This window comes from Clarias gariepinus, chromosome 22 (assembly GCF_024256425.1).
Source record: "Clarias gariepinus isolate MV-2021 ecotype Netherlands chromosome 22, CGAR_prim_01v2, whole genome shotgun sequence".
Classification (NCBI taxonomy): domain Eukaryota; kingdom Metazoa; phylum Chordata; class Actinopteri; order Siluriformes; family Clariidae; genus Clarias; species Clarias gariepinus.
In genome coordinates this window covers 2,091,452-2,163,540 of record NC_071121.1, presented here as the reverse complement: position 1 = coordinate 2,163,540, position 72,089 = coordinate 2,091,452, and the positions used below count along the sequence as shown (strand labels likewise).

The 72,089-nt window shown below is 38.4% G+C and overlaps 3 protein-coding genes across 4 annotated transcripts in view; 1 reads left to right on the top strand and 2 right to left on the bottom strand.

Moving 5' to 3' along the window:
• LOC128510512 (zinc finger protein 135-like) overlaps window positions 1–1,683 on the bottom strand; it is a 16,705-nt gene extending 15,022 nt beyond the window's left edge. Inside the window, exons 1-2 of one of the 2 annotated variants that reach the window (XM_053482862.1) lie at window positions 1,351–1,683; window positions 1–87 (exon numbers count right to left, since the gene is read on the bottom strand). The exon at window positions 1–87 is cut by the window's left edge and continues 202 nt beyond it. In XM_053482862.1, coding sequence (XP_053338837.1) covers window positions 1–65 — 65 coding nt within the window. In that variant the 5' untranslated portion in view covers window positions 66–87; window positions 1,351–1,683. The remainder of the gene's footprint in view (window positions 88–1,350) is intronic. The other variant, XM_053482861.1, reaches the window with a different exon arrangement.
• A 30,772-nt stretch (window positions 1,684–32,455) lies between these two features.
• On the top strand, window positions 32,456–49,569 carry LOC128510317 (bone sialoprotein 2-like). The gene is made up of 6 exons (XM_053482523.1): window positions 32,456–32,578; window positions 32,837–32,953; window positions 35,920–36,024; window positions 41,438–41,530; window positions 43,476–43,535; window positions 48,013–49,569. The coding sequence occupies exons 1-6, from the start codon at window positions 32,456–32,458 to the stop codon at window positions 48,091–48,093; spliced, it is 579 nt and encodes a 192-aa protein (XP_053338498.1). The 3' UTR covers window positions 48,094–49,569.
• Window positions 49,570–50,107: 538 nt separating this feature from the next.
• Window positions 50,108–58,109, bottom strand: smim29 (small integral membrane protein 29). The gene is made up of 5 exons (XM_053482348.1): window positions 57,922–58,109; window positions 54,467–54,698; window positions 53,913–53,938; window positions 52,660–52,762; window positions 50,108–52,404 (listed from the first exon to the last, which is right to left on the bottom strand). Exons 2-5 carry the CDS (start codon window positions 54,572–54,574, stop codon window positions 52,345–52,347), a joined length of 297 nt encoding a protein of 98 aa, XP_053338323.1. The 5' UTR covers window positions 54,575–54,698; window positions 57,922–58,109; the 3' UTR covers window positions 50,108–52,344.
• Window positions 58,110–72,089: the final 13,980 nt, after the last annotated feature.

Here is a 72,089-nt window from a genome sequence, read left to right as displayed (position 1 = left end):
GGATCTGACGGGAAGGTGAACAGCGTGCGGGGAGAAGAGCAGCCGAAAACACAGCGCCGGACCATGTCTGATAAAAAACAGACAGTTCTGCAAAACAGACACACGAAAGTTAACAGTTAATGAGGTGGAATATGTGTACGATGTTACAAAGCTCGTATTCACTGCTCGCAATAAAGTGACAAAAAGCTAACTTATTGCCACCAATAAATTTTTTTAAAGGAATAAAATAGCTACTACTAATAATAAGTGTTTAATAATAATTTAAATATTATTATGATTATTGTTATGAACACTAATAATAATCATAATATTATTACTATGATGGTTATTATTAGTATTAATAACAATAGTCATAATTATTATTATATTATATAAAATACAAAAAATAAAATTATAATTCTATAAAAATATATAAAACATCCTAATGAGTCTATAATAATAATGATAATAACAATAATAATAACAATAAATTTTTATTATTATTACCATTATTACTATTATTAACATTTATTATTATCATTATAAACTATTATACACTCATTAGGCTGTTTTTTTCTGAGAACATGGCATCGTAGTTTCCTAATATTATTATTATTATTATTGTTATTATTAAAGCTCATCATTATTATAAATATTATTATTAGCACTATTATTAATAGTAATCATCATCTTCTTTCAGCTGCTCCCGTTATTTGTCACCACAGCATACAATTTGTCTCCTTTCAAATCCGTCTTCCACAACTTCCTTTGTCACTCCAACCTCCTGCATGTCCTCCCTCACCACATCCATAAGCCTCCTCTTGGTTCTTTCTCTTCTCCTCCTGCCTGGCAACTCCATCTCTAACATTGCCCTCCATCTCTAGTATACCCCTTATCCCCTCTCTGCACATGTCTAAACTGTCTCAATCTGGCCTCTCTAACTTTGTCCTCTTCCTAAACTGTCCCTTTCTGATCCTGTCAATTCTTGTCTCTCCCAAAGCAAATCACAGCATCTTCAGCTCTGCCACCTCCGGCTCTGTTTCACGCCTTTTTATCAGTGGTGACGTCTCCAAACCATACGACATCACTACCATCTTGGAAACTTTTACTTTTATTCTTAGCTTATTTTTAGTCTATTATTATTATTATTATTATTATGATATACAAATTATTAAAAAACAAAGTTCATTAAGAAAATAAAAAGTTATAAAAAATTATATAAAAATAATATAGTTTTTGGTCTTGTTTACCAAACAAACTAAATTAAAGTAATTATTTTATTCAAATATTTCAAGTTTTCATTTACAGTTATTTTAGGACATTATTATAATAATTATTATAATTTTTTATTATTATAAAATAACTGGTTACCTGTGGATTATTTACTGCTCACGTTAAAGTTCCGATTAAATGTATTTCCGTTGTAAACCGGAAGTCGGAAGGGCGCGAGTCACAAATCATTTAGGTTACACTTCAGTGTTGTAAAGTGCAAACGTATGAAATCACGTTTATCACTACAGGGAAGTGAACTAACACCGCATGGTGCCTCACACCATCAGCAGTGTGCACAGCTTCATCTACAAGCGACAAAACTGAAAGCGAGCAACAATAAAAACCCAAAACATCAGAGTTTACGTTCAGCAGCTGGGATAGAGCGACGGTCACGCGCGCACCAACACAACTACAGAGGACCCGCCCCCTTTCTTACGTCATCAGACTGCGACCAACAAAAGTATATAAGCTTTAATATTTTATTATAATTTTAATCTTTATAGTTGCTAAGTTTTTTATTTAAATGTAAATTTTATTAGAATGCATTCCTCTTTCTTGTATTCAAAAATGAAATTATGGGATACTTAGAAAGTATTAAGTTTTTTACTTTTATTTGAGTCTTTAAATTTTGTATATATATATATATATATATATATATATATATATTTTTTTTTTTTTTTTTTTTAGTTAACTTAGATTACGGCAAAAAAGCATTATATGCATATTACTGTAAGGTGCTAAATAGAAAAAAAAACATTTTGAGAATCTAGGAAAAAACTATAACTATTCTTCATGGAAGAATAAAGTTTTTTATACATTTAAGTATTTATTTATTTTTGTATTTTTCTTCTTGTTGTTTAGTTTTGTATTATTGTATTTAAATTTCATTTGTAGTGTTTCCTTGGCATTAATTTGTTGATGTTGTTTGCCCTAAAAAGCTTTTAATATGCCATTGTGGAGGGAAAAAAAATAATGTCTTGTAGCAACAAAATAATAGGAGTAAAATAATTCAATATAAATATGACAGTAACACTACCTTGCCGTAATTCCTAAGCGGATAGTAAAGTAACCGTCTGCTGTGTTATACAATTTAAAAGTAAATCATAATCAGCCAATTTAAAATGTTAAAAATTAAAATCAATTATAATTATTATTATAATAATAATACTGATAATGCAGTGCAGTGTATAGGAGGAAAATGCATTATCTGATAAGTAGAGTAAAATGTAAGACTTCCAGCTCCAGTATACAGACACCTGGCCATCAGCTGGTTTATCTAGAAATTGTAATTTATGTATTAAACTGTGAAAAAACAGTGTTGTGTAAATGTTATATCCAAACAATAATTTTTCAGCAACAACAACAAAAATGTCAGATGAAACGTCTCAATGTCAGTATAGAAAGCAACATATTACACAAAAGCGGTTTATACAAAGATCTGCTGGGTTTTTCTTGTTCTGGTAGTTTAGTAGCAATAGTTTAAGTCGCAGTATGTTTTAAAATAATATGTGAATGTGAATTTTGCATACAGCCGACTTCTAAAGGGGTAAGATTGAAGCCCCTGCTTCATACATCATGCAGTGTTCCATTTAAAAACAAGACAATAACTAAGGAATCTGAATATACAGTACCTAGACATTTCTGCATCATACTGTAGGTGTAGTAGAGTAGTAGTATGATGATAGTTGACGATTATATGAAGGTAAGTCAAATTATTAATACATTTTTTAATAACGGAATACAAACACTTGTTGATGGTCAGACAAAATGTATTGAAAAGCAAGGAGATTATGTACAAAAAAATGGCATATTTGTCTTTTCTAAGAGTTAATTAAGACAATTTCTACAGCCACAGTGCGGTTCATATTTGACTCACCGTTGTAAGGTAACTCTTAAATGTTAAATCTGAATAGTTGCTGTTTCTTTATCAGGGCCTGCGCACAAATACTCCAACTGTTAATCTCCCATGCACCGTGGGATCTGCTTCTCTAAAAAAATTATTGTAAATTTAGCTGTTTAACACTAATTCATTAATTCTTCCCATGCTTTAATGTTAAGTAAGTGCTTGAGGACTTTGTGCTTTAATGTTAAGATTAAAACTGTCATTTTGTATGAGGATGGTTATAAATTTTTAAATACTCCAAGTTTTAATAATAATAATAATAATTATTATTATTATTTCATTCTCTGTGTATTAATAATTTAAGTCGTCCTGCTGTGACATCTCTGCGCTGTGCTCTCTAGTTATTGTGCTTTGATTTCGCGCCATTTTTCTTCGCACATGTTGGGTGTTCGAATATATGTCTCGCGTTTCTGTATTGTACCTCCTGGGCTTACGTAGTAAACAGGAGAGGGCGGGGCTGTGCAAAGGGGGCGGGGATTCCGCAGCTCTACTTAAACCTCCTCTAGTTAAAGGCGCGCGCGGAGGTATTTAACGTTTCTGCTCTTTAACTCTGTGACATTATCGCGGTTTTAATTTTGCACGTTTTTGCCCCGGGGGGTAAAAACTCCACCGCCGGTAAATGATTTCAGGGGCTGAATCACACGCTCTGAGGGTTTTCTGTGTTCACAGCATCACAGGAATTCTGTGTTGTATTGTAAACAAACACACAGCAGGTTATTAGGTAGCGGCCGGCTAATGCTAGCTCACCTTCCTGTGTTTGTCTCGTGCACTCACTGCTGAGCCTCTGTATCATCACACACACACACACACACACACACACACACCATGAGTGTGTCAGTCAGGCAGAAGACTGTAAAATGTATCTCATGTATAATGTATGGAGGCCAAACCGTTGTAATGAACTAACATTAGGTTTTTAATCTATTAAACATTTTTTTTTTGTTAAACATTTCAGACACTGTTTAGAAATACATCCAGCTTCTTTAGATGTTTTTGTTGTTAAACTTGCAAGGTAACTTTTGATTTTGTCTGAAAATAAGGTTATTATACCAGTAATTATCTGTTATAAAGTCCAAAATTAAAGTGCAAAACATTTCAGGTCTGGAAATGTGAAAAATTAAGATTATTTGCAATGTATAAATTATATACAGTTTAAGACCTAATGCAAAGTTTAAAAGCTTAATATTTTAACATTTTATTTAAAAAATAATAATTCTTGTGAAAACAATATATGCCAGTGTGGAGGTTTAAAAATGTACAATTCTGTTTTTTAAATATTATGGAGATTTGAATTTAGCATTATGGTAAAAAAAAAATAGAGAGAGATTATCAGATATTTTCGTAATGTATTATGGTAAAAAAAAAAAAATATTCTGGAGAATTCAATTAAAAATATGGTAATTTTTTTTGGAGATTTCAATAAAAATATTTACAGTTTTGGTTAAACATTATAATAGGCTGGAGATTTTAATTTAATAAGTGTAGAATTTGTATTTAGAAATATAATAATAGTCTGGCGAGTAATAGATATTTGTAGTATCTGTAATTTAATTTACACAAATGCTGTCCTGTCATTTGTGGATGATTTTCATTTTTGTGGTTTCCATGTTTCCTAAATCCCGCTCTCTCTCTCTCTCTCTCTCTCTCTCTGTTTTTTTTTTTTGTTTGTTTCAGCTTAATTACACTCAACAAAAATATAAACGCAACACCTTTGTTTCTGCTCCGATTTTTCATGAGATGGACTTAAAGATGTAAAATTCTTTCCAGATACACAATATTACCATTTCTCTCAAACATTGTTCACAAATCAGTCTAAATGTGTAATAGTGAGCACTTCTGCTTTGCTGAGATAATCCATCCCACCTCACAGGTGTGCCACATCAAGTAGCTGCACAGGTGTACCTTATACTGCCCACAATAAAAGGCCACCCTGGAATGTGCAGTTTTGTCTCACAGCAAAATGCCACAGATGCCACAAGCATTGCGGGAGCGTGCAATTGGCATGCTGACAGCAGGAATGTCAACCAGATCTGTTGCTCGTGCATTGAATGTTCATTTCTCCACCATAAGCCGTCTCCAAAGGCGTTTCAGAGAATATGGCAGTACATCCAACCGGCCTCACAACCGCAGACCACGTGCAACCACACCAGCCCAGGACCTTCACATCCAGCAGGTTCACCTCCAAGATCGTCTGAGACCAGCCACTCAGACAGCTGCTGAAACAATTGGTTTGCATAACCAAACAATTTCTGCACAAACTGTCAGAAACCGTCTCAGGGAAGCTCAACTGCATGCTCGTCGTCCTCATCAGGGTCTTGACCGGACTCCAGCTCGTCGCCGTAACAGACTTGAGTGGGCAAATGCTCACATTCGATGGCGTCTGGCACGTTGGAGAGGTGTTCTCTTCACGGCTGAATCTCGGTTTACATTGTTCAGGGCAGATGGCAGACAGCATGTGTGGCGTCGTGTGGGTGAGCGCTTTGCTGATGTCAATGGTGTGGATCGAGTGGCCCATGGTGGTGGAGTTATGGTATGGGCAGGCATCTGTTATGGACGAAGAACACAGGTACATTTTATTGATGGCATTTTGAATGCACAGAGATACCGTGATGAGATCCTGAGGCCCATTGTTGTGCCATACATCCATGAACATCACCTCATGTTTCAGCAAGATAATGCACGGCCCCATGTTGCAAGAATCTGTACACAGTTCTTGGAAGCTGAAAATGTCCCGGTTCTTGCATGGCCAGCATACTCACCGGACATGTCACCCGTTGAGCATGTTTGGGATGTGCTTGACCGGCGTATACGACAGCGTGTACCAGTTCCCACTAATATCCAACAACTTTGCACAGCCATTGAAGAGGAGTGGACCAATATTCCACAGGCCACAATTGACAATCTGATAAACTCTATGCGAAGAAGATGTGTTGCACTGCATAAGGCAAATGGTGGTCACACCAGATACTGACCGGTTCTGTTTAGAAATACATCCAGCTTCTTTAGATGTTTTTGTTGTTAAACTTGCAAGGTAACTTTTAATTTTGTCTGAAAATAAGGTTATTATACCTGTAATTATGTGTTAAAGTCCAAAATTAAAGTGCAAAACATTTCAGGTCTGGAAGTGTGAAAAATTAAGATTATTTGCAATGTATAAATCATATACAGATTAAGACCTATTGCAAAGTTTAAAAGCTTAATATAAAAATTTCATAAAAAAAAAATTCTGGTGAAAACAATATATACCAGCGTGGAGGTTTAAAAATGTACAATTCTGTTTTTTAAATATTATGGAGATTTGAATTTAGCATTATGGTAAAAAAAAAAAAAAAAAAAAAGAGATGATCAGATATTTTCTGGTATACCATTTATTATGGTAAAAAAAATATTCTGGAGGATTCAATTAAAAAATTTAAAATATGGTAAAAAATATTTTGGAGATTTTAATAAAAATATTTACAGTTCTGGTTAAACATTATAATAGGCTGTATATTTTAATTTAAAAAGTGTAGAATTTGTATTTAGAAATATAATAATGGTCTGGAGAGTAATAGATATTTGCAGTATCTGTAATTTAATTTACACAAATGCTGTCCTGTCATTTGTGGATGATTTTTATTTTTGTGGTTTCCATGTTTCCTAAATCCCGCTCTCTCTTTCTCTCTCTCTGTTTTGTTTTTTGTTTGTTTCAGCTTAATTACACTCAACAAAAATATAAACGCAACACCTTTGTTTCTGCTCCGATTTTCATGAGATGGACTTAAAGATGTAAAATTCTTTCCAGATACACAATATTACCATTTCTCTCAAACATTGTTCACAAATCAGTCTAAATGTGTGATAGTGAGCACTTCTGCTTTGCTGAGATAATCCATCCCACCTCACAGGTGTGCCACATCAAGTAGCTGCACAGGTGTACCTTATACTGCCCACAATAAAAGGCCACCCTGGAATGTGCAGTTTTGTCTCACAGCAAAATGCCACAGATGCCACAAGCATTGAGGGAGCGTGCAATTGGCATGCTGACAGCAGGAATGTCAACCAGATCTGTTGCTCGTGCATTGAATGTTCATTTCTCCACCATAAGCCGTCTCCAAAGGCGTTTCAGAGAATATGGCAGTACATCCAACCAGCCTCACAACCGCAGACCACGTGTAACCACACCAGCCCAGGACCTCCACATCCAGCAGGTTCACCTCCAAGATCGTCTGAGACCAGCCACTCAGACAGCTGCTGAAACAATTGGTTTGCATAACCAAACAATTTCTGCACAAACTGTCAGAAACCGTCTCAGGGAAGCTTAACTGCATGCTCATCATCCTCATCGGGGTCTTGACCTGACTCCAGCTCGTCGCCGTAACAGACTTGAATGGGCAAATGCTCACATTCAATGGCGTCTGGCACGTTGGAGAGGTGTTCTCTTCACGGCTGAATCTCGGTTTACATTGTTCAGGGCAGATGGCAGACAGCGTGTGTGGCGTCGTGTGGGTGAGCGCTTTGCTGATGTCAATGTTGTGGATCGAGTGGCCCATGGTGGTGGTGGAGTTATGGTATGGGCAGGCATCTGTTATGGACGAAGAACACAGGTACATTTTATTGATGGCATTTTGAATGCACAGAGATACCGTGATGAGATCCTGAGGCCCATTGTTGTGCCATACATCCATGAACATCATCTCATGTTTCAGCAAGATAATGCACGGCCCCATGTTGCAAGGATCTGTACACAGTTCTTGGAAGCTGAAAATGTCCCAGTTCTTGCATGGCCAGCATACTCACCGGACATGTCACCTGTTGAGCATGTTTGGGATGTGCTTGACCGGCGTACTGTGCTTGAGGAACTACCAGACCCCCGTCATCAACAGGAGCCCAGTGGAGAGAGTGGACAGCTTCAGATACCTCGGTGTTCACATCACGCAGGACCTGGCATGGTCCTGTCACATCAACACCGTGGTAAAAAAGGCCCGGCAGCGTCTCTACCACCTCAGACGCTTGAGAGACTTTAGACTGCCCTCCAAGGTGCTCAGGAATTTCTACTCCTGCACCATCGAGAGCATCCTGACGGGAAATATCACGACCTGGTTCGGGAACAGCACCATGCAGGACAGACGAGCTCTACAGAGGGTGGTGCGATCAGCTGAGCGCATCATCCGCATCGAGCTCCCTGACCTGCACTCGATCTACAACAAGCGGTGCTTGACCAAGGCCAGGAAGATCGTGAAGGACCTCAGCCACCCCAATAACGGACTGTTTACTCGGTTACGGTCTGGGAAGCGATTCCGCTCCTTGAAGGCCAACACAGAGAGACTGAGGAGGAGCTTCTTCCCGCAGGCGATAAGGTCTCTCAACCACAACCACACCACTATGCAGAACTACACAATATTTTCATAATTGGTCAAATCCATCAATCTTCTTACATCCATGAACACTATGGACAATTACACGCTCACCTTCCTTCATATATACACTACATGTCGTACGTTACATCCTGGACCATTGCACAAAGACACTTTAATAACTTTGCACACCTACCTTCACAACTACACTACATTTTACAGTTTTACGTTTACATCCTGGACCAGTGCACAAAGTCACTTTAATAACCTCTGCACTAAGACACTTTGTTCCATGCATATTTGCACACACCGTAAAGTATATTTCAATTTGCACAGTATATTTCTATTTTGTACATCCTATTTCTATTTTTATTTTTAGTTCTATTTTTTCATAGCACATTTCTATTTTTATTTTTTAGTTCTATTTTTCCTAGTTTAATTTAATTTTGTAATTTAATTTCTATCGTATTTCTTTTATTCATATTTATTTCTTATTTGTAAAATTTAACTCTCTTCTAGGGTCAATGGCAGTCGTATAATACATTTCACTACATTTCGTACTGTGTATGTTTGTGTATGTGACAAATAAAATTTGAATTTGAAATGAATTTTTGAATTTGTATACGACAGTGTGTACCAGTTCCCACTAATATCCAACAACTTCGCACAGCCATTGAAGAGGAGTGGACCAACATTCCACAGGCCACAATTGACAATCTGATAAACTCTATGCGAAGAAGATGAGTCCCCAGACCCCCAATTAAGCAAAACACTGCACATTCCAGGGTGGCCTTTTATTGTGGGCAGTATAAGGTACACCTGTGCACTACTCATGATGTCAGATCAGCATCTTGATGTGACACACCTGTAAGGTGGGATGGATTATCTAAGCAAAGCAGAAGTGCTCACTATCACACATTTAGACTGATTTGTGAACAATGTTTGAGAGAAATGGTAATATTGTGTATCTGGAATCAATTTTAGATCTTTAAGTCCATCTCATTAAAAATCGGAGTAGAAACAAAGGTGTTGCATTTATATTTTTGTATATATATATATGTCACTCCTCAAAAAATTAGCATATTGTGATAAAGTTCATTATTTTCTGTAATGTACTGATTAACATTAGACTTTCATATATTTTAGATTCATTACACACAACTGAAGTAGTTCAAGCCTTTTATTGTTTTAATATTAATGAATTTGGCATACAGCTCATGAAAACCCCAAATTCCTATCTCAAAAAATTAGCGTATCATGAAAAGGTTCTCTAAACGAGCTATTAACCTAATCATCTAAATCAACTAATTAACTTTAAACACCTGCAAAAGATTCCTGAGGATTTTAAAAACTCCCAGCCTGGTTCATTACTCAAAACCGCAATCATGGGTAAGACTGCCGACCTGACTGCTGTCCAGAAGGCCATCATTGACACCCTCAAGCAAGAGGGTAAGACACAGAAAGAAATTTCTGAACGAATAGGTTGTTCCCAGAGTGCTGTATCAAGGCACCTCAGTGGTAAGTCTGTGGGAAGGAAAAAGTGTGGCAGAAAACGCTGCACAACGAGAAGAGGTGACCGGACCCTGAGGAAGATTGTGGAGAAGGACCGATTCCAGACTTTGGGTCAAGGTCAAGCCACTTTTGAACCAGAAACAGCGGCAGAAGCGCCTGACCTGGGCTACAGAGAAGCAGCACTGGATTGTTGCTCAGTGGTCCAAAGTACTTTTTTCGGATGAAAGAAAATTTTGCATGTCATTCAGAAATCAAGGTGCCAGAGTCTGGAGGAAGACTGGGGAGAGGGAAATGCCAAAATGCCTGAAGTCCAGTATCAAGTACCCACAGTCAGTGATGGTCTGGGGTGCCATGTCAGCTGCTGGTGTTGGTCCACTGTGTTTTATCAAGGGCAGGGTCAATGCAGCTATCATTGAGATTAGCTATCAGGAGATTTTGGAGCACTTCATTCTTCCATCTGCTGAAAAGCTTTATGGAGATAAAGATTTCATTTTTCAGCACGACCTGGCACCTGCTCACAGTGCCAAAACCACTGGTAAATGGTTTACTGACCATGGTATTACTGTGCTCAATTGGCCTGCCAACTTTTCTGACCTGAACCCCATAGAGAATCTGTGGGATATTGTGAAGAGAAAGTTGAGTGACGCAAGACCCAACACTCTGGATGAGCTTAAGGCCGCTATCGAAGCATCCTGGGCCTCCATAACACCTCAGCAGTGCCACAGGCTGATTGACTCCATGCCACGCCGCATTGAAGCAGTCATTTCTGCAAAAGGATTCCCGACCAAGTATTGAGTGCATAACTGAACATAATTATTTGAAGGTTGACTTTTTTGTATTAAAAACACTTTTCTTTTATTGGTCGGATGAAATATGCTAATTTTTTGAGATTTTTGGGGGTTTTCATGAGCTGTATGCCAAAATCATCAATATTAAAACAATTAAAAGGCTTAAACTACTTCAGTTGTGTGTAATGAATCTAAAATATATGAAAGTTTAATGTTTTTCAGTACAGAAAAAATAAATAAATAAATAAATATATATATATATATATATATATATATATATATATATATATATATATTTTTTTTTTTTTTTTTTTTTTTTTTGGTAACTTAGATTACGGCAAAAAGCATTATATGCATATTACTGTAAGGTGCTAAATAGAAAAAAAAACATTTTGAAAATCTAGGGAAAAATATACCTATTCTTCATGGAAGAATAAAGTTTTATACATTTATGTATTTATTTATTTTTGTATTTTTCTTCTTGTTGTTTAGTTTTGTATTATTGTATTTAAATTTCATTTGTAGTGTTCCCTTGGCATTAAGTTGTTGAAGTTGTTTGCCCTAACTTTTGTGAAAAAACAGTTTTGTGTAAATGTTATGTCCAAACACTAATTTTTCAGCAACAACAACAAAAATGTCAGATGAAATGTCTCAATGTCAGTATAGAAAGCAACATATTACACAAAAGCGGTTTATACAAAGATCTGCTGGGTTTTTCCTTGTTCTGGTAGTTTAGTAGCAATAGTTTAAGTCGCAGTATGTTTTAAAATAATATGTGAATGTGAATTTTGCATACAGCCGACTTCTAAAGGGGTAAGATTAAAGCCCCTGCTTCATACATCATGCAGTGTTCCATTTAAAAACCAGACAATAACTAAGGAATCTGAATATACAGTACCTAGACATTTCTGCGTCATACTGTAGGTGTAGTAGAGTAGTAGTATGATGATAGTTGACGATTATATGAAGGTAAGTCAAATTATTAATACATGTTTTAATAACGGAATACAAACACTTGTTGATGGTCAGACAAAATGTATTGAAAAGCAAGGAGATTATGTAAAAAAATGGCATATTTGTCTTTTCTAAGAGTTAATTAAGACAATTTCTACAGCCACAGTGCGGTTCATATTTGACTCACCGTTGTAAGGTAACTCTTAAATGTTAAATCTGAATAGTTGCTGTTTCTTTATCAGGGCCTGCGCACAAATACTCCAACTGTTAATCTCCCATGCACCGTGGGATCTGCTTCTCTAAAAAATTAATTGTAAATTTAGCTGTTTAACACTAATTCATTAATTCTTCCCATGCTTTAATGTTAAGTAAGTGCTTGAGGACTTTGTGTTTTAATGTTAAGATTAAAACTGTCATTTTGTATGAGGATGGTTATAAATTTTTAAATACTTCAAGTTTTAATAATAATAATTATTATTATTATTTCATTCTCTGTGTATTAATGATTTAAGTCGTCCTGCTTTGACATCTCTGCGCTGTGCTCTCTAGTTATTGTGCTTTGATTTCGCGCCATTTTTCTTCGCACATGTTGGGTGTTCGAATTTATGTCTCGCGTTTCTGTATTGTACCTCCTGGGCTTACGTAGTAAACAGGAGAGGGCGGGGCTTTGCAAGGGGGCGGGGATTCCGCAGCTCTACTTAAACCTCCTCTAGTTAAAGGCGCGCGCGGAGGTATTTAACGTTTCTGCTCTTTAACTCTGTGACATTATCGCGGTTTTAATTTTGCACGTTTTTGCCCCGGGGGGTAAAAACTCCACCGCCGGTAAATGATTTCAGGGGCTGAATCACATTCAATGAGGGTTTTATACTCGGCGCTATTCTGTTTTGTATTGTAAACAAACACACAGCAGGTTATTAGCTAGCAGCCGGCTAATGCTAGCTCACCTTCCTGTGTTTGTCTCGTGCACTCACTGCTGAGCCTCTGTATCATCACACACACACACACACCATGAGTGTGTCAGTCAGGCAGAAGACTGTAAAATATATCTCATGTATAATGTATGGAGGCCAAACCGTTGTAATGAACTAACATTAGGTTTTTATCTATTAAACATTTTTTATTGAGGTTAAACATTTGAGACACTGTTTAGAAATACATCCAGCTTCTTTAGATGTTTTTGTTGTTAAACTTGCAAGGTAACTTTTGATTTTGTCTGAAAATAAGGTTATTATACCAGTAATTATCTGTTATAAAGTCCAAAATTAAAGTGCAAAACATTTCAGGTTTGGAAATGTGAAAAATTAAGATTATTTGCAATGTATAAATTATATACAGTTTAAGACCCAATGCAAAGTTTAAAAGCTTAATATAAACATTTTATTTAAAAAATAATAATTCTTGTGAAAACAATATATACCAGTGTGGAGGTTTAAAAATGTACAATTCTGTTTTTTTAATATTATGGAGATTTGAATTTAGCATTATGGTAAAACAAATAGAGATTATCAGATATTTTTGTAATCTATTATGGTAAAAAAAAAATATTCTGGAGAATTTAATAAAAATATTTACAGTTCTGGTTAAACATAATAGGCTGGAGATTTTAATTTAAAAAGTGTAGAATTTGTATTTAGAAATATAATAATCTGATGAGTAATAGCTATTTGCAGTATCTGTGTTAATTTACACAAATGTTGTCTTGTCATTTGTGGATGATTTTTATTTTTGTGGTTTCCATGTTTCCTAAATCCCGCTCTCGCTCTCTCTCTCTCTTTGTTTTGTTTTTTGTTTGTTTCAGCTTAACAATGTCACCCTTCACTTCCATCAGCACCTCTATGAACAGCATATTGAGCGTTTTCATGAGCAGCTACTGAACACGAATGTAATCCTTTAAGTTAATCAAGTTGGTGTTACTTGTTAAACCACTTAAATTAATTCTAAAAGTCTAAATCACATTTTCATTTCAAATCCACTGTAGCTGTCCAAATATTTATGGACCTCACTCTACTACACCTTTGCTTCAGATCCACAAACGGACGGTGTGACCAGAGCCACGCCTGCCTCCACTTCACCAGTCCGTCCTGGTCTCTTCAGTTAACTAGCAGGAGCTATACGGTTGTTGAGAGTGATGGGTAAGACTGGAGCATGTACGCTGTATTTGAGCGGAATGATGACAGTTGATGATTACAATATTTCTGATTGTAGAGGTGATTAAAACCAGTTGATTTGATGTTATTGTGTTAGAAGCAGAAGAAATGGACAAACCTAAGGATCTGAGCGAATTCGACAAGGGACAGATCGCAATGGCGATACGCCTCGGTCAGAGCGCCTCCGAAATTGCAGATCTCGTAGGATGTTCCGAGTCTACAGTGGTCAGTGTACACTGTACTACTAAATACTCTCAGTCTCCAGTTTGATCCACTTCAGTTTCGATGCACTTCGATCCCCACTGTATTTTTTTCTATTACACCAGCAAGAGATCATGGACCAGACTGCCAGTGACAAGGGAAACGTTTCTACTAAAGAGAAGGCCGGAGCGGAAAAGAGAAGCAGAAAGAAAATGAAGAAGAACACATAGGTATGGATAGGTAAGGACATTGAGCGGTCTCTGTTTATGCCGAGAATAAATAAGGATGACTCGAATGTTCTGATTTAGGTGTGTTAAGCCCCGTTTACACTGCAGGTTTCGATGCCCAAAAGTTTTTTTACCGTCTGTTTACACGTTTTTTCAACTGTGACCCTTAACCGATTCAAGTGTTAACACTTGCCGAATTGTCACCATGTTTTTGAAACGGACAAGGAGGGAAAAAACGCCAAAATTGCAGCCAGTGCATATGCTTCATTCACCAAATACTGATTTCTTAATATTATTTAGCATAAATGAACATTAACACAAGGCAAGGGCTTTTTCTTCTTCCATGTCACCTGCGATGTTATCATTCCACACGCACTTCCTCTGGAGAATAACATTACGTCATTAAACCGCAAAGAAGTCGCGGTTTTAATGACGTACAGAACACAGTGCCTCAGAAAATCCGATCTGTCTGTTTACACAACAATCACATTAGAACATATCTGATTTATTTCCACATATAAAGGAGGCCTGAAACCGATCTCGAAAAATCGAAATGCATGCGTTTTTTTCCTGTTTAAATGGACAGGAAATAGAACATATGTATATAGAACATATGTGTCACGTATGGGCAAAACATCGGAATTGGGTCACATTTAACTGACAGTGCTTTAGTGTTGAAAAGGTTCCCTTGATAACTTAAATTTAAAATTATCACAGGGTTAATCCATCAGCAAGCCACAAAAGAGTTTTTTAAAGCTCTGTTACCCCACTAGGGGGTCGAAATTGGGCAATAAGGGTTTATTTAAAGAGATACTGATTAAATTGGCTAATGAGATGCGGTTTCAAAGAAGTAGAACCAGTGATGTATTTTTTTTAAGCTCTCTTCCTCCACTAGGAGGCAAACTAGAGCAACAAGCGTGCATACACTATAGGATACTGACAAAATGATGATATAATGGGCTCCAAAGCAAAATTGGTCAAAGGAAGGAGAACCAGTGAAGCAGCAACAGGGTAATGGGCATCCAAGGCTCACTGATGCATGTAAGAAGTGAAGGGTGGCCTGTGTAGTCTGACCCAATAGAAGAGCCACTGTAGGTCAGATTGCTGAAAAAGTGAATCCTGGTTCTAAAAGAAAGGAGTCAGATTATGAGATCGAGAGAATCAGAAACAGGCCACAGAGCAGTGCAAGAAGGGAAGAGTGAATGACCGTGTGTGTGTGTGTGGCTTATCTTGGAAAGATGGTACCCAGGCGCACTATGAGAAGAAGGCAAGCCGGCAGAGGCAGTGATGCTCTGGGTGATCTTCTGCGGGAAACTTTGGCTTCTGCCATTCATGTTTTTTTTTTGTGTGTTTTTTTCACAAGTCCCACCTACCTCAACATTGCTGCAGACCAAGTACAGCCCTTCAAGGAGACAGTGTTCCCTGATGTCACTGGCCTCTTTCAGCAGGATGCTGAAATGCGCCCTGACACACTGCACACACATTATTCAAGAACGATTTAAGGAACATATTGAATCAGCCTCCAAATCCTCCAGATCTCCATCCAGACGAGGATCTGTGAGATGTGCTGGAAAAACAAGTCTGGTCCATCGAGGCTAATCCCACATCACAACTGATGCAGCTACTGACGGCTTGGTGCCAGATACCACACGCACACACACACATACACTGTACATTCTGACCTGCTCAGTATTAAGCTGGTGGTCAAAATGGTGTGGCTGATCTGTGTACTTTTCTCTTTTTCTTCTCTTTATAAAAACAAATCAATGGCAAAAAAAATTAGTAGGGTCATCAATCGTATTTTATTACATGGAAATGTAAAAGCTTGTGTAACTCGTGTTTGTTTTTACTTTTTCTGCAGAAATGAGAGCTTTCGGTCTACAGAGGTTCACATTGGCATCCAAAAACAGCATCAAATGTCTTTCTAGGAGAATTAAAGACCCAAAAATAAACACTTTCTAGTTTAGATTTTCTGTTTTAAGAGTTTCATTGTTTGTTTACTCTAAGACAGTGGAGTGCTCACTGAAGATCAATGATGGAGAGTACTGTACAAAAGTCTTTGGTTTTAAATGTTTATGCTTTCTGCAGTTTTGACTCTATAAGTAATTAAGATTCCAAATATAATTTTTCTGATGACACAATGGCTAATTGGTGAGCACAGTCACCTTGCACTGCCAGGACTGTGGGTTCAATTCCCATCTGTGTGTGTATGTGTGGAGTTTGCTTGTTCTGCCCGTGCTTGGTGGGTTTTATCCGGGTCCTCCAGGTTTCCTCCCACAGTCCAAAGACATGCAGATTAGGCTAATTGGTGTTTCTGAATTGTCCTTGTTGTGTAAATGAGTGTGTGAGTGCGCTGTAGAGAATGAATAAAAAAAGGAATTTGACTTTTCCAACAATAAATATTACAGGAAAGTGTTTGTGTGGCAAATGTCAGTAAAGGAAGCAAAATATTACTTTATGAGTGTCAGAGCGTACACTAGAACAGTGACAGAATAAAAAAAAGCACTGAGGTGTTTTACTCACCATGTTTTGTTTAATACTGTTTATTGCTTTCATTAGAATTTTTACTTATGTACACATTTTGATTTTACCTTTTAGAAGCATCTTTACTTCATGGCATTTCTTTTATTCATTTTTTTTTTATTGAAATCTTCTTCTTCTTTGTCTTTCGGCTGTTCCCTTTCAGGGGTGGCCACATCGAATCATCTGCCTCCATCTAACCCTATCCTCTGCATCCTCTTCTCTCACACCAACTAACTTCATGTCCTCTTTCACTGCATCCATAAATCTCCTCTTTGGTCTTCCTCTAGACCTCCTGCCTGGCAGTTCCAACCTCAGCATCCTTCTACCGATATATTCACAATCTCTCCTCTGAACATGTCCAAACCACCTCAATCTGGCCTCTCTAACTTTATCTCCAAAACATCTAACGTGGGTTGTCCCTCTGATAAACTTATTCTTAATCCTATCCATCCTTGTCACTCCCAAAGAGAACCTCAACATCTTTAGCTCTGCTACCTCCAACTCTGCCTCCTGTCTTTTCTTCAGCGCCACTGTCTCTAAGCCGTAGAGCATCGCTGGTCTCACCACTGTCCTGTACACCTTTCCTTTCATTCTTGCTGATACTCTTTTATCGCACAACACACCTGACACTTTTCTCCACCCATTCCAACCTGCCTGTACCCGCCTCTTCACCTCCTTTCCACACTCCCCGTTGCTCTGGACCGTTGACCCCAAGTACTTAAAATCCTGCACCTTCTTTACCTCTGCTCCCTGTAGCCTCACCGATCCTCCTGGGTCCCTCTCATTTACACACATGTATTCCGTCTTGCTGCGGCTAACCTTCATTCCTCTGCTTTCCAGAGCATACCTCCACCTCTCCAAATTTTCCTCCACCTGTTCCCTGCTCTCGCTACAGAGCACAATGTCATCTGCAAACATCATAGTCCATGGGGACTCCTGTCTTACCTCATCTGTCATCCTGTCCATCACCAGAGCAAACAAAAAGGGGCTTAGAGCCGATCCTTGATGCAGACCCACCTCCACCTTAAACTCTTCTGTCACACCTACAGCACATTTTACCACTGTCTTACAGCTCTCATACATGTCCTGCACCACTCTAACATACTTCTCTGCCACTCCAGACTTCCTCATACAATACCACAGCTCCTCTCTTGGCACCCTGTCATACGCTTTCTCTAAATCTAAAAAGACACAATGCAACTCCCTGTTACCTTCTCTGTACTTCTCCGCCAGCATCCTCAAAGCAAATACTGCATCTGATGTACTCTTTCTAGGCATAAAACCATATTGCTGCTCACAAATGCTCACCTCTGCCCTTAACCTAGCTTCCACTACTCTTTCCCACAGCTTCATTGTCTGGCTCATTAGCTTTATACCTCTATAATTGCCACAGCTTTGCACATCTCCCTTGTTCTTAAAAATTGGCACCAATACACTTCTTCTCCATTCCTCTGGAATCCTCTCACTCTCCAAGATCTTGTTAAACAAACTTGTCAAAAACTCTACTGCCACCTCTCCTAAGCACTTCCATTCCTCCACAGGTATGTCATCTGGACCTTTCCACTCTTCATCCTTTTTAACGTCCTTCTCACCTCACTTCTACCAATATTTGCTACTTCCTGTTCCACAACAGTCACCTCTTCTACTCTTTGTTCTCTTTCGTTTTCCTCATTCATCAACTCCTTAAAGTACTCCTTCCATCTTCCCATCACCCTCCTGGCATCTGTCAGTACATTTCCATCTTTATCTTTAATCACTCTAACCTGCTGCACATCCTTCCCATCTCTATCTCTCTGCCTTGCCAACCTGTACAAATCCCCCTCTCCCTCCTTACTGTCTAGCCTAGCATACAAGTCCTCATATGCTCTTTGTTTGGCCTTTGCCACCTCTACCTTCACCTTACTCTGCATCTCCCTGTACTCCTGTCTACTCTCTTCAGTCCTCTCAGTGTCCCACTTCTTCTTAGCTAGCCTCTTTCCCTGTATACACTCCTGGACTTCCTCATTCCACCACCAAGTCTCCTTGTCCACTTTCCCCTTACCTGATGATACACCAAGTACCCTCCTACCTGTCTCCCTGATCACATTGGCTGTAGTTGTCCAGTCAACTGAAAGCACCTCCTGCCCACCCATAGCCTGTCTCAACTCCTCCCTAAAGACTTCACAACATTCTTCCTTTCTCAGCTTCCACCACTTTGTCCTCTGCTCTGGCTTTGTCCACTTCGCCTTCCTCACCACCAGGGTTATTTTGCACACCACCATTTTGTGTTGTCTGGCTACACTCTCCCCTACCAACACTTTGCAGTCACTGATCTCTTTCAGGTTACAACGTCGACACAAGATGTAGTCGACCTGAGTGCTTCTGCCTCCACTCTTATATGTCACCCTATGTTCCTGCCTCTTCTGGAAGAAAGTATTTACCACTGCCATTTCCATCCTCTTTGCAAAGTCCACCACCATCTGTCCTTCTACATTCCTGTCCTGAAGACCAAACCTGCCCATCACATTTTCATCACCTCTGTTCCCTTCCCCAACATGTCCATTGAAGTCTGCACCAATCACCACTCTTTCACCTCTGGGGATGCTCTGCATCACTTCATCTAACTCACTCCAGAATTTCTCCTTCTCTTTTAACTCACATCCTACCTGTGGGGCATAACCACTAACAACATTGAACATTATCCCTTCAATTTCCAGCTTCAGACTCATCACCCTATCTGATACTCTCTTCACCTCTAGAACATTCCTTACAAACTCCTCTTTTAGTATAACTCCTACTCCATTTCTTTTCCTATCCACACCATGGTAAAACAATTTGAACCCTGATCCTAAGCTTCTAGCCTTGCTACCTTTCCACCTGGTCTCCTGGACACACAGTATATCCACCTTCCTTCTCTGCATCATATCAACTAACTCTCTTCCCTTCCCTGTCATGGTCCCAACATTCAAAGTCCCCACTATCACTCCTAAACTCTTGCCTTTCCTCTTCTCTCTCTGCTTACGAACACGCCTTCCTCCTCTTCTTCTTCGACCAACAGTAGCCCAATTTCCACCAGCACCCTGTAGGTCAACAGCACCAGTGGCGGTCGTTGTTAACCCGGGCCACGACCGATCCGGTATGGGAATTATATTCTTGATTCGCATCATTGATTTGGCAAATGTTTTACGTCGGATGCCCTTCCTGACACAACCCTCTGCATTTATCCAGACTTGGGACTGGCACAAGAAGACACTGGATTGCGCCCCCCTGTGGTTGCATTTTTTTTATTTTTATTGAAATAGAACATAAAAATAGAAAAATTACACAAAAAAATAAAATGACACAAAGTTTGTCCCTTAAAGACAGAATTAGCAATAAAATAAATTAAATACACTGGAAATTAAGTCCACAAAATAAAATAGAGTTAAAGTAGAAATTGGAATTACTCAGTAACTACATTTACAAATCGAAAGTGTAAAGTGTGAGAAGTATACAAAAGAAAGTAAAGATATAGAAATAAGGAACAGGAATCAAAAGAGACGGCCCGTTAGATATATTTACAAAATATCACCTATAGTTACTGATACAACCCTCCAAGTATCATGATTTTAAAAAAATCCTGATTTTAGAGTTTGTTACAATTCTAAACTTTTTACAAACTTTGTTATAAACGGAGATTAAAATGATTTTAAAAAACGAGCATCAGCAGCGGTGAGACTTTTGCACAGTACTTTAGGTCTGTCTTATTTTACATCCTTATGTTATTGAGTTTTTACATTTTTTAAATGTATACATTTTTATCCACTTGAACCGTTGTTGTTTCTATAGTAACAGTAAACATGGAGTTGACATACAGTACTGACATGGAGTTTTGTATAGTTAGCACTTTACATAATAAAGATTCATAAAAGTATATACATTTTCTTTGATAAATAGTAGTCTTTGATATGGTGAATTTTCCCATAAGGAGAAATGTGTGTTTAAGGTGTATGGAAGGAGTCTTCAGTGTCAGTTTTACGATTTTATGCTTCTCTATAACGTAAGCTATTTTTGAAATGTTTGTTTTATTAAGGATATGACTGTTTACAGGTGACAACAGGATCATAGTAGTTCCTTGGACATTCCACAGCGTTAAACGTAACTACTGTATAAATAGTTAAAAATTGAAATAGTTAAAAAAAAAGTGGAATAAAACATTTTCACTGAATCCTGTTTCATTCCTTTCCTGTCTGATTCTCAATAGATACTAAACTAACAGTAAACTTTACAAAAAAAAGATTGTACTTGGGATTTTCTCCCATTCTTCCTCGCAAAAGGCTTCTAGTTCTGTAATATTCTTTGGTTGTCTTGCATGCACAGCTCATTTAAGATGAACCCACAAATTTTTAATTATGTTTAAATCGGGACTGTGATGGCCATTTCTAAACTTTCAACTTGCGTCTCTTGAGGTATTTCATAGTGGATTTCGAGGTTTAGGATCATTGTCCTGTTATAGAAGCCATCCCCTTTCAGCTTCAGCTTTTTTACAGCTGGTGTGATGTTTGCCCAACCCCAAACAAAGCATGATAGATCCACCCCCATGCTTAATAGTTGGCAAGGTGTTCTTTTCATAAAATGATGCTCCTTTTTTTCTCCAAACATGCCTTTGATGATTGTGGCCTAAGAGTTCTATTTTACCTTCATCAGTCCACAGCACTTGTTTCCAAAACGCATCAGGCTTCTGCAAATGTTCTGTTGCATACTTCTGACGTTAGATTTCATGATTGGGACTTTCATGATTGCTGACTCTTCCATGAAGGTCTAGAAGACTCCTGAGTCTACTAAATCTTCCTGCAGGTGTTTTGCGGAGGTTTTGATTTGTCTTGCTGACCAGCATAAGAGCAGTTCTCTCTGAGAGTTTTTTTGGTCTTCCATGTTTCATCTTGACCCCCACAGTTACCCTGAATTGCCATCTCTTAATTAAATTTCCCACTGTGGAAACTGCAAACTGACAATGCTTTGCTATCTTCTTGTAGCCTTCTCCTGCATTGTGGGCATCAATAACATTTATTTTTAGAGTCTTACACCGCTGCTTAGAGGAACCCATGGTTGTTGAGTGTCCGCAAGTGTGTGCAGAAGGTTTGAACAGTCAACGTATTTGTAAAGCTTTAAAATGACAGCTGTTGCCATGCATCAGATCTAACGAGCTAATTACGGTCTCAAACCTGGTAAAACACATCTGAGACTCTAGAACTATGTGGATGCACAAACTTTTGCACAGTGCCATGATAATATTTTTTATATTTGATTTTTGTTCAATTTATGGCATAAGTAGTTACTATGCACCAGTGTTTGCTGAAAATAATGTGCATTTTTTTCATTTCCAAGTTAACATCTTTTCAATTAAAAAAAATCACAGAAATCTGTTATTTATCAAGGGGTGCCTAAACTTTTGCATAAGACTGTAGGTGCCACTGATACATAATATATATATGTATATATATATATATAAAACTATTTATTATACAGTTATCTTAAAAATGTTCATATCTGTCACATGAAGATTATATCATTACTGTTACAGTTTACTAGAATTCATGATGTGAGAAATGAATCGTTATGTAAAACACACATTTAGATGAAAAAAATTTTTGAAGTTATAAAATTTGTTGGTAATAAATGTGCGGTCAGTGACCGCAGCCCTGAAACTCAGGATCAATTTTTCTATAAACTTTGAGGAAAAGATGTGATGTTGTGTTTCAGGCTCATCAGAAACAACAGAAAAGTGTGTTGTTGTTTTTATTAAACTAATGATTACGTTGTGCTGTTTTATCATACGCAGAATAGTGAAATCACTTGTTACACTTTATCGTCAAAAAGAATTCGAACTTGCATAACATCCAATTCTTAATCCATAGGGTTTATTGTTGGCCCCGCCCTCTTGCAGCTATAACAGCTTTCCACCAGGTTCAGGAGTGTGTTTATCATGAGTTTGAGAAGCTAACCACCAAAGCGTGTGTTTTCCCAATCGTGCAATACGAGCTGGAAATTTCCGGTGACTTTTGTTCCATCTGAATGGCTGCTGTGTCTCCATCAGCTCAAATACTCCATCTGTTAATCACCCACAATCCCTTGCGCTATAATCAGGCACATAAAAGATTGCACCTTGAGCCATCTGTTCCTTACTAGAAGCTTTCTGAATAGTACTCATTAGCGCCATCTTCTGGCCAAATGAATTGATTTGGGCACTATGACCAAGCTTAAGGCCTTTATGGGTGTCTTAAGAGAGACAAGAACTACCATAAAGCTACAGAATGTCCAAAAAGTCCCACACACACACACACACACACACATATATATATCTATAAGTCTATAAGTAAATCTACCACGTCAGGGATTTCTTTAATGTATTTTTTTTTTTTTATTGGAAACGAACACAATGGTTTTGGAATTCTGAAATTATTTGATAAGAGATAGTCAGTGTTGAGCATCAAACACTAAAGATTATACATTTTCTGAGTTCTCTTTTTAAAAGTAAGCAAATTGTGTCATATTGACTATTTCTACTGCTTTACTAAAAAAAAATCTTTTTTGCTAAAGTCAGACCTTTATTGAAATGTGTGGAGTTCATTCCAGCTCGCAATACACACCGTCTTTAAAGCAAAAAGTGTTCACAAAAACAAAAATACTGAAATTCTGAAATCTGTGTAAATTTATTAACAAATCTGTCTTTCAAATAGAAAAAAAGATTTGCTCTCAGAATGTTGTCCCAGCTTCATTTTTAAGAGCAACTTACCTGTAAAGTCACACAGCTCTTCCATATGTTGTTTCAAGAATGTTAGTTTTATCATGGTTTATTATAATTATTACCTGACTGAGAAACTTCTCACCCTCTTGCATTATTTTCGCATTATTCATGAAGATCAGATGTTCTGGAACAATGTGTTTGTAAAACCCATCAAGCTCCACAATGAAACTGTCTCTCATGAAGACCTTCCCAGGAAAACAAGACCAAACCTGAGCTCTGCTGCAGAGGAGAAGTTCATTTAGAGTCACCAGCCTCAGAAATCACCAATTAACAACCAGCACCTCAGATTAGAGGCGTTATGAAGCTTTACAGAGCAGAAGTAGCAGATAAACATCTCAATATCAACTGGTTAGAGGAGATTATTGTATTGTATATTTTTGGATAAAGGCCTTCGGTATTGTTTTACAGTCTAGAAATAAATAACAGTCAGGCACGATCCTGGAGTTAGAAGGGGTGTCCAAACTTTTGACTGGTAGTGTAGGTATTTGCTAAAATTAATGTGCAAGTGGAGGAAATTGGTTCAAGAGGAACTATGTAACAGTACAAACCATCACATATTTTTGGTTGTAAATTTTTATTCTCACTTCCTTATTTGTGATGACTCAGGGGTGAAGAGCTCTCAGTATGTAACTCGGTAGGTGACTCATGTCATCTAGGGCACGTAAATAAAAGAGTCGGAAAGTACCTGACTTTCACCCGTCTCCATTATTCAAAAGTATGTTGCTAGGTTCGAGGACGCTTGTTTACAAAAGGTTCTAAACTAAGTTGCTTACTGATGATTATCATTAGTCCATGTAACTATTGGCACTCTCCGAGAAACAGTAGAGGAAATGACTCATGATATTTCAAGACCGAACACGAGGATGCTCTATGGTTTCAGTTTCTTTTCTTATTATTTTATCAGTAAAACAGTGCTTTCAAATGTATTGCCACCCACACCATTAACTAACAAGTCAGATTTATCAGTTAACCTAAAAACAACTTTTATTTAGAAAAAACGTCTAGGAATTACTAGAATTTAAAAACAATGATCAGTAATCAAAGTAACAACACTTTGCAAGGGTTAAAAATACTTGAAGATAATCTCAGGGACTTCCCTGATCACAGGGACTTCTGCAGGGCTACCCCTGCCTCCCCAGGATGTTTCCAATACTGAGAAAGAATTCAACGTTTACATCAGGAAACAGGTTATAATTCTGATTATCAGCATAATGCGGAAAAATGAAAGCTGGAGCAATAATTCAGCTGTGCTTATGTCTAATGAGATTCTGTACACCGCCATAAAAATATACCTGTATACTTCCCCAGTCACTTTATTAGGAACACCTGTACACCTGCTTTCTTTTTGCAATTATCCGGTTTAGCCAATCGTGTCACGTCAGCTTGTCTTTTCTTGATATGCATCTGTCAAAATTCCCGTTCCTGAAGTGGAAACCGATCTGGTCTTCCAATCCAATTCAATGTATTCTGCAACCTGAGATGCTTTTCTGCTCAACACGGTTGTAAACAGTAGTTATTTGAGCTCCTGTCTGCTCCCTCGTGTACGGCCACTCTCCTCTGACCTCACTCATCAGCAAGGGGTTTCATCACCCTGCTGGCACATGACTGGCACTCTGCATGACAGTGGCCAGTGAGTGTGTGTTAGACTATGGTGTCTGTTTTACCGTTAATCTGAAACGTTCTTCCTCACGTCATCTCCTCTGGTTTGTTCATTTCTCCTTTGAACTTTAACTGTCACGGAATTATGGACCTAATTTGCATTGTAGGTCATAAATCCGCAACATCCTACAATATTAAATAATTATAAACTATATAGACAAAAGTATGTGAACACATGATGATTACAATTAACATGCAGCTCTTTTTCTGTTCTAAAAAGCTCCTCTCTTCTGTTCTGGAACCACTTTCCACTAGATGTTGGAGTGTGGCTGTAGGGACTTGAGCATTAATGAGTTCAGGTGCTGATGTTGCGATGTCCATTTCCTCCCAAACCTGATGGTTCGGGGTTCTGCTCAGGACAATCGAGTTCTTCCTCTCCAACACACTCTTAACACACCATCTCTTTATTCAGCTGGCTTTGAGGATCTTTCTTCCTTCTTACAGCCAACTAACTGCTCGCAATCCTCCAGAGCAAAACCTAAAGTATCCAAGCATATTCTTGCTAAAATCACAGATGCGTCCACATTATGTAATGACATGCAAATACGATCTGAGCAAAAAAAAAACGGAATTGTGCAACATGGCGTGTAATGTGAACGTAGTCTTAGTTCCGGTTGACTGAGGGGAAACAGCAGTCCTACAGCATGCACAAACTTTATGATTTACAGTTGTTTGCGTCCAATATCGTAGCAAAAGCACATATGGGTCAGGTGTTCACATACTTTTGGTCATATCGTGTAGTTTGTGAATACTATAGATTTACGAATTAAAGCACAAAAGTTGCAAAAGTTTTTTTTGTGCTTCATTTGTGCACAGTCTCAACAATTAGCCTAGAAATTACTTCCTGTCCAGACTTCATGTAGACAGACAACACAAGCATTGAGACAAATATCGCATTTCATGGGACTGATGCCCCAGACCAAGTGCTTACCAATCCGAGACATGTCCAAGACGAAACATTCGACTCAACCCGAAGGTCTACGAACCTCTCCTGCTCTAGTTCCTTTATAACGTGAGCACATATTTGTTTTTATTTAAAATTCTGCATTTGCTTTGGTCTGACTTTTGAATCACTGTGCACGCTTTAAAGCAAGCTACATTTTAAAGCGAGCAATCTGTTTAACTTCACGTGGACACGTGTTTGGTTCATTCACCGGCGGTTATGCCGGAAACCCACGGCCCGTGATGCATCACACAGACACGAGAGCTCTGGTTATATTTACGTTTTTTTTTTTTTTGCATGTGTGTTTGTGAAGTGTGCTGTGTCCATTGTTTAATGTGTCCGCTGTTTCCTCTCTGTTTCCTGTGAGTCAGAGTCAGCTCATTGCTAATGAGTCAGTCCTCCTCCTCCTCCTCTTCCATTTACACACATAAAGGAAACAGAGCCTCTCCGTAGCGTCTCCTCCAGTCTCTCACTACAGTATTCCTGACCACTTCATTGTGTGTGTATGTGTGAAAGAGAGAGAGAGAGAGTGTGTGTGTGTGTTTGTAGGTGAGTCACTTCCAGATCTCACACGAGTCAGAAATTACTCTGGGGAATCCCAGAAGTTGGATTTTTTTTTTTTTTGACTTGTGTGGATCCTAAAAATGGACAGAGAAAGTGTGTGTGTGTGTGTGTGTGTGTGTGTCTGTGCACGTGCATGCATAGATTCACCATATAGGGAGAGTGGGGGAGGGGTGGAGAAGCCACATGGCTGAAGGAACTCAAGACCACCCGAGAGTTGTTCTAGGCGTTAAAGCACTACCGTGTGTGTGTGTGTGTGTGTGTGTGTGTGTGTGGCTGTTTCCACACTATAATCCTACATGCATGATAAAGCTTGCCTCTTGCCATTCTAAAGTAAATTGGCTTTAAATAGGCGTCTCCTCTACGTGTTTAGACCAACAGACGATGAGTGTTAACGCTCTTTGTCTGACCGTAAAAACACAATGGCGGAGTGGAACAAGCACACATACACACACACACACACCAACATGATCATCTGTTAATGAAAATAACAATTTAGAGTATTAAAAAGATTTTTTTAAATTAAAGACACTTAGGACATTTAGGACATTTAGGAATATCCAATTTGGAAAATGTCTCCTGCTCGTTTAAATGTTTAGCTAAAAGCTAGTTCAAGTCAATTTTATTCATATAGCTCTTTTAATAATGGTCATTATCGCAAAACAGTTTTACAGAATTATATATATATATATTTATATATATATATATATATATATATATATATATATATATATATATATATATAAAGGAAAATGAGTATAAATTAAAATGATCAGACTCTATTTCAAGTAGCCGCCTGGCTAAGATGCTAGAAGCTAGCTCTAATGTAACACAAGTGGGATTTAAGTATCATAATTTCATTAGTCGTCATTACTTGAATCACCTTTTTATAAGTTTAGTTGGCTAAGTTCTTTTGCTAGTTAGCCAGTGCTCAGAGTTTATGGCTCAACAAGGCTCATATGAGTTGTCTTTTTCCCCTCAGGAATTTATTTATTTATTTATTTATTTAAGTGAAAAAAATAATAATTTTAGCACTGTGGTTAAAAATGTAAATCCCTTGGCTATAATCAGAATTAGCCAGAACAATAGCGTTAATTAGCCACATAAGTTAAGCATTTAAGTTTTTTTTTTTTTTTTATTAAGGGATGCTTATTATTTCATATGTTAACGGCGACAATGTGGCTTAGTGGGTCTTAATGTGCACCTCAAGGGTCAGGGTTTGATTCCCGTCTCTGTGTGCATGCAGTTTGCATGTCCTTCCTGTGCTTGGTGGGTTTCCTCCGGGTACTCCGGTCTCCTCCCACAGTCCAAAGACATGTAAATTAGGCTAACTGGCGTTCCCAAATTGCCCAAGGTGTGTGAGAGTGTGTGTGTGTGTGTGTGTGTGTGTGTTTGTGCGCCCTGCGATGGATTGTCAACCAGTCCAGGGTGTACCCTGTCCTGTCCCCTAAGTCTCCTAGGATAGGCTCCAGGTCCCCCGCAACCCTGAATACAGGATAAAGCTGTATAGATGCTGAGTGGGTGAGACTGAGTCAAATATTAGCATCACTTACATTCATGATCAGTAATTAGCCACAAAAGTTCTGTGTTGTTAGAATGATTACAGGTATTAATTCCAGATGCCAAATTACACATGAATGATGCCTCAGGTCAGAATTACAAATAGGTGCTGTATAAATAATGCCTATACCTTGGTTTTGGATTTAGCCTACTTGTTTATTAACTTTCATCATGGCAAATCGCAATTGCAAAAGATTTCAACATAGACACAGTTTGGTGTGCGTTTCAACAGTTTGGTTGCATGACACAGCGAAATGAAGGAAAATGTTAGACCAGACTAGTTAAACTATCGAGCTGTACCTAAACTGCATCTAACTGTTGTCTTGTATTCATCTGCAAATATTTGCCTATACAACTATGCGAGAGAGCAATAGGGCGCGTACAGACACCAGAATTCTATCCTGAGTGTTAAGTTTCATCATTCAAACCATTTCATTTATGTACAGATTAGCCATAATGAAATGTGCACTTATGTGTGTTAGCGTGAACAGCGAGTTGCTCTACATATGCAATAAATTAAATGACTGTGTAATTTAAAAAAAAGTAGAATCAGCTACTTTCTGTATCATCTTAAAATCCCTGTTTCCTCACCACAGTGAGTCTTAATGCATGCTAACCACTAAGCAAATATGCTAGCAGTCTTTTAGCTAGCTATAAAATAATGTAAAAGGCATTATCTGTTATAATGTATGCAATGATCTATATAAATACATCATTGTATACTGTTGCAAAACATACAATCTTTATTTCTTAGGAATTAGTTTTAAGCTAATACATGCTGTATTACATTTATGACAGAAACATTTATAAATGTGTGTGTGTGTGTGTGTGTGTGTGAGGGGGGAAAATGCATTGAGCCAATGTTGACCTCATTCAGGTGTCTCTGTCGCACGGTCTGTCTCTCAGTATTGTTTTACATGCATGACTGTATCAAGATATCACGTTACCAAAAGGCTGCGTTTACTTAAGGATCGCTAACGGGTAAAAAATTAGCAGAGCGGTAATTGAGTTTAATGCAGTTCGGTATAATAACGGTAATAAGATTTAAAAGATGAGTAATTCACTTAGGCATTTCATGACAACGCGGTAGCTTACAATGACTAACCGGGGTAAATCTCACGGCTGTGATAAACGCGTTGAATCACGCAGAAACTAATGAGGTCTTTTAGGCTTTTTTTGTGGCGAACTTTTGCAGCAGTTTAGTGATTTATTCATATACTCATATACTAGTTTCATGCTTTCACTTTTGCACACTCTAATTCTAAAAGTCAAAAATTTGTCATTTGACTTCATTAAGGTTTTCTGTCCTCTGTACTTGTACAAAAGTTGTCCTATTTTATTTAATTATCTTCACAAGGCCAGTCTTTTATCACTTACTGTAGCACTAAAGCTATACAACACAAATAGCTATAAGTAAATAAGGAATAAGTTTTCACATAATTACAAGTAAGAAGTAACGATAAATAATATTTATTAGAGAAATTGCCCAAAATCTTAAAGCCTTCAGTGTTCTATTTCTTTTACCATGCAAGTTGTAATAAAATAATCTGTTAATTTTTGTTTATTTTATTAATTTAACTTTTAATTTAATTTAACTGCTGTTAAATTACCATGGATGGAGCGGTGCGATATAACTAAGCTACCCAAACGTTTTCTCTTAAAGTACTTCTAAGTGGAATTTCCATCAGTTATATTTCATCTTTATTTTCTCGTGAATAACCCATAATCATTTCTATCTCTTCATAGTAAGAACTGAAATGTTCTTGTGTTCACTTACAGTATAGCAGCAACACAAAGTGAGTCATTCACTCACAAGCACCTCTGTCTTTTTTTCTCCTCTGAAGCAAATCTACACAGCTTGTTGCTTGTTTTGTTACTGAGTGCTACAAAACACTGAAACTGGAGACTCCTTTCACAGACGTTAAATAAACCCATTACACTTTACAGAAAACATCACTATATCAGCGATTGTTGGACTAAAAGGTGGTTTGGGTAAACAAATAAGTATCGGTTTTTGAATGTGTAATCAGGTGTCATGGGATATAATAATTTCAGTATAGACTCAAATTTAAAATATAAGCCATTTAATCAGATCTTAAACTCTAAACTCACGTCTGTTTTAGCAGTTGAATTTAAAGAAGCATATGTAAAGTTGGGTTTTAATGGGTGACAGCTCAGGTGTGAAGTTCTCCACAATTGCCCAGGCTCTTTATTGGTTCTACTCATGGTGACGGCGATTAAAAACGTCCCTGACTGCCTGCATTCAACATGACCTGAATGACTGAAGACCTTCCCAGACCTTAGGTGTGATATCCCTCATTCCTCGCTATGTAAAGTGATAGGCCTACAGCGGTTAACATTTCATCCTCATTTGCAACACAATCCAAGGCTGCTAACTGCGTCTGAGGCCTTGATGGCTCACGTATATCACTTTTCCCCCCCAGCATGGCCACGTTCTTTGAAGAGAAATCGTAATTCCAACAAAGAGTGACAGAAGACAGGAAAACCAGAAAGGATGTATAGATCTAACTTTATTTACTTTTAAACTCTAGGGTCATTTGCCTTTTGATTTTTTTTATTTTTACACGCCTTAATGTTTGTGTTAACAACAATGTCTAGAAATCTGAAAATTCGTGAGCACATAGTTATCTATACAAAACGTTTAAATGAATGACAACAAATCAAACTCATAAATGGGATTCTTACATATTTAGCTTGAATCCAGTGTTTAACGTGGCAAATACTTGGCTCATGTATAAACTCCACAACTAGTTAAAATTAAAATACTAATTAAAAAATACAAGTTACAGTTAAAATACTCTGAGCCTAACTTTAACATCATACAAAATTCAGTTTATTGTCTTGCATAAATATTTACCCCCTTTTAAACTGTTTCTTTTTCAACAACTGAAATATAGACAAAATAACCCATAGTATTAAAGTTTAGTTTAAAAATCTATTTATGCAAATGTTAATCATTATAAAAAAAAAAAATAAAAAAAAATAAAAAAAAAAATTGACTATGACTGATTATTGGCAGAATCTCAGTACATTCCTTCCAAATGCTTGGACTTGCATTGTTCTATCATTTTTCTACCTTTGCAATATCTATCTATCAAAATATACATTATGCTTGAGGAAAGGTTTGTTTTATGTGTGATACTCTAAAGAGCTCACTTTGTCATATATGATGCAATGTTTTTGGACTTCAGCACCCTTTCAGCTATGTGTCATGTGGACAGTGCTAAAAATAACAACACATCATTATCATTAACAATAGTCTCTAATAATTATTAGTAAATAATGCCAATTAAGGGGATGGATATAATAAATGTCTGGGAAAAATATAGTAGGCATTGAAATGTTATGTGTATTAATGATAAAGATGCAAAAAGTTGTCATGCCTTACTAAAAGTACAGAAGATGTAACAACTCAACCACAACAAAAAGTACCACTGATTTTAAAATGTGTACACCTGTTGTGATGATTGCATACAAATGGAATTTTTATAAATTGACTTGGCTGTTTTTTGGCAGAATACCACTCAGGAAAAAAATGTGTTGCTGGGATGGTACCATTAAGGTGCATGTATTAGTAAGTAGCATGTTGAGTACTAGTTGAACTGAAAGGTAATTACAGTCAATATGCTGTATATAATGTACATAGTATAGCACTGCAAATCATTGTGAAGGTATTCCCATGCTATCTATGATTCAGGATTTTTTTTTTCAGGATATCTTTTTTGTCATTCCTTACATTGTATTTGAAGTTTTTTCCCCCAAGGTATATTTGAAATAATTGATGGTTTTATTTTGTTGTGCTAGATACTAAAAGTTTCACTTATTCACAAATTCCAAAATCTAAATCATCTAAACATCTAAATGATTGTTACATGCTAAGAAAAACTGTGGTAAAAATGTACTCTTAAAAGTAATACAGTTCATGTCTTCAGTTTAAATCCATTGTAAAGGTGTACTCTATCCATGTTTCTTAGAGAAAGATACTGATTAAAGGTCCAAGTGTGTGTGTGTGTGTGTGTGTTGTGTTTTCTTTGCTGTTGCTTATACTGTTCATTCAGAAAAAAAAAAAAGCAAAAATGTGCCCTGCTGTTCTGAGATTGAGTATGTCGGCGTCGCATGGGATTGAGGTGCTCTTGAGTTTTCCTTTTTCCATTCCAACCTTGTCAATCCTCCATGCAGAGAAGCAGTGTGATGGAGCAGGTTTGGACTTGTTAGTTCCAGTGGAAGTGGGAATGTTTTTTATATATATATATATATATATATATATATATACATTTATATGGTTCTGTCTTTTTTTTTGGGGGGGGGGGCATATGGGTAGGGGTAGTTTGACTGTGTAGTATTTGTGTGTTTATGATTTGATAAACAATAATATTGAGCATTGTTTAAATCTAATCTAACTCCCCCACTTTGTAACACAAGGCAGAGCTCCTTCCCATCCTCCCTTTTTGGCTCCCTCCCCCTGATTGCACTCTTTCGCTCAGAAGGAAGCCCCTTTAAAATGGCCTGAAGGCGCCTTTTCTCTCACTCACTTGAACACTGCACGCTTCCTGCGCGCTGGAGATCCCAAAGCCGCACTGCGTTCTGCTCACAAGCGCAAGGTAACTCTCTCAGTGTCTTCTTCACCTTGTTTTTCAGTGCACGTTTTAAAGTTTCATATTCACGTCTATGAGGTTTGGGATTTTTTTTTTTTTTTTTTTAAAGCTTGGGGACTTTTATTGGCTTTAGACTTGGAGTAATATGACTGATCAGGGTCGAGTCGGAAAAAGCGCGACGACGGGTTTCATTGTAATTTCCGCTCATTGTGATCTATTATTTATTATGAAACACCAGAATTTAATCCGCAATCTAATCTCTTTTATTTGTATGTTTGAAAATTCGTGCAGCTTTGAGTTAAATGTTTTTTGTTGTTGTTGTGAATTACCAGGGAATTAAAGTGATGCAGTCGGACATTGTTGTTGTGGTGTTGCTGGTGGCGGGTTTTTTGTTTTAGGCACTGCTCCTGGTCATTCTTGTGTGCTTTAAATCCTTTGCATTTAAATTGTTACTTGGTATTCTACAAAGTTACATTTTGCGCCTTTGTTTATTCAGAACTCTTTTTGATGTTTTGTATATTTTTTTGGATACTATGCATCACCTTGAGTTTTTGGTTAATTAATAACTAATCTGTTTTTCAATTTTTTTTACCCTTTCACAAGGGTGATTATTATTTTTTTTAGATATGTTATGCTTTTGTATATTATATGTAAAGTTTGGTTTTGTAAAAAAAAAGTTGATACTTTGGGAAAAAATGATACTATTAAAAAAAAGCATAGTTTACTTTTCATTTACTTTTTTTAATCATTAAATCCTAACATTTAATAGCTATTACTCACTAAAGCACTTATCCTGTGCTTCAGTAAGATTAATGCTTGAGTTGACTTTGTTGTGCTTTTAGAGGATTTCCTGTGCCTTAAGCTTTAAGACTTAAAAAAAAAAAAGTGCCCCTTTTAGATAAGGACGGGGTGCATATATTTTTGAAGGCTTCCATTTTTATTTCTTTATTTTAATTGTATGTGTTTGTGGATGATTTCGTCCTGCTGTGAGATCTCTGCTCTGTGCTCTCTAGTTATTGTTCTTTGTTTGCGCGCCAGTTTTCTTTGCACATGTTGCGTGTTCGAATTTCCGTCTCGCGTCTCCCCCCTCTCTCTTAATCCCCCTCCTGTGTCTTGTACCTCCTGGGCTTCCGTAGTAGCGGTAGGAGGGGGCGGTGTGTGGGGGCGGGGGAGAAGGGGGGGGGGTTCCGCAGCTCTACTTAAACCCCCTCTAGTTAAAGGCGCGCGCGCGGAGGTATTTACCGTTTCTGCTCTTTAACTCTGTGACATTATCGCGGTTTTAATTCTGCACGTTTTTGCCCCCGGGGGGTAAAAACTCCACCGCCGGTAAATGATTTCAGGGGCTGAATCGCACGCTCTGAGGGTTTAATACTCGGCGCTATTCTGTGTTGTATTGTAAACAAACACACAGCAGGTTATTAGCTAGCAGCCGGCTAATGCTAGCTCCCTCAGCTCACCTTCCTGTGTTTGTCTCGTGCACTCACTGCTGAGCCTCTGCAGGGTCCAGATCTGTGCTCCAGGGTTTTAGAGAACATCCAGATTATGCATGTTTTTTTTTTTTTTTTTTTAAACAATTTAACCCAAAACGACTCTAATGTAAAATACTTATCGGATGTAGTTTATTTTTGTAAGGTGGGGGGTGTTTTGTATATAGTGTTTGGTGGGGGTAGTATGTTTGTGTGTGTATGGTGGGGGGTGTTTGGTGTGTGTGTCCCCATTGAGTAGTGTTTGTTTCTTAAAGTGTATATTGGATTTCATTGCTGTTTTGTTCAGTGCTTTGTCTGTGCCTAAAAATCATAATTAACTTTATATCTTTTAGATTTTTATACATGTACCTTTATTATAGTACATATAGTGCAGATATAGTCTATAGGGGGGAGTTATGGAATAATGATACAAATGAAATGCAATACAATAAACAGATTCTAGAAATGTGGTCAAAAAAGGTCTCCAACTACAGACATTATTTGCACAAATGTGCTGTCGTTAAAGGTAAGGGAAAAAAATAATTTACCTTATATAGACTGAAGACTCCTACATTTAAAAAGGTTAAAACATGTTCTGATGATGTGATAAAACAGTTCATGAAGTCTGTCCATTTTCCCCGTCTCAAACATAACTAATTGGCCATCAAATTGCCTATTAATCAGTTGTGGCCACTGTCTTGGGTATTCAATGGCAGGTCAGGGTAACAATTGTTGAATTTTCATTTGGTAGCTGTTCATGGGAACTCTCAATATCTGAAGAAACACAGCGACCATGACTCTGTCAGAGAGAGGCGGGGGGTCGTGGCCAAGTCAACCATTTGGTCCATTCTTAAAAAGAATGAATGAGCAGCAAAGTACCAGAGACGCCTAAAGGAGATGATGGACCCCTTCATAACATCTAACCCAGTCAGGAACACTTGGGCATGGTGTGGTGTACACTCAGTAGACGGCTTCATAAATATTAATATGGAATATTTACCTCAAAATGCAAACCACTGGGAACTCTCAAGAAGGGGCGGGGGGATTCTTTGGCCAGATGAAGTGAAGATGTGAACTTGTAGAGAAGAATGACTGGAAGAATATGGAGAAGGAAAGGAAGGGATCGTGTTCCAGAGTTTACCTTATGATCTGTGGGATACGGCAGAGGCGGTTTTATTGCTTGGGTGTGTACGGTTGCTAGGGAAACTGGTGTTTATTGCTAATTTTATGAGCGCTGATAGAAGTAGCAGTAGCATTTGTAGTCCAAAATGTACCCTGATGACAAACTAGTTCTTAAAGGGTTGTGTCTGTCACATGACCTCAACAAAACTGAGCTGCTTTTCATTTGCTGGAAATAAACCAAAGCAGGGGAAGGTAGACTTGTTTTATCTCACCTCCCCCCAGATCTTGTTGTTCCTAGTTTGCAGTGGTTTAAACCACTGCACTTTGATTTGATGAACTTTGATCCAAGCTTTTTTTTTCTTCCCTGTTTTTTCTTTACATCAGCAAGAGACCATGAGCGAGACTGCCAAGGACAAGGGCGCCGTCTCTACTAAAGAGAAGGGCGGAGCGGAGAAGAGGGGTAGAGGAAGACCCAAAAAGAACCCGGAGGTATGACGAAGCACATTGAGTTCCTGTGTACAGAGAATTAATCACTAGATTCTTCTGATCTGGGCGTGGTCATTTGTCGGTATGATGATTTAAAAAATATTATCAATCCATTTACAAACAAATCTAGGACAAAAAGCAACTTCATGTAAAAATAATTTTTAAACATTTTCTCCCCAACCTTGTTAAAGCAGTTTTAGGGTTAGTTCTTGCATAATTTGTGGCTTTATGCAATCCACAACAGTTCTATTTCAAAAATTTTATACTATCAACCTTATACATAGCATGGTAAGAGTTGATGAATAAATAAACCTGATTCCCCAAAGCCACACTTCAACATGTCTTAAAATTGAGCTTCAGGCATTTTCATAGACATTTTGCTCCATAGTGTATATAATTGAAATAAAGGCAATATCTTTCTTCTGATTTATTATTTTAATATAAATATTTTTATTTCACATCCTTTTTTGCAAGAAGCAAGGCTTCTGGTCCGTCAATGGCGTTGTGAGCACTGATTTGCTTAGCATACATGTACAATGTGTTCTTCACCCAAATACACCTGAATCTACCGGAGGGGTCTGGTCACCGCTTTATTTATGTTTACGTCCAACCATCTAGGAACCTCTAGTCCAACTAATGTATTCCCATCTTGTACGACCGTGGTAGAACTTCTAATCAACGGTCACACACTGCGGCCAATTTGGAAACGCCAATCAACCTAATCTGCATGTCTTTGGACTGTGGGAGGTAAAAACCGGAGAACCCCATAGGAAACCCCTTTAAGCACAGGGAGAAGATGCAATCTCTGTGCACACAGACCCGATGCGGGAATCGAACCCGGGATTCGGAGTTAAGCGGATTCAAACTCACATCCACTAGCTGCTTGGGAAATGGGTTTGTGTCCATTTTGCCCATCTGCTCTCCTATCGAATATGTTCTTAGTTTAAGATGCATCATGATGTACAGTTTTTCATGCGATCTACCAATCTTCCAAACTGTTTATCTGGAAATGTTTATATCTACCGTACTGTAAAAAAAAAATAATTAAAAAAAAAGACTTGTGCACATGCAAATAACTGCTGTAGAGCAAGGATGACCTTAAAAAAACAAAACTATAAAACTCAGTTATTGATGAAATAAAAAGTCAGTCTGATGTGATGAGAGATTGCAGGACCCTTTAGTCTTGGGTACAATTTTATAAGGAAATTCCCTACCAAGTTTTACTCAGAACCACATGCAATTCTTTGACGGTTGCACCTGCTTCTTTTTGGCACATACAACCCGACACCCAGCAAAACAAAATTTTATGTATTTTATATATTTTTACTGAATATTGCTGTTAAAAATCAATAAAGTCAATAATAAACTCATTAAAAAAAAGAGAAGTTTGTACTAAACATTTTTTTCTGGTTATATATTGAAATAAATATATAAAGTATTTTGCAAAGTTGGCATTACATCTAGTAACAAGTTAAAGTTAATCCACAATTAAATTAACTTCTCTCAACTGATAGTTTTAAAATAATATAAATAATAATAATAACTGATCGTCAAGCCTTAGTTTTACGACTTTCACCTTTTCTGTTTTGATTGGGTGTTGAGGTTGTACCGCATGACCTCAGGTTCAAGACTTTAAGTGGTGTTGGTGGGTGTTGAATAAAAAAACTACATTTTGAATTTGTGTGTGTCGGGTTTAAAGTAACAAACGCAAACTTGTAGTGCAAAGGAACTAATGTATAATACAGTTTTGCAAAATCAACTTGTAATAAAAACAGTATGCAGTGTACGAGTCATGGCTTGCTAGAGTGGAACATTTAGGAGGTGAACGGACAAATCTCTCTTTATGACTAAGCAAGCAGCCGTTACGTTAATATTTAACGGCACGCTTGTAAAAGTTACAGTAAAAGTTCGCAGGGCATCGGTTTATCAGCCGTCGCTCGTAAACAACAGCTGCGGAAGTCGTTGCCGTGCTCTGTTACAGTTGTTGTGTAAGGTTTTAATCATAAATATTTCCGTTCCTGAGTTGTTTAGTTGTTCATTTGGGTGCTATGGCACTGTTTACTATTTGTGAGTCATCACCACCATCACCACTGCTGCTACTTATCTGTAATCCATCAAAGATTTAAGAACATCATCCGTTCAATCAGTTTAATTATACAACTCCTTATGAGTGTGTGATTAGTCACCGTGCTTACTCGTCTAGCTAGCGGTTCCTGTTGTAGCGGTTTGTAGTCATGAGCATGCCTGTGCGCGTTCGTGTATGTAAGTTAGGACTAAACCGTTTATACAAGCACACGGACGCGCTTTTGGAACTTGCGAAATAATAGAACTTTTTGTATAATAAAATTTATTTTAAATATAATGGTGTACTGTTTTCAGAAGCCTTGTTGCAAAACATTTGGGATTTTGGAATAATCAGTATTATATGGATGCAGTTTATTAAGACAAATCTGCAAGTTCTCTTACATAAGCTGCATGCTAGCTAGCCTGTTTCTGTAAACTAGCCACAGTTCCCATAGTTTAAGGGGTTTAGACGGCGTCCTAAGAAATCCTCCACATTTACGCTTATTTTTTACAAAATGAATGTGTGTAAAATATGCTCTACTTATGAAGCCAGGTGAACCTGAAGTGTGCCTGCAATTTTTCTTTTCGATCCTGAAGCGTAGAGTTCAGCAATAGGAACGGCCAGAAATCTTAATCCATGTCCCACTACTAGTTTATCAAGTACTTCAATTAGGCAATAAAAGAAAATTGACACTATATTTATTAAATGTAAGTGTAGCTAAAAATCTATAAAAAGTTAACACTTTTCAGCACCTTTTATTTACTAGAGCTATGCTCTTTTTATTCTGAATCAGTTTTCAAAATGTTAAATTCTCTAACATTGACATATTTTAAAAATTAACAGCAGCTTTTGCAGAAAATGCACACCGTATGTTGTCAGCGTTACTGCCACCTACTGGACCGGAGTTTTGTCAAATCCGGAAGAAGAAAAACTTGACTAATAATTCGAAAACCAACGCAAATATATAGTAAATTAGTTTCCACACAAAGTGTTGCGTGGAGGAAAAAAAACCTTCAGCTTTACTTTACATGTACATAAAAGTACTAAAACAGAAAGAGGAAACTTAAAAATATATATATATATAAATTTCTGTATGAAATATAGACGATTTGATCACAAAGTGATTTTTAATATAGTCACCTCGTCCAGCCCTGCTTTGTATTTCTGTATTAATCCACGATGAACCCTTTCACTTGCACATTGAGCGACAGCCGTGTTTTTGTTGACCACGCTTCCCCAGGACCTTCCTCTTCCTCCCGTCTCGGCCCCGCTGACCTCGCCTGAATCAGGTCTCCGCTTTCCTTCGCCGTGCCTGATGCACTTGGAGGAATTTGGCAGCTGAGAGTTCTGTGCCACCTGTTGGTCTTAAAGTAGCAGCCGGTGTCAGTTGCTCTGACCTTGAACACTGCTTTCTTTGTGTTTGTAACAAAGTCTTCCTGTTGAAAGATTACATACGGCAAAACACACTCCATCGATTCCAAAAAACCTGGATGGAACGCTGTGTTTTGTGTGTGTGCTTATCGCTTTGTTCAAGTGGATGGATCCTGTGGTCTACATAAGATGTTCATGAGGACATTCTACAAGTTAACTTGCTCTTAAACTTCATCTAAGTAATCATAACATTCTCAATGTTTGTATTAAGTTACACAACATATCTTGAGTAGCATTTATAGCTAGCGACGGTATCGACACAATAGCTGGAAATAAATGAAAGTAAATCATGGCTCGGATTTGAAAATTAAGTTACTTTCTTTCGCAAAAAAGGACATGATTCGTCTCAACTAATTTTCTGTATAACAATGCAAATGACTTTTGCATGAAAAACTTTAAAATCACAACACAATCTCTTAACTTTCTAGTTTTTAAAAATGAAACTAGCGGGTGGGATTCACTATCAAAAATTGGAAAACTAGTATCGTCTTACCTATTTTTATTTATCATGATGCAGGATGTGCAAAAATACCAACAGCTTACACCTCGTCTGTATAACATTATAATACACTGTTTACATATAAACTGAAACATGGCTTACTAGATGCGTTTAATATCGCAATGTTTCAGCAAAGTTGTCCAATATTTAAAAAAAATGTTTTTATGTAAAGCTATAAAACAATATTTAAAGTGTTTTCGTTTCATAACTACGAAAATCAAACCGCGAAGACTTTGCTGCTAGTTGCAGAAACCCATGTACAGTTTTAGTGTAATTCATGATATTAATCATCTTCATTAGATATTGATTTTAAATTCTTTTGTATTTGTTTGGTGTGTTAAATTACAGTTAAGTATCTCCCACACCGGTAACATGTTACACACAAACTTGCAGTGAACTTCAGAGGTATGTGATGTAAGCGCTGGAATAAACCGAGTTCATTCTTAAAACAATAAAAGAGGCTTAAAAGCAACTTGAGACATCGAAGAAAGGAAGCTGACTTCGAGCAACACGGAGAGAGGGCTGCTGTAACACGATGGCAGGAGTTTCAGCTTGCTCGTGCCACACATCGTCTTCCTGTTTACTCCGCAACGCTTCTCCATGGTAACCGGTGCTCACCCTAAAACAAAAATAAGAAGCATAACACCACCTTGAGGAAGCGACTATGTTTAAATGTCCGTATTTACACGGACGAGGTGGTGATGAAGCGTTGAAGTGCGTCAGTATGGGTCGGGGTTAAACCACGTGTTTTCACTGTGTTCGTGACAACACTTTGATCATAAACAGAAGCTCAAACCGCAGATCTTGTTCAATGACATGATTTAAAACCCCCAAAGTACGAGAGTTGCGTGCGAGACAGGACCGGAAGTGGACGTCATGGGTAGTGTTGAAGGGCGTGTCACGCGATGCACAATATTTATCCCAATGTACAGAAAGTTAAAATAGTAGTACAAGTAATTAAAAAAAAAATCTTGGATAAAACTTTTTTACCATTATTTTAAACAAATAACATTACCATGAAAGTATTTTATTAATGATTATAAATGTTGGCCACAAAAATACATATTTGGATTTATCTTATTTTGCATAATTACATTCGGTTACATTTAACCGAATGTAATTATGCAAAATAGGATAAATCCAAATATGTATTTTTGTCGCTCTTATTTTGCATAACTACATTTGGTTTAGTTTAAGAAATGTACATACTGCAAATCAACAATAAAAAATAAGGCAGGAAACATGCTGAACCTAAATTATACAATGAGTTTGTAAATAATGAGTTAATGAGTTTCTAAAATGTTCTTTCGAAGTTGTATACAAACTTAAAGTGGTGGTTTTAGCCCCATGCTAAATTGAAATTCAACAAGAATAATTTTTACTTAAATTCTATTTGATTTTTTTTTTTTTTCCTTCTACAGCAGGAGCCCAGTGGTTCCCCGACGCCGAAGAGGCCCCGAGGACGACCAAAGGGCAGCAAAAACAAGGCGAGCTCCACAGGACCTAAAGGCAAAGTGAGTGAAATTGAAGGAAAGAAGAGAAGTTTTAGCTAAAATTTTTGTTTTTTTGTTGGTTTAATGTTCAAGTCAAAATATTTTTGACATTTTGAATTGGACTCAAGTTTCCACTCACTTTTTAACTTTTACCCTTGAACAAATTTGAGTAGTTTACCTCGGTAGTTTTACCAACTTGTTTCCATCCTCCCAGCACTTTCCAATTCAAATTTTATTAGTCACATACAGTCATACACGGTGCGATATGCAGTGAAATGCTTGTACGACCGCTCGTGACTGAGAAATGGAAATTAAAAAATTGAAAAAAATACTAACTTTAGTTAGAACTTGCCCAGTTACTAAGCTAACATTGCTTTAGGAATATACAACTTATGTAATGTTTAGTGATTGGCATTAATCTCAGCTGAATTGTGTAAATTTTGATTGCCTCTATTTTGAAGAAATTCTCTCGGGCGTTTGCTGTTGACGCCCCCAACATCCAGGTGGTCAATCATCTGTACCACGCCTTTTTATCTATTTATCGCTAGCTTGACGTCTATGAGAACTGCCCGATTAAAAAGATTTTTGGTTGATGGGTGGCGATACCGCCACCTACAGGACCGGGAGCAGAAGCTTGACAGTAAAGCGAAGAAGAATCGTTTTGTACACAACATGATGCAAAACGAGCCACACAGCATTAAATAAATGCTACAAGTAGTCTTTAATACTCATGACTCACCACATTGATGTTTTGAAACACAACCTAGCTGGACCACCAGTGTTGCGTCCCACTGGTCCGTACACAATACTGATTTTAAAATGTATGAACGTCTTAAACCTCAACAAACACACAGGTTCCCAGTTTTGGTAATTTTTATATATATTTATATATATAAAATATTTATTTTAGATCTGACCAGAGTGACTTTTATTTCCAAATTTACCTGAGACAGTTTCTCACCCCACCCTTCAACATGGTCCTGCTTCGCCCGTCACGCGGCTCGTTTCTCGCTCCGCGCCGTTACAAAACACGCTCGCGTGCTTACGATAGATTTACAGCTGCCGAGTTGTAAACATTAAAACGAAACCAGGATGGTCGGTTCTCCCCACTTCCTGTCTCACCATGGCTTCCTGTGGCATTTTGCATGATGCAGGTGCAATGATGGAGGTGCCGTCTCCATGGCAACACCCTCCGCCTCTAACAAACGCACGCATACACGAGCGTGCGCACGCGTTCGGTTTGCTTCTTTCCATCCAGCGTCGTCATGACGACCGCTGACCCCCTTCACTTCTTCTTCTGCACACAATACACATCTACACCCTTGCGCGATCTTAGTGTGTGTGTGTGTTGTGGGTCTGCCAGCTGTCTCTGTGCTTCAAACCAGGTGGCCAATGAACTGGAGTGGCCTGTGTGCAGTTCATGTCCGTTTCTAACATAATAGCCAACGAACCCACTGCCCTCTGGCTGAGTGCCCACACACACACACACACACTTGCTCACAGAACACCACCCTCTAGTGGTTAGATTTTTTTCTTTCTGAACACACAACACTAAAGTGGTGATTATTGGCTTCTTGCACTGTACTAGCATCCTGTTTCAGTCGAGTATCTTTCTCACACACACACACACTGCAGTCATTCTTTCTATATTATGACCGAGTCATTCACTGTTTAAAGAGTTCAGAAGATTCAACACGAGTTTTAGTTCACTGTAAACTTGAGTGAGCGAAGGATTGAATTAATCTGTGTGTCTCTTTGTGTGTCTAACTTTCTCTGACTTTCCCTATGAATCTCACTCACTCTCACCCCTGGTTTGTTCTTTCTTTCACTCTTTTTCTTTCTCACTCTCACTGTGACTCTTCATCTGTGTGTCTCTTTCCCTTTCTCAGTGACACACACACACACACACTCACCTATGTGACTGTCTCCTTCACACTGCCTGACTCTCTCTCTCTCTCGTTCTCAGAAAGCAGCTGCTGCGACAGCGTCTGCAGGGGGAAAACGCAGAGGAAGACCCAAGAAAGCAGTAAGTCCTCCCTCCTGTTCCTCATCAAACACACACCGCCTGTTGATCACCGGCCCGATAATCAGTTCACACAGAGTTTAGACACTTTATCTACAGGTGTGTGTGTGCGCACAAAAACACCGGGACCGAAGGTCTCCATAATGATCAGAGTACTCGATAGTTCTCGCGTTTCAAAGCCGAGGTGAGTTCCAGTAGGTATGAAAGCGTGACCTCTGACCGCGCTTTATTCTTCTTCTGGAGTGTACAGAACCCTGCTGATCACATGACCTTGCTGCGTGGATATGAATGATTTTATTTTATTTATTTTTCCTAACTGTTGGTCAGGAAGTGTTCTTGTTCCTCTTCTGCTCGTCTTCGTTTAAAAAGGTCGTATTTAGTGCTGTAGTTCATCTAAACACGACCTCACTCGCAACAAACGTGGCGCTTTCGTCAGCAGCGTCTCTACTGAAGTTAAGGCGGTAGATGCGGCTCGTCACCTGACTGAGAAACCACGAGGTGTGAGGGTGTGAAAACCTCCGACACTGGAGGACTCCTCCTGTATATGTTATACATGTACTAGAGCCTGATTACATAACACTTATGGGGTATCTTTTTCTCAATATTCATTATTATTATAATTACTATTTACACCCACCGTGTTGAACTTTGGTTCATTGTTATGATTTTATAGAATTAACGTCAGTGTTGATTCTCCAGCGGGTTTTATTTGTACATATCTGCTGCAAAGCATCATGGGATTCGAGATTAAAGCGTGACTGCGTAGGATATGTCCACTAAGTCTGATTTAGTGAACAGCATTAGTTATGCAATGGAAATACCCCCACTGATGATGGTGTGTGAGATCGTTGGAATGGGTGGCGGGTAAAAAAAAAAAAAAAAAAAAATTTGCATTTGGCTTCTTATCAGAAAAAGGGGATTTCATGTGGCGTTTTTGTTTTTCACTCCGTTTTGTTTCTGTTTCTGCTTCATCTGGTCTCATTCCATCTGTATCCTTCTTTCTCTCTCTCTCTCTAGTTCTCTCTCTCACATGCACACACAGAAGCTCATGTTGTCCATTGAGGCTATTAAATTTGAACGGAACCTTCATGTCTAGTAATTTTACACACACGCGCACACTCATTCACACACAACTCATTTTGTGAGTAAACCTCTAGCCCCGCCCCTTTCCCTTCTCTTCCTTTATAATTTTTTTTTCCCCCGCTCCACACATTCCTCTCACATGAGGCACGGCCCTGGCACAGCGGGTTTGGTACTGTTCCATGTCCAGTCATTTTAAACAAGCCTCCAGCAAAAGTACACACACACACACATCTCTGCGCCTGAGTCACACAGATATTTAGCTCATGAAAATCCAACACTCATCTGATTCAAGCCACAAATTCGATGGGCATTTCCTTCCGAACCGTTGATTCATACGCGGTGGTTGCGCAATACCTGGTGTGCTCCTGGTTCAGATTCACTTCAACTGCAGGAACCTCGTGGCTTTTTATGTATTTTTTTTTTTTTCCTTTTTTTTTTTTTTTTCTTTTCTAAATGTGTGTTTTTCAGTTAGGTTCTCTGCTTTCAATCTTATTTGCATGTGTTCGGTTTTCACATACTGGGTGTGTCGTTTTTTTTTTTTTTTTTTTTTTTTTTCTTCCCCCTGCAAAGATAAACAAGAACTTGAACTCAAACTGTAGCGCTTCACCTGCCCTTCTGTAATACTGTTTTATTTATTGCTCGTTTCCTTCTGATGGACCACATTTTTAATTTTGTTTGATTTATACACTTTACTCACACTTTACTGATTTGGATCGAGTTTAAATAACGAGTCGCAGATGAATGGTGAATCGATATCATTCGTGTCTTCCGGCTGCTCCCTTTCAGGGGTCCCCACAGCCAATCTGTGTCTGCGTCCATATATCCCTGTCCACTACATCAATTAAATGTCTTCTTGGGTCTTCTTCTAGACCTCCTGCCTGGCAGTTCCGTCCGCAGCATCCTTCACAATCTCTCCTCTGAACATGTCCAAACCACCTCAATCTGGGCTCTACGACTTTATTTCCAAAACATCTAACATGTTGTCCCTCTGATGGACGCATTCTTGATCGTGTCCATCTCCGTCACTCCCAAAGAGACCCTCAGCAATGCTTTGTGGGTAATGCAGTCCAAAGTGCAAAAACGCTGGAATATTGAGCCTGTTCTTAAGTTTTTGGTTTGATTTAAGTACGGAACCCACCCGGGAGTTTGTAATATCGCCTGACAACGCAGAAATTAAAAGAACATGCATCGACCCGTTTGTCTTTCTCATCACTGCATGGGCATGAATTAACGGGCTGTAACGCTGCCGCGAGCAACAACAAGAGCGGAGAAGCTAACATAGGGTAAGTAGCGTACTGAGAGAGATACGAACGTTATGTGTTTACATGACTTCTTAATCATTGACAGACACCGTTATAAACCATCTAGCGTTACAAAGGTAAGCATAATAAAGCTTTCTGACTACGTACACAGTTTGCAACTAGACAATCACCATAATGCATTGTTTATTATAAACGTGCAAATAGGAATTATAGAGAAGACGACATAACCATGTTGTATGAGAGTGTAAGTTAACTTACACTCCGCACTCATCATGATTCCTAGAAAAGGCGATCTGCAAAGATTCATAGAAAAAGAAATCACACTCACTGAGCCTGGTGAAGATGAAGCAGGAACACGAAGCGTTAGTACAGATCCCTTTTTCAGGAGCAGCTTCCTAGTAAAACCAGCTTTATATTGACCCGCGTTTATAAAGCAGTCTGGTAAAAAATGATTAGCGCAAACATAAACGCATTTAGGTAGATCAGCGGGGACGTTGGCTTCAAAAACAAAATTCAGCCACTGCGTCCTCAGCGGCTCAGATGTCGGTAGTGAATGATGACTTCGCTATTACACCCAACAACTGTACACCACACTGGCTTAGGCGACATTTTGCTCCAGCGTCGAAAAACAATGGCCGACAGCTTTCTTCTCACTTGGGGCGGTTCTTTGCTAAAACACCAATCAACTATAGTAGGAGCGGCCTCTTGTGGTGTGGCAACACATTTACATTTACATTTAGGCATTTGGCAGACGCTCTTATCCAGAGCGACTTACATTTTTATCTCATTATACATCTGAGCAGTTGAGGGTTAAGGGCCTTGCTCAAGGGCCCAACAGTGGCAACTTGGTGGTTGTGGGGTTTGAACCTGGGATCTTCTGAACCGTAGTCCGTTGCCTTAACCACTGAGCTACCCCTGGCCCTTCGACAGGCATTTGCGATTGGCCTGATTTCAGAAGGGGCATCTTATTTTAATAAATGAAAAGAAAATCACAGGGCGGCTCTTTATCATTGTAGAGTGGTTGTGTACACACTCTCCTAACACACATTTCAGTCCAAACAGCTTAAAGTGCATGTACGCCCGTATGACCCCTTCAGTCCGATCACGGTTCCGACATACTGGGAGAACGTTCTACCTTGGTGTCCAAGCTCTAGTGAAACGTGGCGATAAGTGCATTAGTGTATCAGAGGATTATACCGAGAAATTGTAGAGAAATCTTGTAGAGATTCCCGCCCCTAGCTTGTTTCCCTCCACATGATGGTTGTTTATGTATTTTATCTGGGTTATATACAGGGATTATAAAATTTATTTATATAATCTTGATACATGAAAGTATCAAAGTACTCCGCCCTGGAAATGAGACACTTTGGACCCTGTTCACACCTCGTCCCACGTGCGGTGTAATAACGCTCAGCGAGTAGCAGTGATGTTCTGCCTGGCAATGTGTGTGAGAGAACAGTTGAGAGCACCACCTGTAGGATCATAAAGGAACTGCAACATTTTACCACCTCAAAGGCAAACGCGAAATTTAAATGTACATGAATCGACACTCAATCACAAATGTATCAATAATAGTTAATCTGAGTATTTTTTTTATTATTGTTATATTGCACACACACTAATACAATATACATCAAACTATTTTTCTTTTCCCATAGTGTTTTTATTTAGGCCGTCTGTATGTTTTTTTTTTTTTTTTTTTTTTTTTTTTTTTTTTTACTTTTTATTTTATTTTATACAGCACCCTCCACAATTATTGGCACCCTTGTTTAAGATGTGTTCTTGGGCTGTGTGTGTTTTTCTATAAAATGTGTATGTGGACTAAACCCCCTTATCTGCTCCCACTCGTACACCACTCACTCAGCACGTTACACATCAGTGCACATTTACACTCATTAGTACAAACTTTGCACACTGTTATGCTCATGGCTGGACATTGCCATTTAAATTAAGTATTGATTATACTACTTAATGTAATTTATTTTTTTTGCCCCCTGCTAAAGGTTTTCTATGTTGTACAATAAAAAAAAATTATATTACTTATTTGAATATTTTCTTTTTCTTACATTTTAAATGTTTAACTATATTAAAAAAAATTAAGACTTGTTTACCTTTTTTTCCCCTCATCCTCACAGGAGAAAGAAGAGCAGCCATCCAAGTCTTCTGAGGAGGAGGAAGAGGAAGAAGAGGAGGAGGAGGAAGAGGAGGAACAGTAGAGCAGCAAATCAGTGCTACCTCATATCTCAATCTCGTCACTTCCCGGTTCAAACTATAAAACAGCTGGATTTTTTTTTTCCTTTTTTTTTTTTTTGCGATCTCGCAAAAAAAACAAAACACACCCTGACAAAGAAATCCAAATCCACTCTCGCTCATCCTCCATCAGCACAGAGCACACTACAGTGCATCTCTCTCTCTCTCTCTCTCTTTATACCACCACTGGAAAACAAACGGACAGACTCTCATACTGTGTGTGTGTGTGTACATGCATGCATTTGTGCTTGTATGTTGAACACAGACTCCATGTCTCTTTCTTTCTCTCTCTCTCTGGTCATGTCAATATACTGGACAAAGAGTTCCTCTGATGCAGGTTTAAAAAAAAAAAAAAAGTTTTTTTTGCTTTTAACGAAAACTTGTTCACGTTCTCTAGACAAAGGTGAATCAACCTACTTTTAGAGGAAGGGGGTCAGTACTTAACTTTTTGGCTTGTAGGTGATTTATTATTATTTTTTTCTAAAAGGAATATGGTGGTGGAAAGGGCTTTGTGTACATGTTTTTGTGTGTGTGTGTGTGAGCGTAACGGATACCAGTTCATTGTGACACCGCATCGATCCATTTTTATCTCTGTTGGAGTCGTGGATCTGTTTTACTCCTGACTCGGTTCGTTTTCAGAAAGAGATTTAAACGCATGCAGAGGACAAAACCGAGGAGGGACGAGGCGTGTGGAGTTGGACGATGTGTCAGAAATTTCAGATTTTTTTTTCCCCGTTTTTGTCCTGTCGTCAAGAGATTAGAAAATTGTACTAAAACTAGAATAAAAGTTAAGCTACCTTTCTATTCACAATTTTATTTTTTAACGATTCTGATGAAACCGTGATCTAAGACCGTATTCCCATCTGTTCCCGCCGATGTATTTTAAAAACCGCGCTGTAAGGTGTAATGCTAACCCCGATCCCTCCAAATGCATATTGTATTTTTCATTTGTGTTTTTATGCATTAGCTGTAAATGAAACAAAACATCAGACTTTTCGGGAGATAAACCAAACTGAAATGTCAAATTCTGAATCTCAAGACTTTAGGACCGAAAGATAGTATTTTTGTTCTCTTTTTCATTTGCATCCATCAGTTAACTTTTCATCACAGATGGCGAGTAGTGGATTATTTTTTTTTTTCCCACAGGATGGCGCCATTTGCTACTGTTCAGTCTGTTTCAGATTTATTTTTTACTTTTTGTGTGTGTGTAAAACTCCGAGTCAGGGAACGCCGATCGATCCAGCGACTGAGTTTCTCAGAACTTTAATGCTGCTACAAACACGGTTAATAAAAAAAAACAAACAAAAAAAAAACAACAAAAAAAAAATAAACCCGGAATACTGCAACGTCACACTCGTACCTCACTCTGTCATTTTAGGACGGCTTACTGTTAAAAATAATAATAATAATAAAAAGTAACAAAAACAACAAAAAAAAATACACAACATTCAGCTGCTCCCGATGCAGCCTGTCTGGCAAGAGTGTAAGCAAACTTTTTTTTTTTTTTTTTTTTTTTTTTTTGCAGTTCAGTTTGTTAGGATTCTTGTGTGTGTGAGACTAATGGTAGGACTTTTTAGATAACTCGTATACGGCGTACACTTCAGTGCACAGTATTCAATGTTTTCAAGGTTGTTCTTTTTTCCCCTTCTTTCCCCCCCCATCATGTTTTTGACTGTAGATGCGCCACAGAAACGCCTACATTGGGACAGAGAGGAAATAGTCAGCTTTTTTTTTTTTCTCTTGCTGAATGTTTACCCGCTGTGTGTGTGGACATGGTAGTTGTTGCAACATGAAACTAGGTCCTAACCCTGCTGATTTGTTCACCAAATTGATAATGAATCCTAATTGGAATGGTTGACTTAAGTGCTAATATTTACTGTCATTATGAAATGTATATTTTTTTAAACGTTGTTCTTCACATTTGATCGATCATGTATAAGATACTCACGAACATCCTGCTTTAACCTCAACTTTCCCCTCCGTTCCAGTTCCTCACTTATACTCTGGTACTTCAGATTTTAATTACTGATGTTTTCACCCTGTGTGTGTGTGTGTGTGTTTTGGCTGCACACTGTAAACTGGTTTGGGTTCAGTCTTTACAATGTACAAACTCGTGTGTGTATTTTTTTTTTTTTTTTTTTTTTTTTTTTTTAATTGTGGCCTGCAAGGATTTGTATTCAGACTGGTAATAAAGTTAATGATTCCTACGCCTCTGTTCTGCTCCTCGGCCCTTTAATTGGAAAATTACTGTCGTTATTTAATACGTTTTAACTAGTAGCAATTCATTCAGCACTACTGGAGATCACTTACATGTTCGTTGAAGTTGCATGTTAAAAAAAAAAAAGTTTGCTGCAGATCAGAGCTGTGTTTAATATTGATACCAAGAGTGTTTTCACACACACAATGTGATGAGAAATCACAGAATTGGGACTGATCAGCTGTGTCCCCATAAGAAAACCACTTGTTAGCCTTTAGTTCACTAGAAAACATAAAGACTGGACTTTAGAGTGATGGAAAAAGGTCATGTGACCTGATGAGTCCAGACTGAGCCTATCCCAGAGTGATGGGCGTGTCAGGGTGAGAAGGGAAGGACATGAAGCGATGCTCCCATCATGCATAGTGTCCACTGTACAAGCCTCTGGAGACAGTGTTATGATCTGGGGTTGATCAGTTACTCAGGTCTAGACTCAGTAACGTTATGGGGCAATAAAATAAAGTCAGCTGACCACCTGAATGTACTGAATCACCAGAGTGTGAGAGTGGCTCTGTGAACACACATGAACTGGACACCACATGAGTCCTGACCTTGATGCCACTGAAAGTCACGGGGACATGCTGGAGACGTTTACAGAGTGTGTTGACTTTGGAGGGGAATAAATCCCATGATGTTGCATAAAGTTGTTGAAGCAAAGCCAGAGTGAACGTGTGCTGTAGTCAAAGCTAAAGTCGTCCAATGGACAAACAGTGTATGACGTGTGTTTTTTTTTTTTTTTTTTTAGTTAGTGTTTACCAACCTCCGCTTACTTGCATTACAGAAATAACTTGTTACAAAAGAAAAAGTTGTAAACTGTTATTTACAGTCACATTTAATGCAACACATTAATAGAACACGAATTATAAATCTGTAATACGCTTTAAATCTCATGCTGATTTCATCACTGTGGCTTCTGGTTTCGGTTCCAGTGCTGTAGGCGGAGCCTAATTTACTGAAGGTCACATGTCCATCTCCAACAAGAGTTCACAACACCCTGTGTTTGATTTAAGGCTTTACAGCAGGACTGGAAGAGCGCAACGTTTCCTGATACACTACTGTTTTTACACCAGCCGAGTGTCGAATCAGAAACGGGGCAGGTGTGTGTTCAGTACACCCACACACACACACACCAATCTGAGGACAGTGATAGTCATGGGGGAAAAACTTGTAAACCTGATATCATGCTCATTTAGTCATAGCTGTAAAAAAAAAAAAATTTTATAAATAAAAAAAGGAAGTACCATATGGTAGCAGGTGATAAATGTAACAATCATTAGCATTAAGGAACAGACAAAACAATAACTGAGTTACGTTAAAGGTTCCATGTCTCAGGACTGATACTAGAGTGTGACTTATTTCAGTATCAATACTGAAACACGAGGGAGGTGAAGGTCCTGCACTGAATTCCAGAACAACTTAAACTGCAGTTGCAGTATTATTAATAATAATGATAATAATAAATGTTTACGCTGTTAATATTCCAGCATCTCCAAATGGTCTCCCACGCATCTTAAGTAGGATGTGTCTTTAGATCAAAGTTTTAAACAAACAAATGTAAACAAAAATCTCTGATCCATCAAGTGCATCATTTTAAACTTTTATCTGCATCATGAATCATCTCTGGTAACGTCATGCTTGGTCTCGTCAGGATGGTGACGACTTATTCACACTTCTGGACCTGTTTTTGTTGTTGTTTATACACCGGAGACGTTCTGGCATGGTGATAAAAGCTGTGCGTGAACCTGCACTAAAAATAAATCGACTTCTTCACAGTTCCAGTAATTTATCCTGGATTTCCTTCTGTATATTAACGTTACTGATCAGCAGATCAAAGGCCGCGTCCTCCATTTTCCCCGTTTCATTCCCTGGCTTTGCCGTTTTCCCCTATAAAGCTTCCGATCACATGGGAAGTCCAGAAGACTCCAGTCTACTAATCATGTGTGAGTGGAGATCACGTCTTCCGTCACACGTCCGGGTCCTTCGGGAGCAGAGGCCACCGCTGTTGGTACGTCGTCGTCCAGCCCTGCAAGACATTTTGTACCAATCAGAGTTACGTTACACCAGTCTAAATCAGTGTCACCGTCTATGAGGGCCGTTCGAGTCCTAATGATGTCTCCTTAGAATTATCGTCTCCTGTCTAATTATAATTTTAGACGTCAAAATAATAAAGTACTTTACAGAATGGAGGTAATGCATTGAGACACTGAGACACTTCCAGATGTTTCTGCGGGACGAGCGGGAAATTAATTAGAAACTTTAGAAGTTTTGTTTTAGTGACCTTCATGTCGTCTTCTCTCCACAGCTCCTGCTCGGCTTCGTTCAGCTCCTCAGTCGGGTCGTACGTGTACATCGGGAGCAGCCGGTGCCGTAACCTGTCAATCCTAAATAAATAAATGAATAAATAAATAAAGATACGGTTATACTTTTCCACCCATGCATCTCTAACCCTTATTTATTTATTTATTTTTTATATAAGATCTGACTCAAAAGCACTGCATATCAATTATACTGTGCTGTACCATGCGGAGGTGGAAGGTAACCTCACTTCGTTAGCGTGTTAAGTCTGTATTCCGCGTCTCCGTACTGTACTGGAGTCGTTTCATTAGTGGGTATTTGTTTTTTTTTGTTTTTTTACTTTTGCTACACTACATCTTACAACTAATATTTCTGTACTTTTGCGCTCCGCCAAGTTGTCGCATGCCGTTGCGTCACATAACCGTGGTGGCGTGTTATACTGTATTCGATGTGTTATAATATCGCCACCTGCTGACTGTGATGCATAATTGCATAATTTCCTGCGTGAAACGTTTCTACGTGCGGCAGGTGTTTGAAATCAGAAGTGGAGCAGGTTAGAGGAAAAATAATTGAATAATAAACATATCTGATTTTCAGAGTCTGCCACAATGACAATTTTCCTTTGTAGGTTTAGGATCTTATAGAACGTTACTGTATTATGTTTGTAATGATCTACACCGATCAGCAGGTTTCTGTTACGTTTGATCAATCAGTCGCCATGCCAAACCTCGGTGGGTTCCCCCGGGTTCTCCGGTTTCCTCCCACAGTCCAACAACATGCGGATTAGGCTAACTGACGTTCCCAAATTTCCCATAGTGTGTGTGTTTGTCCTGTAATGGATTTGAACCCTTCCCAGGGTGTACTCCGCCCCATTCCCTAAGTCTTCTGGGATGGGCTCCAGGCCCCCCGCGACCCTGTATACAGGATAAAGCGGTATAGACCATGAGTGCCAAGCACTTTTGTAAGCCGCTCTGGATAAGAGCATCTCACAAATAACTACATGTAAATGAGTGAGTGAGTGAGTGACTACATGCCACGCCTCCTAGAGGCAGAAACATAACTAAATAAATTGGATGTAAACTTTAGACACTTTTCAGTTCGTATTAATAGAGTGACAATGTTTGGGGTAAAGAAGACGTTTTAAAAGAAGAGAGTGACGGAGAAAAAACTAAGTACAAAAATGCATGTGTTATTCCAACCAAACAGATGTTAGGATGCAGTGGTGGAAATTTTTACCTCTGTCTCCTCTTCATGTACAACACCTGCAAAAATGAGACACATTATTACTATTATTATTATTATTATAATTATTATTGGTATTATGATGATGATTATTATTATTATCTTTCTGTCCTTTATCTTGTCTTTCCTCTAACATTTCTTTTCTCTTTCCCTTCACTTCTTCTCCAAACTTCTTTTATTCTGTTGTTCTTCTTATCTTTTTTTTTATCTTCCTATCTACCTTTTCTCTCCCCCCAATCCCACCCGCCCACCTCCACACACCTTTCTTTCTTCAGGAATTGTAAATCTACTGAACATTCCATCCGTTTCTATCGAACACAAAGACACTGTTCGTGTGAGAGCGACACGGTGCTGCAGCTCTTCTTGAATAAATCTGAATAAAGAGCTTCATTGTTTGTTGGTTTTTTCTTCCTTTAATTATCGAACTTGGGTCAATCATGTGATTTTCAGCTCATTCCCTCCATTCACACACATGCAAACTTAAAGACAGACAAATCCTAGAAAACATGCTGTTTAAACATGAACCCAGGCTCAGTTTAATTACGTACCGCGGCTACGACAATCCCCACGACCGTGATGATGAAAAACGGGATCAGCACGTACGCCAGGGACGCGTCTCCTCCGTCTGGGTGCGGGGGCTCGGTGGTCGTGTTCATTTCAGGAACAAATAAAGCGACTTCCTATGTTTTTGTCCCTCTCTCTATCTGTCTGTGCCTTATCTCCGGCGTTCATATGACTCCCACATGGTCCCTCGGCCTCGCGGTCTGGGCCGGCCCAAGCCTACACGGAACAACAACACACAAAGAGTCTTATATATCTGAACTCAAATACAGGCTTTAAGGCTGAATGTGTACTGGTTACAGGATAGCCTTAAATTACTTAAATAACTGACCTTAAATTAAAGATATCAAAATAAAAAAAAAAAGGGTTTCTGTAAATACATTTACCTTTGAACAAATTTAAAGGGGACATATTATGCAAAAATCACTGTTTGGTGATTTTTAGACATACACATACAGTACGACATAGTGTGTGTGTTCTAGTTAGATTCTCTCCCTACTGTGACCTCATATAAGAACGTTCCCTTATATTCCGAATGCATGTAGCTTTTTTCCACTTAGATGTCAGACTCGAGAAGTATCTTTTACCTTAAATGTACGGACAGAGCAGCACTTAGCTAAAACATTCTCCAATGACTTGTTTTGTGTACGGCTCAAGCATGACGTGCTACATGATGAGCTAACTTGTCATTAGTCATTAGCTATTACATAACTTTAACCACTATATTCTAGTGATGTTGGACAACCAAGACACAGAACTGGACATGGATCCCAGTTTTCCTAAACGTTCCATAACCTGCTTGCGTCCAGCTGTTACGTGTCATTAACCCCACAGTGCTAAGGAATCTCTTTAAACATAAAAGCAGCTTCGGCTGGTAACTACTAGTGCGGTGAGAGGAACATTGTGCAAACGTGTGTGGGTGTGTGTTTGGGGTTTTTTTATTTATTTTTTTTTAAAAAAGGATGTCAGGAAATGTTGCATGAAGTTCCTTCCCATGATTATTTGTTAACTCATACAGTCTATTTCACGTGATTTCAGACTGTGCCGTGTCGATCACATTCAACTGTAAGGACTTTTTTCACCTGAATGTTTTAAATTTGGAAAATAAACAGTAACACTACATGTACTGAATTTAAGTAATGCTTAACGTGCAACGTACAAATCATCTGCCGTAACGCTTTAGTAACAAAGTACTTCATTTATTGAAATTTTTTCTCTTGCCCTAATGCGTCATGTTCTTTACTCAGCGCAAAACCCGAACCTGAAATGAAATGTAGATCTGCATGTCCTGTAGATCCACATTCCAGTAGATTGGCTTTAGGTATTGTCTGAGCTTTTAACTTAGACTGAGTCGATGAAATTAGCAGTGAGGAAAGACTGGAAATAAGGAACCAGACGACTTCACTGCTGCAGTTTAGCACATACTGTTACTACGGTATACTGTTACTCAATTACATGCTTAAATGAAGATAATGACCGCTGTTAGCCGACTAGCTGTTTGTTGGCGAGTCTCACGCGGTGCTTTGTTCACTCATGGTGATGTACCATGTATCAGCGCTGTATGTGCACTGTCTAACTCTAGCTATAATTTCTTAAAAGTAGTTTACATTAAAGCAAATGTAAGATTATTAAGCTTATTTCAAGTTGAATGTTACTAAAATTGTAAACAATTTGTTTTAGTTCGATTGGCAGATAATTTTGCTTCTTTCAAGAAACAAATTCTTAAAAATTACCAAAATTATCTTTTTTTTTTTTAGTAGAAATTGATTAGAAATAAGCTTAATAATCTTATATTTGGTTTGTTGTAATCTTATTTACACAAAATGTAGATACACTTTTTTAATTTCTCTATTTTCAAGATATTTTCACTTGCTAAGATATAATTTTTTGCATATCTTAACTAAATCTTGCACAAAATGCAAAAAAAAAAAAAAACGCCACAAAAAGTATGTAAACTTGTTGCAAATGAGTTACGTACGCGCAACTTAGCAGGTTTTCAGTTCGTTTGCTTGTATGCCGAAAATGCTTGTATGCCGAGGCAAATTGAATGATGAACAAAAATAAAGATGAACAAAAATAAACTATGCACTGATTTAATGAACCATATCATACTTCTAGCATGTCATTAAAGTTAACCTCTGTGCTGAAACCTATTGAAGATGCTTGTATTGCAAGATTTATTGATTCTGGCGCTAATTAGTTATTTGGCGCAGTTTGTTTGTTTGTTTGTTTGTTTGTTCGTTTGATACTCTATGTCCGTGTCGGGTTCGCTATGACATCACAGATGGATATTGTCCTTATACCCCTATCTCACCTATGCAGTACTTACGGCCACAACACGAAACCGCGTAGGTGAGATAGGGGTATTATTAGTGTCGGTTCAATGGCAATTAAACAGACAAAAATACAGATATATACACTGGAGCTCCTGAAACAAAAATCTTTTCTCCCTCGTAATTGCATTTTTTTTAACCAACATACAGTATTAATGACATAAGTTGCAAATGACGTTGTTGCAAATGTGTGAGCTTCAGTAGCTAGTTTATGGAAGCAAATTAGTCTCATTAATAATCCACACAAAAGACACAATGCACACCTGCGTATCCCAATTCACGTGCACGAAAAAATATATATTCACAAAAAAACAACTCATATATTCATATTCATAATATACATTTCACCAATGCAAAACACAATTTACAGATGTACAACTGTATACAAAACTTTTGAATGTTCAAAATTTACGAGTGTATCATGGACTGTAAATGTGAAAATCGTCTTTCTTGTACGAATCGCTCTGGATTTGTGTGTGTGTATTTTGGAGACTTTGCGTGCAGCAATGTGGGTCACTCATACTCTTTAGCCAATCTGATGCGACCTCACCATCCGATTGGCTAGACCAGGTGAGTTGATTTTTTGTGAATATATATTTTTACAATTTAAATACAACTTACAGATGATGATTTGAGCATACAGTATGAACAAAAAGACTAAAGCGCTGCTGCACCACTGTTAGTGCTGCATTGTGGGTAATGTAGGAACCAATCACCCAAAAGTGAAGACGTCAATCATAGAAGTTATCAATTAAGAAAATAAATATTTGAGGTGATGTATTAGTTATAAAGATCAATACGTGACTTTAATTAGAAATATTTTCTAATATTGTTAATTAATCTACTGATGCTGCATATCATCATCATCATCATCACTGCTGAGTTCAGGGTTATTTCAGGTCATCATATCCTACATCAACTCTGCTCTTATTTCAATAATACAAAACACTAAGTTAAGAAATAGTGCATGAAAATCTACAACAAAAAAAAAAACAATTAATGAGATTTAAATAAATCTTGGTTTAAACATAAGATCTCAGTCCTGCTGGTGATTTAGTTTCACTTTCCTACAGAAAACAATGTGTTTAAAAACAGGTCATGTGACTCACATGAAACACACTGGAGCTGGTCCTGCATAAATCCCCCGAACACACACACACACACACACGTACAGATTCGCAGTTCGGTCCTGATGGGTCGGTTATGAACGATTCGTTCTTTTTAAACGAGTCTTTAACGTGACTCAGATGAACGAGTATCTCGGAGTGTGATTCGTTGATTTTCTACTGGGCGCGCATGCGCAAATCATCATCGCGGGTCATGTACAGGAAACAGAATTGAGCGATTCTTTCTCAATGACTCTTCTACTGCGTTCGTTCCTTTGTCACGTGACTCCCACAGCCGCTACGTAATGCAGTACACAGGAAACAGAATCGAACGAATCTTCGAGATCCGAGTCGTTCGTTCCTTTGTCACGTGACTCCCATAGACGCTATGCAGTACAATAGATTCAAAAGAACGAACGACTCAGACTGAAAGATATGATAGTGAGTTATTTATTATTCTGTTTATTATAATATGTTCAGCTGCATTGTAATATTTTCATTACTGGAATTATAGCCAAAATTTGTATGGGGATTTTTTTTATTGAAAATGCAACATTTTATTTTATTTTTGATTAAAAGAACGAAATGAACTAAATGACTCAAAAAAGATTCAAAGAACCGAATCACTAAAATGATTCAAACTTCCCTTCACTACTGAATTCAGGTTAAACGCGGGTGTTAAGTCTCTCTCTCTCTTTCTCTCTCTCTGGTGCATGCTGGGAGGTGGTGTGAGAGCGAATGAGCGTTTTTAAATCTTTTTAAAAACTTTCGAACACTTTTTAGCTTATTTTCTAAAGTTGTTTTGGCCGCTCCAGGCGAGAGGTCGCCACAGCGGGGTACCCAGTCCGCACAACAACTTGGCAGAGGTTTTACACCGGATGCCCTTCCTGACGCAAACCTCCCATTTTAGGACCGGCACTGCATCCAGTGGCTGGGGGGTTTGGGCACTGGCTGGGAATCAAACCCGGGCCTTCCACATGCCAGGCGAAAGCACAAACATAAATAAATATATCAAACATCTAGACAACAATACTGAGCACACCGCGTAATTAGTTTAATCCGCTGTTGTGTGGAGCCGTTGATCTCGTAGTGAGGTGCAGGGATGGTGGCTCACCCGAGCGGTGGAGCCCGTCCTTGCTCACTCCGTCACCCAACCCTAACCCTAACCCTATGGACATCTCATTCAGAGTCACACATAAGAGGGCACCAGCACTGGGAGCATGAGGTGTTTCGAATGTGGGGACATCGGGCACAAAAAGTTCAGCTGCCCACATAGAGCACAGGTCAGGGAGAAGGCTGGGCCTAGTGGGGTCAGGGCAGTGGTGCAGGATGGAGCAGGTTCCAGTGTGGAGCAGACAGGTGGTGTAGTGGTGCAGGAGGGAGCGAGCTCTAGCGTGGAGCAGTCACGTACTGCAGAGGGGCAGGATGGGGGCCAGCCCACAGTAGAGAGCAGTGTAACGACCGATCTTGAGCAGATAGGAGATGCACAAACAAAGAGTGAACAGTGAAGAGGTGAAGGGGGCTGGAGAGCCCAGAGTGAAAAAAAGCACACAGGACACTCAGGAAGGTCTAGTTTCAGCAGGGGGTTCAAACACTGTAAGGGAACCAGTCTCATTGGGTGGGTTAAATAACATTGGTGGGGCAGGCAGTGTGGAAGAAATAACATCACTCTTAGAGCAAGATAAAGACTCAGTGGATGAAGATTTCGAAGAAAACAATTGATATAACAGTGTGTCATGTTTTGGGGGAGATCAACAGCTCTATACTCTTGATGTAGATGAATATCTGAAGAAAACTTACAAAAAATCAATCATTTCAAGATTCAAGATTCAAATAACTTTATTAATCCCAGAGGGAAATTGCTTGAACACTTTCAAAATGCATGGTTTGAAAGGGCGACCTTACTTAGTAAATACAAAATAAAGTTATAAGTAAATAATGGAAAGAAAGTAAAATAAAAGTAAAAACACACGAAAATTCCGAGAGCAACCGCACCAAGCTGCTGCACGCTCGCGCATGCGCATCTAACAGTTCATCATTTGCTGTTGTCTTCCTACAGGAGACACATAGTGACCAAGCCAACGAGACTGAGTGGGCCATGTGGTGGGAAGGGAAACTTTTCCAAAGTCATGGTTCCAACATCAGTACTGGTGTGGCGATAGCTTTTAATAAAGCAGTGGGCATGAGCAAGGTTGACGTTACAGAATTCGTGAAGGAGTTTTAATGGTAAAAGCAGAAATAAAAAAGAAAGTTTTTACTTTTTTAAATGTGTACGCCCCTAACAATGGTAGCGAGAGAATCCAACATTTGAATAGAATAAAAAATACAATACAAAGAACTGGAAATAAATCTACAACAGTAATGGGAGGGGACTGTAACTGCACAGTAGACTGCACCCTAGACCGAAACGGTGAGGAACCACACCCAAAGTCTGCTGAGGCGCTCGAGGAGCTCAGAGTGGCATTTTAATATAAAACTATTACAGGATGAGATCTTTTATGAAAAATGTAAAGTTTTATGGAATAAATGGAAAGATAAAAATGGGGATTTTAGCAGTTTGGTCTCTTGGTAGGAGGTGGGAAAAAATCCAATAAAAAATTTCTGCAAAAACTACACTGACCACACATCAGGCACTTTTAAAACCACTATAAAAGAACTTGCGGCAGAAATTACTCAAACAGAAAGCGAAATGGTCAGCAAGAACGACGTCAAAATGGGCCGACTCCTGGAAGAAAAAAGAAAAGCTTTAACCTCCTTCCTCCACGAACAAGAAAACAGCCCTGATCAGACATCGTATCTCCTGCATCAAGGACATGGATGCTCCCAGTGCTTTCTTCTTTAATCTGTCCAGAAAAAAATTAAACCTCAAAATCAGATGGTGTGTCTAACACGAGCAGATTGACCCAAGTGAGATGAGGAGAGCGGCCACAGACTTCTACGCTCAGCTCTACAGGGCAGATCCCCGTGATCCATCCTGCAGAGAGGAACCACTCAGGGAGATTCCAAAACTGTCCCTGGAGCAAAGCACTGTGCTGGACGCAGAACTGGAGCTACAGGAATTAACTGATGCTGTTCAACAGCTCTCAATAGGATGCTCACCAGGACTAGACGGAAATTAACGAGTAAATTTTATAAATTCTTCTGGAATGTAATAGGTACTGATCTGTATGAAGTTTTTTAATGTGCTTTTAGCAGTGGGAAGCTACAGGTGAGCTGCACAAGGGCGGTTTTATAGCTTATTTAAAAAAAAGAAGACTTGGGGCTTTTGATAAAGTTGACCATGAATACCTTTTCCAGACACTTGAATCCTGGTATAGAAAACAATTTTTTATGGTGTTTTGAACTTTTATTCTCTGGAGCTGCTTTTACACTTAAGATTCGAGGTGGTCTCAGCTGCCCTTTCCAAATGAAACAGGGAATTAGACAGGAGTGGCCTGGACAACTCTGTAGTCTCGCCATAGAACCATTGCTACACAAACTAGGAGTCGAGCTACAGGGCTCTTCTGCCAGAGGGTCACAGGAGAGACTTGTGTTGTCAGATGCCGACGACGTAACCGTTTTTATTAAAAATCAAGATGACGTTCAAGCTCTGACTAGGAACCTGAGCATCTACGCAAGAGCTTCCTCAGCACGTGTGAACTGGGAAAAACGTGAAACAAGAAAGATGTTGTATAGTTAATATCATCATCATCATCATCAACAACAACAACAATAAGAAAAATAACAATAACAGTGATATTAGATAATAAATTCAAATATGTAGCAAACAACAATAACAACAACAATAATTATAATTAATATTATTGTTGTTGTTGTTGTGTGTATAAGATCATATAGAGAAACCTTTAATTTAAAATTTTCTTATTCATATAGAGGTTAATAAATCTGGGCTTAAAATATTCCTGCTTCCAAATTCTAGCCCAAACCCCAGCCACTGGACGCAGTGCCGCGCCCAAGACCGGATAAAATGGGAGGGTCGCGTCAGGAAGGGCATTCGGCGTAAAACCTGTGCCAATTTGTTGTGCGGATCAAATGGTCCCTCAACAGGAGCAGAAAGACAAACAACAACAACAACAACAAACATAAAACAGCAAAATTACACAGGAGCAGCCGATAATCTGTCCTGTTATACACTGACCACCAGGGGGCGAGCAGTGAGTCTCACACACAGACTCTCATACACACAACCATTTACACTCTCATACACACAGGGGCGGTTCTAGGATTTTGTAAGTGGGGGGGCACAGGGGGGACCAAGAACCAGTCGGGGGGGGGGGGGGGGGGGGGGGAGAGGGGGGGCATGGCAAATCAGATTCAATCAGCAATATATAATGTCTAAGAAAACAATAAGCACGATTTCCAAAATCTTAAAAATTGCCCTGTGCCCTAATACAGGTGGTATTAAGTTGAATGTGGCACTGACTCAAGGGCTCTGAAAATTATTTAGTATTTTGGAAAAAGATTTTTATACATTCAATGATAAAAACAACTTATAAAGTAACATTTATCTAGTCAGTCCTGATCAGTCACACGAAAATAATCAGACAAACCTGCTATCAGGGCGATATGGAGAAAATGTCACACCGTAAAAACAGTGTGACGTGTCGTGGTTGAGTCGTGGTGCGCGTCTCTCACGTCCGTTTTGAAAATCACGAAACTGCATTTTTTCCTTCGCAGATCGAGCATTGAGTGACGGCGCTCTGAGCCAATGACGTTTGGCATCGCCAGGTTAATGGTACATGTGCCAAATGATGTTGGTGGGGGGGGGGGGGGGGGGGGGATCATATTTTAGGGGGGGCCGGTGCCACCCCCTGCCTTTGCTTCAGAATCACCCCTAAAACACTACCATAAACACTCGCATACACACAACCATACACACTCTCACACACACACTCTCATACACAACCACACACACACTCATAAACCTTCATACACACTTTCATACACAACCACACACACACTCTTATACACAACCATACACACTCTCTCTCTCTCACACACACACTCTCTCTCTCTCTCTCTCTCTCTCTCTCTCATACACACTCTTATTCACACTCTCATACACAAACACATGCAAACTTACAAAACAATCTCCTGATTGCAGGACCACTAGTCATCAGTGACACACACACACACACACACACACACACACACACACACACACACACACACGCTGAGAGAGTACAGTCATGTTCTGTAAGAATAAAATTCACAGTATTGTAAATATTTTCCAAGAACACAGACACACACACACACACACACACACACTGCATTTACTGACTCAGAAACGGAAATCAATCAGTGGAAAAAGGAATATTTCCAATAATACTTGAAATCTGATTCATGACATGTTCAAAATTCAGCAAAGAACAAAGTAGCAAAGAGCAAAACATCGTATTATTTTATTATAAAAACATGAAACATTCAATTGAAACATTTATTATAATTAATTTTCATTTTGTGTAGAATTCTCGCATTTTGATGTTAAATACTAAATGAAACAAACTAAATAAAACCTAAATAAGCTTCCCTGTATTTATTTTTTGCTAGCTGTGTATTTGCTTGTGTGTGTGTGTGTGTGTGTGTGTGTGGTGTGACATTTTTCTTCAGGAGCCTTGAAGTGGTAATGAGGCAGAGGGACACCAGGAATCCTCCTTCTGAGAAATAAGTGCTCAGCTCAAAGGTTCAACACACACACACACACACACACACACACACACGCACACATGCACACACGCACACACACACACACTAAGCACTAAGCACTAAGCACAGAGAACAATTCAGATTCAGATCAGAAAAAAATGGAAGAAAGAAACAGAAGAACACAGAAGAAAGGACTGAAAATGCAAAAAAAGAAGAGAATTAAGAACCGTGTAAAAGAAAGAAGAAAGAATAAGAGAGAGAGAGAGAGAAACTGGTAAAAAGAAATGAGATAAGAACGGACAAACAGAAAATGACAGAACAATAATAAAATCCACAATAGATGCAATAAAGATATATATTATGTGCTCTAATTCTGTGTGTGTGTGTGTGTGTGTATTCTTTCTCTGAGAAAATCACATTAAGGATGTTTAGGAATCCTCATTCCAGGAAACTGTGATTCCGTCCAGGACACACACACACACACACACACACACACACACACAAATGCTCCATATAAGATGGATGTAAACTGTTTTTTGTGAAAGGTATGAACACTACAGCGATGCGGTGTGTGTGTGTGTGTGTGTGTGTGTGTGTGTGTTGAGTTTACTGCTTTTATTTGGCGAGTGGCCATTTTAGTTCCGTCACATAAACGTCAGCCATTTTAAGCTTCTCTTATAAACACGACTGTCTGTCAGACATCATTTTTATGACATCACAAAAGATTCTGGATTCTGAATGGTCAGAAGGTGTTGATTAATTTTATAAAACTGCAGCTCATTAACATTAATACGTTATGGTTTCTATATAGCATCAGCTAATTCACATGATCACATAGCAGCACACACACACGTCACAAATAACAAATAGAATTATATGAATGTGGTGAAGTTTTTTGTAATGTGAAGAGGCGTTTCATGAGTGATGATAATAGACAGTAACAGCACTGTGAGGTTTAACTATATGTATGAGTGGGCGTGTCCCAGGTGTTGTCCAGTGGTTAATGACACTAACTGTGTGTCTCAGCGTGGGTGAGAGTAGGTCTGTACGATCCGCAGTACTGAGGAGAGAGCAGCTGCCCCACATTCTTTATTTATGGCTACAAGGCTACTAGCTTTTAACACGAGGCTGAATCCCAAATCCCTCTCTAACCCCTGATCAGGGGCACTACTAGGTTTGTAGAACAAGGGATTGTACACCCTACATAGTGCACTAGCTTTCTGTTTTATTCTGGAGGACGATGTCATATCGCTGTGAGTTCGTTGGAAAAAATTAAAAAGGATGCTCATATGCAAGAAAAAAGAATTAACAACTGGGAGAAAAAAATGAAGAAAGAAAGAAAGGATAGTAGTAAAAAAAGAAGGATAAAAATTATAGATGAAAAATAGAAAGAAAGAATGAATCAAAAAAAGGAAGAAAGAAAGAATGTACAGTAAAGTATGAAAGAATTATAAAATACTGTGTGAAAGAAAGAAAGAAAGGAAGGAAGGATAAAATTGGATGACAGGATGCACTTATACAAAAAAGAAGAATTAAAAACTGGGAAGAGAAGGAAAGAAAGGATGCATAGATGTATGAAAGAATGATAGATAAACTACATGAAAGAAAAAAAGAAAGAGAATTTTAATAAAATGTAATATGAAGAAATAAAGAAAAGTTGCTGCAGGTGCATGAAAATATATAAAGAGAAAATAAAGGTGAAAAGGAAAGTGAGACAAAACCCACCTTGCATCACTCTCACAGTGTGAGCGATTCAGGGATGTATTTCATGTTGAGAGAAAAAATAAACACTGTTGACAAATAATGTTCTTAAATCTTTTTTTCCCAACACTGTATCTGAGTCATTTGTTTAACGTTATCACGGCGTCATGTGCGAAACGTCGGTCCGATATCATTTAATCAACGTAATACTAACTTTTACATACAACCAAATAACAACAGGGTTTTCACATCTGCATCATCGGCATGACTCGCACTTTAGGAGGAATCAAACATGTTGCCATGGTAACGGTAACGCAGCTTCATCACAATATCCTCTTGTTGGTTATTTTACTATAAAAGCATGACAAGGAGTGTTTTATTCCATACCTGATACTATACTGGTGCTTTGGCGGGTTTCAGGATTCTGGTAACTTTAACCCGTAAATCACAACACAAAGGTTTTAAAACATGAAAACAGCTCAAAATTAATTGTTTGCAACTTAAGTAAAATTAATAAATGAAATGTTAATAATTTAATTAAGAAACTCCTAATTCATGTCTTTCACTGTATTGAAGATCTCTGGTTGAATTAGTGAGAAATGTGCATCACTTATGCATCGAATATTTGCATAAATGCTGTGTGTTGGTTCGGACACACCTGTATTTTTCCCCTCAATATTCTCAATAGTGTTTCTTTTCCTTCATGTTAAACACGTAACACTTTCTGAAATAAAGTCTGCAAAACTTCAGACTCCGGTTTCCTCCCACAGACCAAAAGCCTGCAGATTGGGCTAATTGGTGTCCCCAAACTGTGTATGTGTGTGTTCCCTGCGATGGATTGTCATCATGTCCGGGGTGGGATAGGCTCCAGGCCCCCCGTGACCCTGTTTACAGGATAAGACGGTATAGACGATGAGTGAGTGTTTGTCTCTGCGCTAGTCACTGCTCACTTTTAGCACTGCATTGCACACTATTATTACATTCCTACATTCTCCTGTTTGTCATTTTCCAAAGAGCTTTAATAAATAAATAAAATGATTGAATAAGAGCATGCAATTATCTGCTGCAGGTGCATTCCTGGTTATATGATGCATTAATAGCTCTTAATGGCTCTAGCGATTGCCAAGAGGAGCGTTCGGAAATCTAAGCTAAATCTCTTTGCAAACTGTCAAAGAAAGCTTTATTTCTCATGAAGATACTGTATGTAACGAGTTACACTATAATGTCACTCTAATACTGATTTAACGACCCTCTAATGCCAATATAATCCTGATATAATGCCTCTATTAAGCCACTTTCATTCAAATATAATGGCTCTAAAATTGTAATATATAATAGACAACGGCACGACCTCGAGTGTGATATCGCTTTTATACAACAGTTTCACAAACACCTTTTATTAACAACATATTATCATATGTTTCTTTATTTAACCAGTTATTTTGCTCCGCCCACACATATGCATCCACACCTGGTGGGACTGACTGACCGCGACTGGCGGAACTGACGACCGTTAGACAGTTAGCAACTTTTAGCGGTACCCTGTAGCCAAAAGGTGAGGAGAATAAACCATGGAGGTGGTGGACAGTCCTGAGAAACTCACCAGATTTACTTTATATTTCCACTTATTCCACTTTAGAAAATCAGCTCCATTACTTTGAGGTTCTGGGGTCGAATCCCAAACAGCGTTAAATGGAAAGCTAGTGTACAGTCCTTTGTTCCACACACCAAGTAGTGCCCTTGATCAGGGGTTTAGAGAGGGATTTGGGATTCAGTCTTATGTTAAAAGCGAGATAGATTTGTAGCTAAGCGTTACACGTGAACAGACCGACACGGACGGTTCAGACGCGAGTCAGAACGACTTAGAAGTGATTAGTGCAGAGACGGCGTGTTGTTTAAGACGCCATAACGTTATCAGATGTGTGTTCTTACTGAAAGTGCTTCTGTGACCGGGTGTGAATGTCAGGCAGCTGCTCTCTCCTCAGTACTGCTGCCCGTACAGACCTACTCTCACCCACGCTGAGACACAGCACTGTCTTAGTGTCATTAACCACTGGACAACACCTGGGACACAAAAATCACCTGATACATATAGTTAAACGTTCCAGTGCTCAGGCAACGTCTCTCATTTCATCAGATTGCACGGTTAGAGCTACTGTAACTGTCGTATAATGTCACATTAATGCCAAGATAATGCCTCTATAAGGCTGATTGTATATAATGCAAATTTAAAGCTACTTGAATATCGATATGATGCCACTCTAAAGCTGATACAATGGCACTATTTCACTCTAATCCCATTATTATGTCACATTAATGCCTCTAATCCCACATTAAGACCACTATCATACCACTGCAAAGCCATTTTAATGCCCGTACAGTGCCCTTACAGTCACCTAGTGAATGTCCACTCTAAACACCGTCCTCCTTTAATCGCACCACTGGACATTTCGAGCATTTTATGTCCTAAACAGTCAGAGAAACTCGGAGGAGGCAGGAGGAGTGTTGACTGATTACAGAGTGACACGCCCACTGTCATGTGATTAGGGGCCTTTTTTATAAATAAACTTGGAATATGAAAAAAAGAAAAAAAGAAGAGAAGAGAAGAAGTAAACAGTTATTATGACTAACTGACCAGCGGCTGGAGGGTTTAGAGGAAAGGTTCTTAGAGATGGAAAAAACAACATAATAAAGATAAAGTTAATATTTTTATTTCATTCCTTTACATGTGTTTTTTTTTCATTGTATTTTAAGTTGCAGTTATTATATTATACTTAAATGTATGTATTATATAAATGAAATTTTAATCAAAATGATATTTTTCATCACGTTTCCCATCATTTGAATGTTACAAGCATTTGTTCTTCATCACTGGTCTGTGATTGATGGTTAAAGAGGTTGTCCTGCTGCTGCTATGTGTGTGTGCGCGCGCTTATGGCAGGTGTGTGAGGGTTAAAACGTGAACACACTCAGTCATTCTTCTTAGAAAAGTCCACCCCCCTTTTCCCTCCCTCTCTCTCTCTCTCACACACACACACAGACGCAAACACACACTTTCTCTCCCGCCTCCTCTCATTTCCTAGAAAACTCTTTGTGCCATCGGGGAACAGTAAGTAATAAAAGGCTCCATTAAGGAAACCTAAGCGTGTGTGTGCATGTGTGTACATGTGTGTGTGTGTGTATACACACCAGAGTCACATATTTTAGTTGGTTCATTTTCTTTTCAGAATAAATTGAACGTATTGAAAATGTAAAAATTAGTAAATAGTTTTAGTAAGATGGAGAATTAAGTAGAACCTCTTGAACATGCGTCCAAAGTTTAATCCTTTAAAAAAATATGTTTGTTTATTTCTGCGCCAAAAACTTAAGAATATATATATATCTTTTTTTTTTTTTTTTTAGCAAATCACAACATGATTCCAAGCAGCTTTAAAAATCAAAACAACTTTCTTAGTCGGTTTTCCCTTTTAGAGGAAGCGTTAAAGCTTCTGCGTCAAAGTTCCACATAGAAATATTTTTAAGATTAGGATGAACCCTTAATAACCCCAAAAAGGGATGTTTGAGTGTAGTAAAAAAAATGGAAAGAGCTAAATGAGAAACTTCTGACAAGTCCTAGATGTTAAGATCAAAACACTGAGCAATAATTCAGAGTTTGCACAAATAAAAAGTTTTTTCTACTGTAAATGTTTATTGGATAATTAAGGTCACGTCAGTGCGTTCCTGTCTGATGCAAAAGTCACCATTTATTATCTACAGATTATGATTTGTTTCTGTATTTAACTAGTTATTTTGCTCATTTGGTTCATTTTGTTTCTGTCTGATTGGAAAATTTAGAGCATATGGAGTTGGATCATTTAAGAAACTCCTGAATTGTCCCTATAACAGAGGAACACTTTCTGGAAATGCGTTTGTGTTAACAGGGTAAGTGCATGTTACAGCCTCCAAATTAGAGCTCCATCGTTTCTTATTATTATCTACAACCTGTCTGGAGCTTAACATTCAGCTTTTTGGTACACTTAGAAAAACACAGAGTTCTTTTGATAATTTCCAATAGGGTTCCACGTAGAAATCTTTATACACTAAATGTAGAACCCATAAACATCTGGAAATGTTTAAGAAGAACGTTAAAGCTTTTGTGTAAAACCTTGATGCATAAGTTCTTTACTATCAGGAACATAAGGCTTAATCTTGATTATTCAACGAACATGTGTGAAGGGGTTCTCTCAATTTTATTTGCGTAGCGCTTTTTAACAGCGGTCGTTGTCACAAAGCAGCTGTACAGAATTAAAAAAGTGATGAGCAAGCCCATGGTGACGGTGGTGAGGGAAAAACTCTCTGAGATGACAGAAGGAAGAAACCTTAAGAGGAAACAGACGGAACAGGGATTGAAAAAAAAAAAAGTCTGTATCCTTCATCATTAAATAACTACCTGGATGTGTGTTTGGCAAATAAACAACACTAGAAAGATAAGAAAAAATAAACATGGTGGGGGGGTTAGATAGATTAATAATAAAATTAAATACAGTGTCACGTTGACGTAGTCGTTAGCGCTGTGGCGTCGCATCTCCAAGGTCGAGGGTTCGATGCCTGCCTCAGGTCTGTGTTTGTGGAGTTTGCATGCGTGGGCAGTCCAAAGACATGCAGGGTGGGCTAGTTGGGCTAGTTCCCAAATTGCCCATGTCATGTGAGTGTGTGTGGGTGTGCCCTTCAACAGATTGCCACCCCATCCTGGGTGTACCCTGCCTAGCGCCCCGAGTGCCCTGGGATAGGCTGCAGGATCCCCACGAACCTGTACAGGATAAGAGCTATAGAGAGTGAAATTTAAATATTAATTAAATAAAAGGTTAATAAATGTATAATGTATTTTGACTTGAAATGTTGTTTGCGATAATAAATGCTGCTTTCTGTGCTTTGTCTGATCTTTAACTAGTTACGAACAATGTTCGCAAATGAATCGACTTTTCGATATGATTTCTATATTTTTTCCTTGGTTTCTTTTATTTTGATGTCAGTGTCTAATCCACTACTCATTATCTCATACATCTTCAGGAACCACTTAAATGCTTCCATGGAAACCAATTTTATTTAGCATCCAAGCTGTTATTTTGCATGAATTGGTGATTCATGTGGCTGACTCTCAGCTGTTTGTACAGGGCATATTTATTATGAAAACAAAATATGGTAATAAATCGTTGTTAAAAAAAAAAAAGGGCAGACACAACAGCAGGATAATATTAATGCAGGAAGGCTTACCGCATGTGTTTGTTAGAACGTAGCGTAAGGTTGAACAATTCGGGAGTCGACTCCCAGTCAGATGATTCGACTCACTGAAACCATCCAGTAGCTACTGGAAATGTTTGGTGTAGTCTTACGTTTCAGTTTCTGCCCATCACGAGTGCCATTTTTCCATTTTCCTCTCCTCACTCGTGACCTGCTGTTGTACCGCAAATGAAAAACCAGCAGATGGTTCTCAGAGAGTCAAGTGGTTAAACCTGCTTTAAACGTTCCCAGGTATCTGATACACGGCTCATCGTTTTCTTCTTCGAGGCCTAAATCCCTTGACCTTTTCAGCTGAAATCAGGTCACACTCATAAGAAAAAAGATGGTAAATGAAGTGAAAAACTGCTGCTGTGCTGATACTGTATTTTATTACTCGTCTTTCCTCGTAAGTTCCGCTACATTTACATTTACATTTAGGCATTTGGCAGACGCTCTTATCCAGAGCGACTTACATTTTTATCTCATTACACATCTGAGCAGTTGAGGGGTTAAGGGCCTTGCTCAAGGGCCCAACAGTGGCAACTTGGTGGTTGTGGGGTTTGAACCTGGGATCTTCCGAACCGTAATCCAATGCCTTAACCACTGAGCTACCCCTGGCCCCATAATCAAGATGTAACCCAATATTCAGAATAAACAGATTGCATGTTCTAATTAAATACAAACACTAATATGATTATTATTTAATTTTTTGATTATTATTTAATTTATTTAATTAATTTATTTAATTATTTGATTATTATTTAATTTTTTTGCTGTGTTTTAAGAAACTCGCCAGACGATGATAAGATGCTTGAGTGGAAGGTTTTTATGAGTGAGCGGTCCGATATGAAACTTACTATACATGCAGAGTATTAAACTGCAATTTACTCCAGAAAATGTCTGGAATGTCATTAAGAGGAAGGTTGGACAACAGCAATGGGAAAAGCCAATGTGGTGGAGAGCCAAAATAGATGAAAGCTCTAACTGCAAATCGGTGTTATTCCACCAAATACCGCTTTCTTAATGATATTTATCCATAGAATTAACACAGTTTGTTTACAAATTATTTCCTTTTTTTTGAGTTATTAAAGCTCTCCAAATACTGCATGATCTTGGGTTATTGTGATGTGTTGTGATGATGTAATTCCCTTTGAATATACACTTTAAATAACAATAGTTACATTTTAAATTAAATGTAAATATTGTCAGCAATTCACAAAAAAATGTAACAAAACTGATTCTTTTCTTTTTATCTTTTGGAGTGGCCTTTTTTTTCAAAGCTGTATATACAGCTATATATATATATAATATATATATATTTGAATTTGAGAGAGAGAGAGGGTTTAATATGATGTTGGCCCAGCACCCTTTGAAGCTATAACTTCAGTATATATACCAATCCAAAGTTTGGACACACTTCTAATTCCATGGTCCATGGATTTTTATTTCTTTCTACACTGTCTTAAAATAACACCTGACTGTTGGTGGTTACTTAATTACCTAATGACTGTTATTTCCTAATTTGAAATCTCCAGTATTGTTCTAGAAATAAATTACTTAACTTA

Excerpts from the sequence above, each read along its gene's own strand:
- LOC128510317 (XM_053482523.1), top strand. The coding sequence starts at position 32,456 with ATGTCGGCGTCGCATGGGATTGAGGTGCTCTTGAGTTTTCCTTTTTCC. Across the intron at positions 32,954-35,919 it reads GTTCTGCTCACAAGCGCAAG|CAAGAGACCATGAGCGAGAC; the intron begins GTAACTCTCTCA and ends TCTTTACATCAG. Across the intron at positions 36,025-41,437 it reads GACCCAAAAAGAACCCGGAG|CAGGAGCCCAGTGGTTCCCC; the intron begins GTATGACGAAGC and ends TTCCTTCTACAG.
- smim29 (XM_053482348.1), bottom strand. The coding sequence starts at position 54,574 with ATGAACACGACCACCGAGCCCCCGCACCCAGACGGAGGAGACGCGTCC. Across the intron at positions 52,763-53,912 it reads TACATGAAGAGGAGACAGAG|GATTGACAGGTTACGGCACC; the intron begins GTAAAAATTTCC and ends TTATTTATTTAG. Across the intron at positions 52,405-52,659 it reads GGAGAGAAGACGACATGAAG|GGCTGGACGACGACGTACCA; the intron begins GTCACTAAAACA and ends AATGTCTTGCAG.